General features: G+C 34.9%; 2 long non-coding RNA genes across 2 annotated transcripts; both read right to left on the reverse strand.

Annotated features, from left to right (window-relative positions):
* Positions 1–19,201: 19,201 nt before the first annotated feature.
* Positions 19,202–20,527, reverse strand: LOC144352793 (uncharacterized). Its single transcript, XR_013420673.2, has 4 exons — positions 20,445–20,527; positions 20,203–20,291; positions 19,866–19,896; positions 19,202–19,686 (listed from the first exon to the last, which is right to left on the reverse strand). It is a non-coding gene; the product is annotated as an uncharacterized LOC144352793 (long non-coding RNA).
* A 14,353-nt stretch (positions 20,528–34,880) lies between these two features.
* LOC144352794 (uncharacterized) lies at positions 34,881–35,751 on the reverse strand. The gene is made up of 4 exons (XR_014931101.1): positions 35,671–35,751; positions 35,429–35,517; positions 35,101–35,131; positions 34,881–34,921 (listed from the first exon to the last, which is right to left on the reverse strand). It is a non-coding gene; the product is annotated as an uncharacterized LOC144352794 (long non-coding RNA).
* Positions 35,752–72,089: the final 36,338 nt, after the last annotated feature.

Genomic DNA, 72,089 nt, shown 5'->3' on the forward strand with positions numbered 1-72,089 from the left:
CGTTTCCACTATTTTGAACCTTCGATTCACACTTTGCACCACTTACCCTCTACTTTGCGCTTATATTCACACTTTGTACCACTTTCCCACTACTTTACACCTTAGATTCACACTTTGCATCACTTTCTCACTATTTTGCACTCTCCTTTCACACTTTGCACCACTTTCCCTCTACCTTGCACCTTAGATTCACACTTTGCACCATTTTCACACTACTTTGCACCTTAGATTCACACTTTGCAGGACTTTACCACTAATTTGCACCCTAGTTTCATACTTTGTACGACTTTCCCACTATCCTGCTCTTTAGATTCACACTTTGCACCACTTTCTCTCTACTTTGCACGTTAGATTCACACTTAGCACCATTTTCTCACTACTTTTCTCCTTAGATTCACACTTTGCACCACTTTCCTCTCTAATTTGCACCTTAGATTCACGCTTTGCACTACTTTCCTACTAACTTGCACTCTAATTGCACAATTTGCACCACGTCCCCATTCTTTTGAACCTTCGATTTACACTATGCACCACTCTCCAAATACTTTGGACCTTAGTTTCACATTTTGCACCACTTTTTCACTACTTTGCAGTCTCGTTTCACCCTTTGCACTACTTTTACACAGCTTTGTAGTCTCGTTTCACACTTTGCATCACTTTCTCACTACTTTGCTCATTAGCTTCACACTTTGCACCATTTACTCACTACTTTGTACCTAAGATTTACACTTTGCACCACTTTCCCACTAATTTGCACTCTAGTTTCATACTTTGTACGACTTTCCCACTACCTTGCACCATAGATTCACACTTAGCACCAGTTTCCCACTAATTTGCACTCTAGTTTCATACTTTGTACGACTTTCCCACCACCTTGATCCTTAGATATACACTTTGCAGCACTTTCTCACTACTGTAAAATGACTAATTTTCACTGGGTTTAAATTTCACTGATTTACCATTTCAGGCATATTTAGTGGGTTTTAAATTCACGGTTTTATCAATTAGATAATGTGTTCTATGCTAAATTTTACATATTCACTGGGTTTTAATTTAGCGCATTTTCCAGACAGCGAAATAAGCTAAATTAAAACCCAGTAAATAATTAACCCTTTTACAGTACTTTGCACCATAGATTTACACTTTGCATCATTTTCTCACTACTTTGCACCTAAGATTCACACTTTGCACCACTTTCCCTCTAATTTGCACCTTAGATTCACGTTTTGCACTTCTTTCCCACTACCTTGCACTCTAGTTGCACAATTTGCACCACGTTTCCACTATTTTGAACCTTCGATTCACACTATGCACCACTTTTCCTCTATATTGCACCTTAGTTTCACACCTTGCACCGCTTTCCCATTACTTTGGACCTTCGATTCACACTTTGCACCACTTACCCTCTACTTTGCGCCTTAGATTCACGTTTTGCACTTCTTTTCCACTACCTTGCACTCTAGTTGCACAATTTGCACCACGTTTCCACTATTTTGAACCTTCGATTCACACTATGCACCACTTTTCCTCTATATTGCACCTTAGTTTCACACCTTGCACCGCTTTCCCATTACTTTGGACCTTCGATTCACACTTTGCACCACTTACCCTCTACTTTGCGCCTTAGATTCACGTTTTGCACTTCTTTTCCACTACCTTGCACTCTAGTTGCACAATTTGCACCACGTTTCCACTATTTTGAACCTTCGATTCACACTATGCACCACTTTTCCTCTATATTGCACCTTAGTTTCACACCTTGCACCGATTTCCCATTACTTTGGACCTTCGATTCACACTTTGCACCACTTACCCTCTACTTTGCGCCTTATATTCACACTTTGTACCACTTTCCCACTACTTTGCACCTTAGATTCACACTTTGCATCACTTTCTCACTATTTTGCACTCTCGTTTCACACTTTGCACCACTTTCCCTCTACCTTGCACCTTAGATTCACACTTTGCACCATTTTCACACTGCTTTGCACCTTAGATTCACACTTTGCACCACTTTCCCACTAATTTGCACCCTAGTTTCATACTTTGTACGACTTTCCCACTATCCTGCTCTTTAGATTCACACTTTGCACCACTTTCTCACTACTTTGCACTTTAGATTCACACTTTGCACCACTTTCCCACTAATTTGCACTCTAGTTTCATACTTTGTACGACTTTCCCACTACCTTGCTCTTTAGATTCACACTTTGCACCATTTTCTCACTACTTTTCTCCTTAGATTCACACTTTGCACCACTTTCCCAGTAATTTGCACCCTCGATTCACGCTTTGCACTACTTTCCTACTAACTTGCACTCTAGTTGCACAATTTGCACCACGTTTGCACTATTTTGAACATTCGATTCACACTATGCACCACTTTCCCTCCAATTTGCACCTTAGTTTCACACTTTGCACCACTTTCCCATTACTTTGAACCTTCGATTCACACTTTGCACCACTTTTCCTCTACTTTTCGCCTTCTGTTCACACTTTGTACCACTTTTCCACTACTTTGCACCTTAGATTCATACTTTGAATCACTTTCTCACTACGTTGCACTCTCGTTTCACACTTTTCATCACTTTCCCTCTGCCTTGCACCTTAGATTCACGATTTGCAACACTTTTCCAATACTCTGTACCTTAGATTAACACTTTGCACTACTTTTCAACTACTTTGCACTCTAGTTTCCCACTTTGCACAACTTTTCCACAGCTTTGCACCTTAGATTCACACTTTGCACCACTTTCCCACTAATTAGCACTCTAGTTTCACACTTTGTACCACTATCCCACTACCTTGCACCATAGATTCACACTTTGCACCACTTTCTCACTACTTTGCACCTCAGATTCACACTTTGCACCAATTCCTCACTACTTTGCAATCTGGTTTCACGCTTTACACCACTTTCCCACTACTTTGCATCTTTGATTCACACTTTGCACCACTTTCCCACTACTCTGCACCTTAGATTAACACTTTGCACTACTTTCCAACTACCTTGCACTCTAGTGGTTTCACACATTGCACCAATATCCCACTATTTTGCACCTTAGATTCACACTTTGCACTGCTTTCCCACTACTTTGAACCTTAGATTCACAATTTGCACCATGTTCCCATTCTTTTGAACCTTAGATTTACTCTATGCACCACTCTCCAAATACTTTGGACCTTAGTTTCACATTTTGCACCACTTTTTCACTACTTTGCAGTCTCGTTTCACCCTTTGCACTACTTTTACACAGCTTTGCAGTCTCGTTTCACACTTTGCACCACTTTCTCACTACTTTGCTCATTAGCTTCACACTTTGCACCATTTTCTCACTACTTTGTACCTAAGATTCACACTTTGCACCATTTACCCACTAATTTGCACTCTAGTTTCGGACTTTGTACGACTTTCCCACTACCTTGCACCATAGATTCACACTTTGCACCACTTTCCCGCTAATTTGCACCTTAGATTTACGTTTTGCACTTCTTTCCCACTACCTTGCCTCTAGTTGCACAATTTGCATCACGTTTCCACTATTTTGAACCTTCGATTCACACTATGCACCACTTTCCCTCTATATTGCACCTTAGTTTCACACCTTGCACCGCTTTCCAATTACTTCGAAGCTTCGATTCACACTTTGCACCGCTTCCTCACTACTTTGCACTCTGGTTTCACGCTTTACACCACTTTCCCACTACTTTGCATCTTAGATTCACACTTTGCTACACTTTCCAACTACTTTGCCCCCTATTGTCACGCTTTGCACTACTTTCCCACTAATTAGCACTCTAGTTTCACACTTTGTACCACTCTCCCACTACCTTGCACCATAGATTCACACTTTGCATCACTTTCCAACTACTTTGCACCTTCGATTCACACTATGCCCCACTTTCCCTCCAATTTGCACCTTAGTTTCACACCTTGCACCACTTTCCCATTACTTTGAACCTTCGATTCACACTTTGCACCACTTTTCCTCTACTTTTCGCCTTATGTTCACATTTTGTACCACTTTTCCACTACTTTGCACCTTAGATTCATACTTTGAATCACTTTCTCACTATACGTTGCACTCTCGTTTCACACTTTTCATCACTTTCCTTCTACCTTGCACCTTAGATTCACAATTTGCAACACATTTCCAATACTCTGCACCTTAGATTAACACTAACACTACTTTTCAACTACTTTGCACTCTAGTTTCCCACTTTGCACAACTTTTCCACAGCTTTGCACCTTAGATTCACACTTTGCACCACTTTCCCACTAATTAGCACTCTAGTTTCACACTTTGTACCACTATCCCACTACCTTGCACCATAGATTCACACTTTGCACCACTTTCTCACTAATTTGCACTCTAGTTTCGGACTTTGCACCAATTCCTCACTACTTTGCACTCTGGTTTCACGCTTTACACCACTTTCCCACTACTTTGCATCTTATATGCACACTTTGCACCACTTTTCCACTACTCTGCACCTTAGATTAACACTTTGCACTACTTTCCAACTACCTTGCACTCTAGTGGTTTCACACATTGCACCAATATCCCACTATTTTGCACCTTAGATTCACACTTTGCACTGCTTTCCCACTACTTTGAACCTTTGATTCACAATTTGCACCACGTTCCCATTCTTTTGAACCTTCGATTTACACTATGCACCACTCTCCAAATACTTTGGACCTTAGTTTCACATTTTGCACCACTTTTTCACTAATTTGCAGTCTCGTTTCACCATTTGCACTACTTTTACACAGCTTTGCAGTCTCGTTTCACACTTTGCATCACTTTCTCACTACTTTGCTCATTAGCTTCACACTTTGCACCATCTTCTCACTACTTTGTACCTTAGATTCACACTTTGCACTACTTTCCAACTAATTTGCACCCTAGTTTCATACTTTGTACGACTTTCCCACTACCTTGATCCTTAGATATACACTTTGCAGCACTTTCTCACTACTTTGCACCATAGATTCACCCTTTGCATAATTTTCTCACTACTTTGCATCTAAGATTCACACTTTGCACCACTTTCCCTCTAATTTGCACCTTAGATTCACGTTTTGCACTTCTTTCCCACTACCTTGCACTCTAGTTGCACAATTTGCACTACGTTTCCACTATTTTGAACCTTCGATTCACACTGTGCAGCACTTTCCCTCTATATTGCACCTTAGTTTCACACCTTGTACCGCTTTCCCATTACTTTGAACCTTCGATTCACACTTTGCACCACTTACCCTCTACTTTGCGCCTTATATTCACACTTTGTAACACTTTTCCACTACTTTGCACCTTAGATTCACACTTTGCATCACTTTCTCACTATTTTGCACTCTCGTTTCACACTTTGCACCACTTTTGCACCACTTTCCCTCTACCTTGCACCTTAGATTCACACTTTGCACCACTTACCCTCTACTTTGCGCCTTATATTCACACTTTGTACCACTTTTCCACTACTTTGCACCTTAGATTCACACTTTGCATCACTTTCTCACTATTTTGCACTCTCGTTTCACACTTTGCACCACTTTTGCACCACTTTCCCTCTACCTTGCACCTTATATTCACACTTTGCACCATTTTCACACTACTTTGCACCTTAGATTCACACTTTGCACCACTTTCCCACTAATTTGCACCCTAGTTTCATACTTTGTACGACTTTCCCACTACCTTGCTCTTTAGATTCACACTTTGCACCACTTTCTCACTACTTAGCACTTTAGATTCACACTTTGCACCATTTTCTCACTACTTTTCTCCTTAGATTCACACTTTGCTCCACTTTCCCACTAATTTGCACCTTAGATTCACGCGTTGCACTACTTTCCTACTAACTTGCACTCTAGTTGCACAATTTGCACCACGTTCCCATTCTTTTGAACCTTCGATTTACACTATGCACCACTCTCCAAATACTTTGGACCTTAGTTTCACATTTTGCACCACTTTTTCACTACTTTGCAGTCTCGTTTCACCCTTTGCACTACTTTTACACAGCTTTGCAGTCTCGTTTCACACTTTGCACCACTTTCTCACTACTTTGCTCATTAGCTTCACACTTTGCACCATTTTCTCACTACTTTGTACCTAAGATTCACACTTTGCACCACTTTCCCATTAATTTGCACTCTAGTTTCGGACTTTGTACGACTTTCCCACTACCTTGCACCATAGATTCACACTTTGCACCACTTTCCCTCTAATTTGCACCTTAGATTCACGTTTTGCACTTCTTTCCCACTACCTTGCACTCTAGTTGCACAATTTGCACCACGTTTCCACTATTTTGAACCTTCGATTCACACTATGCACCACTTTCCCTCTATATTGCACCTTAGTTTCACACCTTGCACAGCTTTCCAATTACTTCGAAGCTTCGATGCACACTTTACACCACTTCCTCACTACTTTGCACTCTGGTTTCACGCTTTACACCACTTTCCCACTACTTTGCATCTTAGATTCACACTTTGCTACACTTTCCAACTACTTTGCCCCCTATTGTCACGCTTTGCACTACTTTCCCACTAATAAATACTCTAGTTTCACACTTTGTACCACTCTCCCACTACCTTGCACCATAGATTCACACTTTGCACCACTTTCTCATTACTTTGAACCTTCGATTCACACTATGCACCACTTTCCCTCTACTTTGCGCCTTATATTCACACTTTGTACCACTTTTCCACTACTTTGCACCTTAGATTCTCATTTTGCATCATTTTCTCACTACTTTGCACTATCGTTTCACACTTTGCATCACTTTCCAACTACTTTGCACCTTAGATTCACACTTTGCAACACTTTCCCACTAATCTGAACTTTAGATTCACACTTTGCACCATTTGCCCACTAATTAGCACTCTAGTTTCACACTTTGTACCACTTTTCCACTACTTTGCACCTTAGATTCTCACTTTGCATCATTTTCTTACCACTTTGCACTATCGTTTCACACTTTGCACCACTTTCTCACTACTTTGCACTTCAGATTCACACTTTGCAACACTTTCCCACTAATCTGCACCTTAGATTCACACTTTGCACCAATTTCCCACTACTTTGCACTTTAGATTCACACTTTGCACCATTTTCTCACTACTTTTCTCCTTAGATTCACAATTTGCACCACTTTCCCAGTAGTTTGCACCTTAGATTCACGCTTTGCAGTACTTTCCCTCCAATTTGCACCTTATTTGCACACCTTGCACCACTTTCCCATTACTTTGCACCTTAGATTCACACTTTGCATCATTTTCTTACCACTTTGCACTATCGTTTCACACTTTGCACCACTTTCTCACTACTTTGCACTTTAGATTCACACTTTGCAACACTTTCCCACTAATCTGCACCTTAGATTCACACTTTGCACCAATTTCCCACTACTTTGCACTTTAGATTCACACTTTGCACCATTTTCTCACTACTTTTCTCCTTAGATTCACAATTTGCACCACTTTCCCAGTAATTTGCACCTTAGTTTCACACCTTGCACAGCTTTCCAATTACTTCGAAGCTTCGATTCACACTTTACACCACTTCCTCACTACTTTGCACTCTGGTTTCACGCTTTACACCACTTTCCCACTACTTTGCATCTTAGATTCACACTTTGCTACACTTTCCAACTACTTTGCCCCCTATTGTCACGCTTTGCACTACTTTCCCACTAATAAATACTCTAGTTTCACACTTTGTACCACTCTCCCACTACCTTGCACCATAGATTCACACTTTGCACCACTTTCTCATTACTTTGAACCTTCGATTCACACTATGCACCACTTTCCCTCTACGTTGCGCCTTATATTCACACTTTGTACCACTTTTCCACTACTTTGCACCTTAGATTCTCATTTTGCATCATTTTCACACTACTTTGCACTATCGTTTCACACTTTGCATCACTTTCCAACTACTTTGCACCTTAGATTCACACTTTGCAACACTTTCCCACTAATCTGAACTTTAGATTCACACTTTGCACCACTTGCCCACTAATTAGCACTCTAGTTTCACACTTTGTACCACTTTTCCACTACTTTGCACCTTAGATTCTCACTTTGCATCATTTTCTTACCACTTTGCACTATCGTTTCACACTTTGCACCACTTTCTCACTACTTTGCACTTTAGATTCACACTTTGCAACACTTTCCCACTAATCTGCACCTTAGATTCACACTTTGCACCAATTTCCCACTACTTTGCACTTTAGATTCACACTTTGCACCATTTTCTCACTACTTTTCTCCTTAGATTCACAATTTGCACCACTTTCCCAGTAATTTGCACCTTAGATTCACGCTTTGCAGTACTTTCCCTCCAATTTGCACCTTATTTGCACACCTTGCACCACTTTCCCATTACTTTGCACCTTAGATTCACACTTTGCACCACTTTCCCACTAATTTGCACCCTAGTTTCATACTTTGTACGACTTTCCCACTACCTTGATCTTTAGATTCACACTTTGCACCACTTTCTCACTACTTTGCACTTTAGATTCACACTTTGCACCATTTTCTCACTACTTTTCTCCTTAGATACCTTCATTAATTAAAGCATAACTAGATACTCACTGCTGGTAATATTAGAATTGTAATGAATTAATTTTAATATTTTATTTTAATTTCAGAACTAAAGCAAATTCACTACCTGAGCTGTATATCGTACATGTATTCACTGCGCCTAGGCTACAAAATCTATAGGAACAAGTTATAAGTCATGCCATAGTATGTTTACAGGTGAGTGAATTGTATACCTTCTCTAATTAAAGCATAACTAGATACTCACTGCTTGTAATATTAATGAATTAATTTTAATATTTTATTTTAATTTCAGAACTAAAGCAAATTCACTACCTGAGACGTATATCGTACATGTACATGTATGCCTAGGCTACAAAATCTATAGGAACAAGTTAAAAGTCATCCCATAGTATGTTTTCAGGTGAGTGAATTGTATACCTTCATTAATTAAAGCATAACTAGATACTTACTGCTGGTAATATTGTAATGAATTAAGTTTAATATTTTATTTTAATTTCAGAACTAAAGCAAATTCACTACCTGAGCTGTATATCGTACATGTATTCACTGCGCCTAGGCTACAAAATCTATAGGAAAAAGTTATAAGTCATGCCATAATATGTTTACAGGTGAGTGAATTGTATACCTTCTCTAATTAAAGCATAACTAGATACTCACTGCTTGTAATATTAATGAATTAATTTTAATATTTTATTTTAATTTCAGAACTAAAGCAAATTCACTACCTGAGACGTATATCGTACATGTACATGTATGCCTAGGCTACAAAATCTATAGGAACAAGTTAAAAGTCATCCCATAGTATGTTTTCAGGTGAGTGAATTGTATACCTTCATTAATTAAAGCATAACTAGATACTCACTGCTGGTAATATTGTAATGAATTAAGTTTAATATTTTATTTTAATTTCAGAACTAAAGCAAATTCACTACCTGAGCTGTATATCGTACATGTATTCACTGCGCCTAGGCTACAAAATCTATAGGAACAAGTTATAAGTCATGCCATAGTATGTTTACAGGTGAGTGAATTGTATACCTTCTCTAATTAAAGCATAACTAGATACTCACTGCTTGTAATATTAATGAATTAATTTTAATATTTTATTTTAATTTCAGAACTAAAGCAAATTCACTACCTGAGACGTATATCGTACATGTATTCACTGCGCCTAGGCTACAAAATCTATAGGAACAAGTTAAAAGTCATCCCATAGTATGTTTTCAGGTGAGTGAATTGTATACCTTCATCAATTAAAGCATAACTAGATACTCACTGCTGGTAATATTGTAATGAATTAATTTTAATATTTTATTTTAATTTCAGAACTAAATCTCAATCACTACTTCAGAAATCATATATCACACAACTATTCACTGCGCCTAGGCTACAAAATCTATAGGAACAAGTTAAAAGTCATGCCATAGTATGTTTACAGGTGAGTGACTTGTATACCTTCATTAATTAAAGCATAACTAGATACTCACTGCTTGTAATATTAGAGTTGTAATGAATTAATATTAATATTTTATTGTAATTTCAGAACTAAATCTCAATCACTACTTAAGAAATCATATATCGCACAACTATTCACTGCGCCTAGGCTACAAAATCTATAGGAACAAGTTATAAGTCATCCCATAGTATGTTTTCAGGTGAGTGAATTGTATATCTTCATTAATTAAAGCATAACTAGATGCTCACTGCTTGTAATATTAATGAATTAATTTTAATAATTTAATTTAATTTCAGAACTAAAGCAAATTCACTACCTGAGACGTATATCGTACATGTATTCACTGCGCCTAGGCTACAAAATCTATAGGAACAAGTTAAAAGTCATCCCATAGTATGTTTTCAGGTGAGTGAATTGTATACCTTCATCAATTAAAGCATAAGTAGCTACTCACTGCTGGTAATATTGTAATGAATTAATTTTAATATTTTATTTTAATTTCAGAACTAAATCTCAATCACTACTTAAGAAATCATATATCGCACAACTATTCACTGCGCCTAGGCTACAAAATATATAGGAACAAGTTATAAGTCATCCCATAGTATGTTTTCAGGTGAGTGAATTGTATATCTTCATTAATTAAAGCATAACTAGATGCTCACTGCTTGTAATATTAATGAATTAATTTTAATAATTTAATTTAATTTCAGAACTAAAGCAAATTCACTACCTGAGACGTATATCGTACATGTATTCACTGCGCCTAGGCTACAAAATCTATAGGAACAAGTTAAAAGTCATCCCATAGTATGTTTTCAGGTGAGTGAATTGTATACCTTCATCAATTAAAGCATAAGTAGCTACTCACTGCTGGTAATATTGTAATGAATTAATTTTAATATTTTATTTTAATTTCAGAACTAAATCTCAATCACTACTTAAGAAATCATATATCGCACAACTATTCACTGCGCCTAGGCTACAAAATATATAGGAACAAGTTATAAGTCATGCCATAGTATGTTTTCAGGTGAGTGAATTGTATACCTTCATTAATTAAAGCATAACTAGATACTCACTGCTGGTTATATTGTAATGAATTAATTTTAATATTTTATTGTAATTTCAGAACTAAATCTCAATCACTACTTAAGAAATCATATATCACACAACTATTCACTGCGCCGAGGCTACAAAATCTATAGGAACAAGTTAAAAGTCATCCCATAGTATGTTTTCAGGTGAGTGACTTGTATACCTTCATTAATTAAAGCATAACTAGATACTCACTGCTGGTAATATTGTAATGAATTAATTTTAATATTTTATTGTAATTTCAGAACTAAATCTCAATCACTACTTAAGAAATCATATATCACACAACTATTCACTGCGCCTAGGCTACAAAATCTATAGGAACAAGTTAAAAGTCATCCCATAGTATGTTTTCAGGTGAGTGAATTGTATACCTTCATTAATTAAAGCATAACTAGATATTCACTGCTTGTAATATTAGTAATGAATTAATTTTAATATTTTATTCTAATTTCAGAACTAAAGCTCTATCACTACCCGGGAAATCACAGTCAGCAATGTGTTCAGATGGTATTTGAAATCCTGGAGATAATTACAATATACATGTTTTTTCCCTACATAGTATTGAATATATTTTAATAAAACTCACTAAAAGTATCATCAAAGTGTTTAAGGTTTACATGATTTAATTGTTTTTTTATTTTTTGTTACTTAATTACCTGGTTAGTTATGTTATTATATCAAAGTATATTTATTGTAAATATGTTTATCATATTTCATGTATTCTATAATCTCAACAACTTTCAATAAGCTTGATGCTATTATGTTCCTATTATTTTGTTGTATTAATAAACTATGAACACATCCATAGAATCTGTGTATATTTAACACCTCGTTGTCAACAACAACCAATTTTTCATTATGGCTAATCAATCTCTGTTCCACTGGTCACTCACTCCTTACAGAGGCCGTGAATAACTTGCTCATTAATCAAATTAATTTTTTACAATGTCATGAGAAATGAGATGGTTGTATATTTGTTAGCATGCCAATTAACATTGGGAATTTTAGATTTGTTGCAAATATAATATAACTGTGAATTATTGAGTGTTATCACTTGAGGCATTAGTGGAGATTTTTGAATGGCATAATGGCAATTAGGTATCCCTAATAATCTGTCCACATATTTTACATCGGTATTAAGTTTGATATTAGAACTTACACTGTCCGTTATTGAAACGTCGCTTTTTAATTGGTCAAATTGTATCATGTGCACCACTGTTATCTGATAATTAAAGGTTCAAAAAGTATGCTTATAAACAAGATTGTATGTGTGTGCGAATCGCCAACATTAAACTTATTTACAGCTAGTATAAAGTATTTTATTATTGCGTGATAACAGGGCTTAGGTAGAATTGTTTGCTTAAATAATGGGCTTGACCATATCCCCTCCAATATTGACACACAAATCTGTCCATGTATTTATAAACAGTAAATCCCCCCCCCCCGCAGGGAGAGAAAGATTATTGCGCCTAGTGTCTTCTCTGAATAGAATATGACGCTGTGGAAAATTCATTATTGTTTTTATGAACACCGGAATCAAGCAAATTGATTTTAATTCAACGTTTTGAAAGTGATTATGTAAAAATATGACGCCATAAAACACCCAATGATGAACATTGTAACGTCCATTATTACTCAATCAACCAACGTCAAGCCACATATTGCCACGCTCTTATTTTTATCAACCAACACCATTTCACGGAAGATGGAGTAGCATATTTCAGATACGGATAAATGATAATTTATTAAATACTTTAACAATACAACATAGTTTTTAAATCTGTTAGATGAAAAATACAAATCAGGGAAAATAACTCTAATGACATTATACATAGGGGCTATAAATCTTACAGTATACAACTTGTTTTTACCATAACCACACTAGAAATTAAATTGGTATAGAATAATTTAACATTAATACACTAAATCTGTAATCATAAATAATAATAATCAATTCTTTCATTCTGTCCAAATTGGCCATTTTTCGCGGGGCAAAGACGTTTGTTTAGATAGAATTGTGAAATCGAATTGATGGCTTGCATAATGAAGCTCCGCCATTTTCAAATGTTGCTCATGTTCATGTTTCAATTCAATACATGTTGATGGATTTGAATGTTTCTGTTTAGCTTTAATCTTATCACATGTTTGACAAGTATCAAGGGACGGTAATTTGAACGCCAGATTAAATTGTTGTTTGACAATGTGCCAGAAGCTAGAATATGCCAGAGTAGGTTTGTTTCGGAGATTTTGACGTGAATTGAATTCGCTGTGAAGCTTTGACAAACTTTGCTGTGGGGAAAGATAGGGCCTTGAACTTTTACTTCTACAGTAATGAGAATGTTCAAGTTTGTATCTCATCACGTGTTTAATTACGTCGTTCTTCATTGACGGTGTCAGTTTTCGTCTGTTGTGCCCGTGCTGTCCACGTCTATCGGAAATTAAACCAAAAGATGCCCTTTTTCGTAATATTGTTTTAATTCGCATGGCACTGATTCCAAATGCACGAAGAAATGCTATTTTACATACTCTGAGTTTAAATAAATCAACTGATAGCAAATGGTACCTCACGGATAAACGTGTGTACAGTTCTTCAATAGTCATAAGCCCATACAATATCAGACTTTGTTCATTGTAATTTGCTTTATCAAAATTACGTCTTATGCTACTTACTACATCTCTGCCGCCTAGTTTTCTCAAACAATGTGCATTGCATTCACAACTTAACGAGATCGTTTCTATGTGCGGATATGGCCTATCTACTCTAGGTTGTTGTCGCCGAAAACAAATGTTACGTGATTTAGTACAACGATTTTTCCGATGTCTTTGTCTTTCCGCACTTTGACCTGATGTGCTGACCTTCAGCCATGGGTTGACATACGACCAAGTATACCAAACTTTAGCATGATTATCCTGGGTACTAGTATTAGCTTTATCCATATTTATAGTTGAGTTTAGCAATCCAAAAATCCACACTATAAATTGCCCCGTTCTATGAAAATAAAAACATCAAATACAAGTCAGTGTGTACGTTACGTTTTGCTTGATTGTTTTTCTTAGGTCGTGTAATCTAGTCCTTGTCATTTTGATTGCCAGTATCCTCAACTGGCAAGGCATCATACCATGTTTGTCCTCGAGGCGACACATAAGATCCAACTAAGCTGCGTACATCATTCCAAACTTTTCGACTCAAGGATATTCGACCGTCATACAGTGGCATAAGTTCACATTTTTCTAACCCAATTCTTTGTTTTTTTTTATCAAAATCCATAACGATCGGTTCCTCTTTAGGATCAAGGGTCTTCTGTAGCCATGGCAATCCTGCGTGACAATACGTTTTAACTTCATTTGTAATTCTATCCACTCGTTGTAGCACTCAAGGAAAGTTATACGAATATCCTACAGTTGTTGCACCCAAGGAAAGTCAGACGAATATCCTACTGTTTTTTGACCCAAGAAAAGTTTATACGAATATCCTACTGTTGTTGTACCCAAGGAAAGTTATACGAATATCCTACAGTTGTTTGACCCAAGAAAAGTTTATACGAATATCCTACTGTTGTTGTACCCAAAGAAAGTTTATACGAATATCCTACAGTTGTTGCACCCAAGGAAAGTTTCAACAAATATTCTACTGTTGTTGCATCCAAGGAAAGTTATACGAATATACTACTGTTGTTGTACCCAAGGGAAGTTATACGAATATCATACAGTTGTTGCACCCAAGAAAAGTTTATACGAATATCCTACTGTTGTTTGACCCAAGAAAATTTTATACGAATATCTGACTGTTGTTGCACCCAAGGAAAATTATACGAATATCCTACTCTTGTTTGACCCAAGAAAAGTTTATAGGAATATCCTACTGTTGTTGCACCCAAGAAAAGTTTATACGTATATCCTACAGTTGTTGCACCCAAGGAAAATGTATGCGAATATCCTACTGTTGTTGGACCCAAGAACAATTTATACGAATATCCTACTGTTGTTGGACCCAAGGAAACTTATACGAATATCCTATTGTTGTTGGACCCAAGGAAAGTTATACGAATATCCTACTGTTGTTGCACCAGAAAAAATTATACGAATATCCCACTGTTGTTGCACCCATGGACATTTTATACGAATATCCCACGGTTGTTGCACCCAATGAACGTTTATACGAATATCCTACTGTTGTTGCACCCAAGGAAAGTTTATACGAATATCCTATTGTTGTTGGACCAAAGGAACGTTATACGAATATCGTATTTTTGTTTCACCCATAGAAAGTTTATACAAATATCCAACTGTTTTTGCACCCAAAGTATGAATATCGCACTGATATACGACTGCGTCACAAAATAAAATGTCCATATAATGTTCAACACACTACTATTGTCACAGATTACGAAGTGGAATGTAATATAAAGAATGCTAAAACCTCATTATTAAAGTCAGATGAGCTTCTTAACAAAAAACTGAAACATACTCTGAAACAATGATTTCATTTGGCCACATTGATATCTACACGACTTACCTAGCGTCAACTCATCACATGCTTGAAGTAACAATCACACTAAAACGATCTTTGACACAACCAAACTCTATAATTGGCTTTGTTTCTACAAAGTAATACAAATAGGGCAAATCAAGTATCAAATAGTTTGTCCCCTTTTCGACCTGTGTTTAAATTTATTATTAGTATTGGGTAGCAGCATCTAAATAAAATGTATGTATCGCCTGGAAGCTTATTGCTTTTGCTCTGATTATTAGTATTTCGAATCTTGAAAGCCTATTACTTTCTTTATTCTTTATTTATGATGAATTGCTTATGCAATTAGCTGTTTTTACTGACATTGTGTTCATTTTCCCAACGTTTGTCTGCACGATATTTATGCAACTACTGGGAACATTTATTTTCCAATTGTTTTAATAATATGCAGCCTCGCAAGATAGGTTGAAATATGCCAAGCGATTCGAAAACCAGCAAGGCACAGATTCTGTTGATTGCCCTACAGAAACAAAGCAAGAGTTGCCTGACAATATTCCATTACATAACAACTTCGCCTTACTATCTAAAGACAATGCTGTAGAGGGTGACAATGAATATATGTGTTTTAGCGTATTAGACTTGTCACAAACGAGCGAATCGCCCACTAAGGGACTGCCCAAACCTACACATTCCGCTCAAATTAAATCCATCAGTGATATTAAACGTCATATTTGTTACATAGTCACACTTTTCTTTTGGTGTTTTTTTCTTTTAGGTTTGCTTAGTGCAAAGACCCTATACAACATGATGGACAAGCTGTCTCATGTATGTAAAGCGTTTTCGCTCATCATCAGTGTGCAGAAAACAGTCATACTGTCACAAGAAGGTAGCACCCAGCCAAGTATTCAGCTAGACCCTTGGATTCAGTCACTAAGTTCTGCTGGGATCTACAATCACATCTTCCGTCTCTTTATATGACGAGATAATCATCCGTATAGGAAAAGCAGGAACATCATTTGGCAAGCTCTCCAAAACAGCCTGGAATAACAAGATGCTGACAACCAAGACCAAGATCAGAATATACGAGATATGCATAATCAGCACTCTCATCTATGGATCAGAAGCATGGACCACATATTCAGGCCAGGAGAAGAAATTTAACACATTCCATCTAAGATGCCTCCGCAAGATCCTTGGCATAACTAGGAAAGACAAAAAGACCAACACAGAAGTTCTTGAGACTGCCAACCTTCAAAGCATTCGGATCATTCTTTGCAAACGACGACTCGGGTGGCTAGGACATGTGACAAGAATGGAATACAGCCGGATACCTAAACAGATGCTGTATGGCCAGATGGAATAAAAATGATACATATTTGCCAATTAAAAAGTGCATTTATTAATTGAATATAAAATCTTTTGCAAACAACAATTTCGAATTACTCTTAATAATAACCATGGTGAATTGTATTGATTCACTCTGACGAATGAACCATGAATGGAAAATGTTACTTCAATATATATGTTGCATAATTCGATGAAAAGATAAAATAAAAACATAAAACATTAGCGAAGTACTCCTTGAAAGTAATCGACTGTTGTTGCGGTGTAAGCAAGATGATAAACAACGACCACCCATAGAAGTAATAATTTCATCTCAATAGTAAAAATCGGTCTTCAAAACTCTAAATAATGATAACGTCATAAGTTTTCATTTTTTAATTCTTACTCACAAGCCACATTTTGATTACGCAGACCATTAATCAAAACGAGTAGTCAGTGGTACACTCAGACCCATCTATTGTACTCCATGTTTCCAATACTATATGGTAATGCTAGACCAACTATCACATGAAACCAAATAAAAGCATTCTAAAAAATAACATACTAATGCCACTAATTGATTCTGGGAAAAATTACATTTGCGAAAAATATGCAATAATTGTCGAGCAGGTCAAGGTTGTAATGTTCGGTTGAAGAAATGAGTGAGGCAATTGTACTACTGGACATACAGCCCTGGATTAAAAGGGGACACAGTCCCACCCATCAGCATTCATGTAACAATGGTTCACATTTCAAGGTGCGTTCTTGAACGATACAAATTGTCATAAATTAGAAGGTCGTTCCGAATTTAATAATACTTTCCCATTAAAACCGTTATTTTGACCACTCATTTGCCAGTGATCCATGTATGGGCGAGCGATCTGTGTTTTCCCTAAGCGAACGAGAAAAAAAACTATAAAAAATGGTCACTTTCGAAAAAGATCATGCGGTCGGAAAAAGCGATAAAAACAGGCTATTGGGCGAAATGAGCTATGTAGCCCGTTTATAGCTTGACAACATTCGTCAATTGTGGAAATGATACAAAAAGTTGGCAGTATACGAGGAGAGGTAGTCCTTAGAGGTAACAGTCAACACTGAAAACGTAAATTCTCGACAGAAGTTTTACATTCTTACATATAATATTAGGTTATGAGTGCTGCTGAGTCCAAACAAATACACTAAATTAACCAACAATCATGGGTTAGAGACAAACCTATGCAGAGCTTGGTTTGTCATTACTTAAATCGTGTTTAACACCTTAGCTACTCTGTTGACATTGGCCGTTTATCCCATTGATTTAGCACTTGAAAAATACACTTCAACACAGTTGTCCTGTGACATTTAACGATTAATTTTGATTATTTTGAAATTGCCAGATATGTCTCCTTTATTTTTGACATCATTCATAACTAAGTATCATTTTTTTGACTGGCACATACACTGACCGATATGCACAAACTTTTGTTAATTTCACAAGCAAAGACACATTTATTATGTTCATGATATTTATTCAGTTCATCTCATTAATAATACATATTACTAAACACCAACACATAACACACTATATTATCTTCACTGATTCATGGATGCTTTGAACTGGAGATAGAGTTGTCTATTCTTGTCATTATTTTTTTCCAAAAAGATGATCACCCGCTGCATATTTGTACTTTTCTAGAAAACACACACAAAGAAACTGTCACAAGAAAAATTAGAATACACAAAATTAAACTGCATTCATTATAGAGTGAATATTTTTTCCCCATTTGATTTTAATTCACCACCCTCATAACAAAGATACACCTGTCATCAATTACATTATGAAATTAAAATTAATTAGACTCATCGTCAGCCCATGTATTCGGAAACTCGTTCAATTATCAAACTTGTCATAGTGAAAACCTGAATGGCTGAAAGAAAGCACATTCCTTGTTTCGACTTTTTATGTTGGAGGGGACAGAACGAGTAACGATGACAACAATTATAAATTATATAAACTTGAGGAATATAAGTTAAGTTAAAGTTCGTTACAGCAAACTACTGTAATCGTAAAATGCTCTATTTAAGATGTAGTGAACCTCTCCACTGATAACATGTGTTTCGAATGCCCTAGTGTATGGCATGTATACTCCCAAGAATTATGATTACACGAATTAATATTAAAAAGCATTATATACGGTTTTTAAATATACAATATATGTATAAAGGTAAATCCTCCATCTGAAATGAGGAATTGCTACAATATTGTTCGAGTTTACGAGAATTTCTGAAGGCAATATAGATGAGGCGTCAAGGTAATGGATGAGAGTCTGAGCTGAGTTGCTAGTAACTAGTTCAAAAAAACCGCATTGAAAGCTGATATATCTAAATTGATATCGATAATTAAGCAACATCAGACAGTTATTCAAGGAAACTGTAAAGGAAAAATATAGTTTTGGGAAGTTTCTCTTAACTGAAATTTATAAAATAAAACACGTCACATCACTGTCCTCAACACCAGCCAACAACAACGTATTAATCCATAATATCAACAATTGATCGGTAAAATCGGTTATTTACCTGAACTCTGCAAGACCAGCATGAAAAGAAACAATCAGAAAACCGAAGCCTTATTACATAAAAACATTTCTAAGGAATACATACAAATCAAACTATAAAGTAGCTCGTACATATGATATATTACGGTGGATAGTTATTATTCACTTACAAATGGGATCATCCACCTGTCGTACATACTCAATTGTCTCTCTATTGAACAAAAGTGGACAAAACTGTTAACCACGTATTGACACAAAGAAGCATACATACATGTTCTGTATACAAGTAAAATTACATTCGAATCTAAAGAATTTAAATGAATGCTTACAACTCAATCACGTCTGAAAGCAAATTAAAATAAATAAATATATTAATAAATGTTATCAAACCTTCTCTGGAAGCTTCCATTCCCAAATCCTGCTGAAATAAAGCAGTGTTATGTGTGATAGATTTTCTTGAACTGAAAATAATATTGCTACATTGCAATATTTCCGTTTTGTCAACCCTTTCAATTTAGCCTGCCGCGATTGCGATTCATGGTTTCAAATGATACTCCAATGCAAACGAACCTCATGGTGAAACATTGAATTAGATCGTATTTCATACATTCACATGCGAAATATTACAGTAGATTTTAGTTATAGATTATTATAAAAAATTCTGACTAGATATTTTATTGCCTTGAATGATAACAAAGAAAATTTTAGACAATGTTATTCTACTTACTGTTAATTGGTTTTCTTCACCCCGAATATTGAGGACCAGTAAGAATAATAGGGCAAAAATTATCCTACGACGCATGTTTGCTATATTGCCTGAAATAATAAATGATAGGAAAATTAGTGAACATTTGTTCAGTGTGTTTGTAAATGTGGACACGTAGTTCAACAACATCACCTTATCCACTTGTGTATGAGATCTACGAACACTGTGAACCGTTTTAGTGAATATCATTGAAGAACTTATACCCGTGCACGTGGTTATTTGTTTCAAAAAGAGTGTTGTGGAAGACAGACTCTTTAAACCGTTGTTTTATTTATGTCTGTAGTATATATATATATATTGCCATGACAACTCGTACCAGCGTAGTTCTGAATCTATGCGCTTACCTGCGATAATAGGTATGACATGTGCGAACACCGTGATCTGTGTAAAATAATAGTATGACAACTCAGATCAGTGGAATACTATGTGCTTGCCCCGTGAAATGAATATTTATTTGAAAATGCTTGTTTTAAGGTAAATTAATGATTTTAGTGATGTGATTATTTAGTCGTCAACAGTGCCCGTCACAAACAAGAGTAACGCCAATGTCAAAGTTCACTCTACCAGGGATTGACCATTAGACAATTTGAGTGGCAGAATTAAAAACAAAATAATTTAACAATAACAAATCATGGAAATAATCCGGCTAGGTCAGTAACAAATTCTGTGCATCCGTATTTAGAGAAAAAATATTACACACATAAAAAATATTAAATAATTATAGCGAATTCATCACATAAAAATGATCACAAAACTAAGTGAAAGGCAAACAGTATTGTACGTTGTGTTTTTGCCACCTAGAATTTCTATTGCTCTACCCCTAGCCATGTAAGAAACTCTGGTACTGTACTTCGGTACTACACTCTGGAGAACAGTAGTAGCGCATATGATTACAGGTATGACTGTGGTAAAAGTTATATTTCTTATGATCAGATTACAATAAATTCAATTCTTGGTTTAAACTGGACACTACAATAGAGTAAATATACATATGCAAATGTGTACCCTAGTATTTTTTATTGCTAGCCATGGATTCCTGACCACAATGGATTATATTCTTAATGATCACTGCTGCAAAAACAGAATAAATTATGGGAGTGTGGTATCATTTGAATATGACAGGTTGAAGGTGAACATTGCTTTTCATATTTAACACTTTTTCTGTCCTGAGCACCCCCTAAAATAATGTCTCTTGATATGTCTTTTATTCAATCCCTGCTCCTTAGCTGGTCTATAAGCTTCTTTATAGTAAAATCGTTTGATGACCTTTCAAAAAGGTTCCCATTAGTGTAGCGACATGTGGTGCATTGATCGCTTCTTGGGGTAGCAAAATTTTTAAATGATAGTTTTATTTTGAGAATTTAGAGAGATGATTCTGCAGCCATTACAAGGGCATTCAGAAATGATGACCAAGATATAAGCAAAGCTAACTAACTAACATGATGTTTAATCACGTGTATGAGCAATTCATTTTATGGCAGCATGGTCGTTTAGGAGTTGCCATTGGCTTGATCCTTATGACCAATACAAAAGTTCTATTCCTCCCCGTCTCGGATAAAATGTACTACAACTACAGAAACAACTGAACAAAATGCATGAAAATCTATGATTTGTGAGCATGATACCCCAGTATGTTATTTTTCTGCATGACACCTGCTCCTCCACCAACGAAGCTATTGCAGGTAGTAGTATAAAAGACATGTTAGCAGAAATGCGTTTTGGGTTATCATGTTCAAGTACCTTTGTTCTATATATCTGTCAGCCATACAAAAATTCAGAATGTTAATTGTACAATACGATGTATAGTCAGTTTTGATTGGTGCCACCAACCACCGACCACCTTTATAATGAAGATTATTTTGTAACTAGATATAATGAAACTAAAATATGTATGTGGCAGTGTAACCACATCACACTGGTCAACATGCATATTTTGTTGTATTGTAATATTAAAGTTTAAATAATATTATTTATATTTGTACAATATTTATGCATCAAGATCTTTAAATAAAGCTAATTTAGCTTATTTACTAATGTAAGCACAATTATGTTTTTTTTACTTCTGACTACTATATTGTAATGTATATTGTGGTCCATCTTCCTGTCAATGTATTAAAACAGTGATTTTCTGGCTTCATAATTTTGCAATACAATTTTTCTAACATGGAGACCTGTTCAAAATATCTTGATTGTTAAACTCGCCTAGCATTCAAATAGTAGGGTATCTTCTTCAGAAAGTGTTTATCAAACACAATATAATGTAATGCATCAAGTGCCTTGATTTATCTCTGCAACTAATCGTTTTCGCCACTATTTTCTCCTGTTAAGGACACGTGGTTGCACTCATGTTAAGGTTCAATTATGTTCATTGACAACATGAAACAATAGGCCACATCACATTCCCTGTAATAACATCAAATAAAAAACTGTCGACAATTTCTTTCCTGATTTAGAAGTATTTTCATTTCAGGACATTAAACCATTGTTTAACTCAGGTCATTGTTGCTTGTGTTAGAATGTGGATATTGTTACATAAAAAGGGCAGATCACACAATAAGATGGAAGGATGGAGATAACAGCATGTGGTTGGAAGATCATAGCATAGGGCGAGGAAGATCATATATGCATATAGATATATCTGTAAATTTTGATAATCACCTGTTGCCATGCTTTAAAGAAACAATTTAAAGAAATCCAAAGGCAGGTGAAATGTAAGTATGTGATATGCAGAGTAACAAGTTATCCGTGCTCTTTATTTAACTTGAATGATCCAACCCTTTTATTCGTATTTTAATATTCACTGTTTTGTTTTGTTTTTAGTCAAAACTATTGTTAATTTGTTTATCATGAACTAAAACTACTTTTCTTAATGAACCTGATAAAATTAGGTGAATACTATAAAACAGAACTGTACATCTCTCCTTATTTTGGGGAATTGTTTAGCCTTAATTAATACCAGCATTGTCCCCTCATTATAGTAAAACAAGAAACAGTTATAGTAGTTATTTGTTATTAAATTCATATCCCAGCTGCTTTTGCTTGTTTTCTCCACTTTGCTAAAAATAGTCCCAATACATTTGGTACAACATTTGAATTTGGTCGTGGCGCGTTGATTTGTCAAATTCCTAATGAAATAAATGTATCAACGTCATTTATATGCCATTATTTGCAAGTTGCCAGAGGTAAATTAAATGCAACCCTTGAGTCAGAATATCTACAATGTTTGATGAATGTGTTATTATATTATGGGTTTAAATCAATGTCTCAAAAATAAGTTGTCTCTTGCAATCTCAGCAAGGGCGCCGCTACAAGTTTGGACCACAGTAACTTCAGACAAAGCAGCAAGTCACTCAGCTTACACGTTCAATGAATTAGCATCGTGGTGTGTCGGTTCAATAATTATGAAAAAATTCCTATGAACAGACATTTAAAGGGAGCCTTCAAAACAAGAACATGGCATTAAAATGCTAAGTCAATGCTGAGAAAGGAAAAAACAAAGAAAAAAACATATCAAAATAATATAATTTTTCAATCAAATAAAACACAACTTGTATAGGAAAATATAGTCCAAGAAGAGCATTGTGTCTTGAAAACAATACTATTGTTCGATTTCCATTGTTTGCATTAAAGATGATGGCACTTTTAAAAGTGATTATTTTCGCCAATTATTGATTGTGCACCTAACGCTTTCACAGCCAATGGTTTTACCCACTTATCTATGTTTTCACATTTGTTCCTTACTACTTCTCATTAAGCGAAATTAAAGTTTGTTTTATTTTTTTTTCTGTACTATTTTTTCTATATATTCTCTACTTGTTTGCATTCTTTTTATTTCACTTGCTCCTTCAGCTTAATTGATTTATTTTATTTCCTGCTTAAAACTTATCCAACTTTATAAAACTGTTTATACCAAGATCTGAATCCAAGCTTAAACGATCCTCCCGTTGATGTTCATGAGCTCTTACGTATTTAATCAATGGACGGACAGCTTTTATTTACTCCCTGTTAACTTGGGCTCTGTAGACAAGAATTTTACTCCGGGTTTACGTGTTAAGGAATGTTATGATGGACACTGGAAAACTTTGAATCATTTTCTAAACACAACTGAATGTTTTTCGATTACAGTTAGTCGTTTTCTATATAGATCATTGAACACTAGGATCGAACATACACAATTTACTGTTGTGCCGGGAGATGGTAGGATGGGAAATTTGTTTCAGTTTGGCGGATTATTTGTAAGATTTAAAATGATACATATTTGCCAATTATGCACTTAATAAATGAATAGACAACGCGTTGCAAACAACAATTACGAATTACTCTTAATAATAAGCATGATGAATTGTACTGATTCACTCCGACGAATGAACCATGAATGGAAAATGTTACTTCAATATATATTTTGCAGAATTCGATGAAAATATAAAATAAAAACATAAAACAGCAGCGAAGTACTCCTTGAAATGTAATCGATTGTTGTTGCGGTGTAAGCAAGATGATAAACAACGATCCACCAATAGACGTAATAATGTCATCTCAATAGTAAAAATCTATCTTCAAAACTCTAAATAATGATAACGTCATGAATTTTCATTTTCAATTCTTACTCACAAGCCACCTTGTGATTACGCGGACCATTCATCAAAACGAGTAGTCAGTGGTACACTCTGACCCATCCATTGGACGTCCTGTTTGCAATACTATATGGTAATGCTAGACCAACTATCACATGAAACCAAATAAAAGCATTCTAAAAAATAACATACTAATACTACTAATTGATTCTGGATTCATTGGCCCGGGAAAAATTACATTTGCAAAAAATATGCAATAATTGTCGAGCAGGTCAAGGTTGGGACAATTGTACTAATGAACCTAGAGCCCTGTATTCAAATGGAACACAGTTGCACTCATCAGCATTCACGTGACAAGGGTTCACATTTCAAGGTGCGTTCTTGAACGATACAAATTGTCATAGATTTGAAGTGTCGTTCAGAATTTAATAAAACTTTACCATTAACACCACTCATTTGCCAGTGACCCGTGTATGGGCGAGCGATCGGTGTTTTCATTAAGCGAGCGAGAAAAGAAAGCTATATAAAATGGTTGCTTTCCTATCGAAAAAAATGTTGTCGGAAAAAGCGATAAAAACAGGCTATTGAGCGAAATGAGTAATGTAGCCCGTTTATAGCTTGACAACATTCGTCAATTGTGAAAATGATACAAAATTTTGCAGTATACGTAGGAAGGTATTATTAGGTTATGAGCGCTGCAGAGTCCAAACAAATACACTGAATGAACCAAGCCAAGCCAAGTTGTTGCACCTGTTACGAAATGGAATACGAGATAGTCTCCCGCAAACCTGGCCGCCGATATCCCGCACTCCAGGACGCAACACTGAAGGTCAAATAATACTAATTCAATAATACTATGGGTATTAAGCGATGAGGGCTGTTCTGGACCCAAGTAAATAAGCACTATCAATTATTACCTATTTGTCGTTAGATTATTACACAAATTCGTTAGGCAAGGCCTGATGCTGTTGAATCAGTACACATAAATTTAAACAACATGGACCAAATGACCCAAAATACTCTACCTACATAGCATGAACCAAACATCATCAGCGATGATCATCAATGAACTACACTGTCAGGCACCATCTTCGCAAATGACCACTTGTGTCATAGTTCACCAAAGACAGTGTCACCTGTTTCATATTATGAGATACTACTGTAATCCGTTTCCTGTTTCTGTGAGAAACTCCTTGCGACGTGTTTTAAGTTTTTTCTCGGGTTTGTGGCTTTGATATTCATATTTAAGTTTCATATTCGAACAAAAGGTTGTTTTCTTAACTATGTATAACCTATGGCAAGGTACCACAATTACAGGCGCCAAGGACTGACTATTTGCCACAGTTTTAGGGGTTTCCACTCAGTCGTAGTGTGTGCGCAATAGAGCGTTTTGAGTTTTAATATGACTCTTCTAATATGAATACTTATTACTTCGAGTAACTAAAACATTGTGATTTGTATAACAATGAGACAGATACTGCAAGTTGGTTGCCTGGACTGTAGTCGACTCCATTATGCTCCTGCTCAGAGAGTAGCCTGATAAATCCAAATTACGAATGCATGCAAAATATCGGGAGAAATGTCGGGTAATAAAACGATTGTCCTCCCGAGAAGATTACTGGCGCCAGAAATGTGTTCGGCTGAGGGGGGCCTGCAGTTATCAACATCAGTCTCATGTAGTATGTAACAGTATGTTGAAAAAACACGTACATAATCACACTATACAGAAGGATATTCTTGAAGATCAGTTGTCACCAACAGTTCCAGTTTTTGATGTGAATATAAATAAAGTCACAGCTGCCACTCATCTTTGTGTTTATTCCTTGTTGGAGCACCATGTTTCTGCTGTGCATGTGGGAACAGTTATTGATGCGTGATTGAAGCTGGTTGCAAAGTCGCCAATCGTGTACCATCCTCTTCAACAGTCAATAACTGAAATATTGAGAGGGGTATCTTGAGCCAAGCTCAAGATTTCAAAATAAGTGCTGATTTGATACCAGATTTGAATCCAGTTGCATTTACACTTTCCAAATATGTGATACAGCAGTGCCTACAATTTGAGGTAAAATTATTATATATTTAAAGCCTATGTGATTCTCCTAATTTTCAACACTATTCATTGTGACAACATTGGTTTTTCATATTCGTTTAAGAAAAAAACATGCCTATAAAGTAACTAAGGGTTGATCGAAGTGTTTTGCAGTTAATTTATCATTACATATTCACAATGTGTTGTGCATATGTCAACATATAACACCTCATTGTTTGGTAAAATGTAATAGCAACTCCAATAACATACGTGAATTTTGAATTAATTTATGCTAGCAATGTTGGATAAGGATACTAATCACAATTTTCCATGTCAGGTACCAGAGTATCCACAGTGGTACAATATCACTTATGAAGAAGATCTCACTACTGAGGGTTCACCTATTGTTTTTACTTATAAGTTATTAGAAGATTATGAAAAAGATCTTCAAATTATTATTTAATTTCCAGACCAGGGTTCAGGTCGGACGTTTTTTTTGTTCATTACGTATGCTTTGCATACACAAACAAAACGCCCCTTTTCAGGGTCACACCATCCTCTAAAAAGAGAACTACCGTTAGTAAAAAAAAAAACATCCCACATACACACAAATGATGTAATCATTTGAACGGCAATGGCAGTGTTGGTGACTTTTCAACAGTATTTGATTATGTGTTGTACTGTATACCAAAATATTCAATATACCCAAATAAACACCAATCTATTACATGTTGCACAGAGCTGTGTGCAAAGCCTATTTCGTTCGAATGGTTAAATGGTCATCAGCTGCAACAAATTATGTCAAATATGTCAGTTAATGTATTTGAATAAAGATATGGCAACTACCATGGTGATGCAGAATTACCTGCCCATACTAGTCTGTAAATGACTGGAAAAGCTAAAAATGCAGCTGATGTGCCTTTAATAGCACTGATGTATGCAGGATCTGGATCTGGATGTGGAAGTAATAACAATAAAAGAAGGATAAGCGTGCTAGTATGGATCAGTCACTGTTATGGTGATCGGAATAGCTGCTAATGTGATAGTGCTAGTAGCCATTACAATTACAGTCAATTTAATTCAATGTTCTGTTTTTAGGAAATTGTGCGACTTAATTCAACACTTAAGTCGAATCATTTGCTAGATATCTTGGATTTATATACCCAAAAACCCACATTGTGGTGTTTTTTGAAATTTTTGTTATTTTGGTTTAGTGCTTGAGCAATTCTGTCATTGGTAAGATGAAAAAATGGACTGTAGAGATTCTACTTCTTCTAATAATCAATTAAAATCAAGAAGAAAGGTCAATGACCCTGTTATAATCATTACACTTAGGATCACCTCATTTACATATCAAGGGGTGGGACATTTGAAGGGGTTTCCAGGTTGCAACAATCAGCACTTATTTTGAAATGTCTATATTTTGATGGCTTATGAAGGTTTTTGAAAAAATGTAACAGATTTCTTATTTGTTAGGAATGGTCTTTCAGTAAATGAAGAACTGTAGTTAACCCTTTTGGATTTTAAAATCACTTACTATGGCTAATAATACAATAAACATAAATCCTTAACAGGAATAATATAAATCACAAACCGGTCAGTAATATACATCACAATAATATTAACATTAATGATAATAGCCCAGCTCGGAATTGCCTACCCTACCTAAGTGCAGAACTCGTACTACGTAATTTCAGCGATAGTATCGTATATCAGTTCTACAGCTCCAAACTACGAGGTCTCCGGGAATACAAACTACACGACACTGACCGTACTGTTACGCGACTTCCATACCGTCCGTGCATAGAAAGAATTAAGATCAGCAAACCACGCTTTCTGTCGAAAAACAGATCTTTGAATAAAGTTGGTTTTATAGTGCAGAACCACAACACGCTGTTTTGCCTCTATCAGACCTACATGCCGAATTGGACAGGCAATATCTTGAGACAAACGTTGGCTGTCACGTCGACACTACACCGGAGCTGAGCTGACCTGATCTAAACTGCACTGCACTGATCGGGAGCTGATTGACTGACCAATTCGTTTTCACGTTCGTCTTGCACTATCAAAAGAATATTATTTGGCAATGACAATACATGCTTTATATACTAATTCTGCAGCTGTGAGCCTCACTAGCTAACTGGCCAATATCGAAATACATTACAGCAAAAATAGAATATAGTAACACACCTAAGGAAAGTTTATACGAATATCCTACTGTTGTTGTACCCAAGGAAAGTTTATACGAATATCCCACTGTTGTTGTACCCGAGGAAAGTTATACAAATATCCCACTGTTGTTGGACCCAAGGAAATTTTATACGAATATCCTATTGTTGTTGGACCCAAAGAAAGTTATACGAATATAGTACTTTTGTTTTACCCAAGGAAAGTTAATACGAATATCCTATTGTTGTTGGACCCAAGGAAAATTATACGAATATCCTACTGTTGTTGCACGCATGGACATTTTATACGAATATCCCACGGTTGTTGCACCCAATGAACGTTTATACGAATATCCCACGGTTGTTGCACCCAATGAACGTTTATACGAATATCCTACTGTTGTTGCACCCAAGGAAAGTTTATACGAATATCCTATTGTTGTTGGACCAAAGGAACGTTATACGAATAGCGTATTTTTGTTTCACCCATAGAAAGTTTATACAAATATCCAACTGTTTTTGCACCCAAAGTATGAATATCGCACTGATATACGACTGCATCACAAAATAAAATGTCCATATAATGTTCAACACACTACTATTGTCACAGATTACGAAGTGGAATGTAATATAAAGAATGCTAAAACCGCATTATTAAAGTCAGATGAGCTTCTTAACAAAAAACTGAAACATACTCTGAAACAATGATTTCATTTGGCCACATCTACACGACTTACCTAGCATCAACTCACCACATGCTTGAAGTAACAATCACACTAAAACGATCTTTGACACAACCAAACTCTATAATTGGCTTTGTTTCTACAAAGTAATACAAATCAAGTATCAAATAGTTTGTCCCCTTTTCGACCTGTGTTTAAATTTATTATTAGTATTGGGTAGCAGCATCTAAAGCCCCTTTCACAATTGTTGCCAAACAGACTACAACGGCTTGCAACTCGAAATTGTTCCCGTTGTACGACTCGTTGTAGCCGTTGTACCACTTATTGTACAATCCAGATGCGACAAAATGGTCGCATCTCGGTCGGGAAAAAAAAAACGTGCTGCTCCGATATTTTGAGCGACTGACGCGATGAAAAATAATTGCACGACAGGCAGTACGAGTGTTGTGCGACTTTGCACGCACTCGTAAGACCCCGAACGAGTGTTGCATGAGTATTTTCATGTCGTACGATGATGCGTCCTGTCGTAGGAGTCCGTTGTACCACCCTAGACCTGTCTTGCCCCCTTTGCAACATTGTACGTTTTTTTCACCCCCAATATAAGCTCGAGAACTCCTGAGCTTTCATCCCAAAAGTCTGAACCATCCATACTGTAAACATGGCTGCTGCTCGACCAATAGCTCCTGGGAGGCTCTTGCATTTGCTAAGTCTGAGAAGGCACTGTATACTAAATAAATATAATATTTGTGTTTCAAAACATGCATGGTTACAACAAAAATTACGATTCTATATTATTATTAATAATAATCCTAATATTACACTGGACATATGGTATGCATCCATGCGATTTAATTGTGTCCGATGTTACAGCGGCCGTCACCGCAATAATTGGACTGGGTATCACCCAGGACAACCATATGTTAGCATTTGTTTCACTAAATGATCCGAAGTGATCTGAGCCATCGTATTGATGGGCCAACACCTCGCGCGACAGGTGATGCGGTGTGTCGCAAAATGGGTCGTGGCCTTGTACGATCGGTTGTAGTAGTCGTACAATGGGTCGCTAGGTCGCGCGACATATGGCGCTACAAAACGCATATGTCGTGCGACTTGGTCGCATCATCGTTCAACCGTTGCAGCCGTTGTACGACTGTTGCACCCGGAAACAAGAAAATAATGGCACGATTACGTCTCACGACTGTTGTATCCTGGTGCAGTGGTCGTTCACCTCTCGTACGATTTTACATATTGCTTGCGACTCAAAGACAACACTTCTACAACAGGACGGAACAAATATTTTCGAAAACAAAATTATCGCACGAGTGAGGCATCAATTGTGAAAGGGGCTTAAATAAAATGTATGTATCGCCTGGAAGCTTATTGCTTTTGCTCTGATTATTAGTATTTCGAATATTGAAAGCCTATTACTTTCTTTATTATTTTCCTTTTTGATTTAGGAAGTATGATGAATTGCTTATGCAATTAGCTGTTTTTACTGATATTGTGTTCATTTTCCCAACTTTTGTCTGCACGGTATTTATGCAACTACTGCGAACATTTATTTTCCAATTATTTTAATAATATGCAGCCTCGCAAGATAGGTTGAAATATGCCAAGCAATGACGATTCGAAAACCAGCAAAGCACAGATTCTGTTGATTGCCCTACAGAAACAAAGCAAAAGTTGCCTGACAATATTCCATTACATAACAGCTTCGCCTTACTATCTAAAGACAATGCTGTAGAGGGTGACAATGAATATATGTGTTTTAGTGTATCAGACTTGTCACAAACGAGCGAATCACCCACTAAGGGACAGCCCTAACCTACACATTCCGCTTAAATTAAATCCATCAGTGATATTAAACGTCATATTTGTTACATAGTCACACTTTTCCTTTGGCGTTTTTCCTTTCAGGTTTGCTTAGTGCAAAGACCCTATACAACATGATGGACAAGCTGTCACATGTATGTAAAGCGTTTTCGCTCATCATCAGTGTGCAGAAAACAGTCATACTGTCACAAGAAGGTAGCACCCAGCCAAGTATTCAGCTAGACCCTTGGATTCAGTCACTAAGTTCTGCTGGGATCTACAATCACATCTTCCGTCTCTTTGTATGACGAGATAATCATCCGTATAGGAAAAGCAGGAACATCATTTGGCAAGCTCTCCAAAACAGCCTGGAATAACAAGATGCTGACAACCAAGACCAAGATCAGAATCTACGAGACATGCATAATCAGCACTCTCCTCTATGGATCAGAAGCATGGACCACATATTCAGACCAGGAGAAGAAATTTAACACATTCCATCTAAGATGCCTCCGCAAGATCCTTGGCATAACTAGGAAAGACAAAAAGATCAACATAGAAGTTCTTGAGACTGCCAACTTTCAAAGCATTCGGATCATTCTTTGCAAACGACGAATCGGGTGGCTAGGACATGTGACAAGAATGAAATACAGCTGGATACCTAAACAGATGCTGTATGGCCAGATGGAATAAAAATGATACATATTTGCCAATTAAAAAGTGCATTTATTAATTGAATATAAAATCCTTTGCAAACAACAATTTCGAATTACTCTTAATCATAACCATGTTGAATTGTATTGATTCACTCTGACGAATGAACCATGAATGGAAAATGTTACTTCAATATATATGTTGCATAATTCGATGAAAAGATAAAATAAAAACATAAAGCATTAGCGAAGTACTCCTTGAAAGTAATCGACTGTTGTTGCGGTGTAAGCAAGATGATAAACAACGACCACCCATAGAAGTAATAATTTCATCTCAATAGTAAAAATCGGTCTTCAAAACTTTAAATAATTATAACGTCATAAGTTTTCATTTTTTAATTCTTACTCACAAGCCACATTTTGATTACGCAGACCATTAATCAAAACGAGTAGTCAGTGGTACACTCGGACCCATCTATTGTACTCCCTGTTTGCAATACTATATGGTAATGCTAGACCAACTATCACATGAAACCAAATAAAAGCATTCTAAAAAATAACATACTAATGCCACTAATTGATTCTGGGAAAAATTACATTTGCGAAAATATGCAATAATTGTCGAGCAGGTCAAGGTTGTAATGTTCGGTTGAAGAAATGTGTGAGGCAATTGTACTACTGGACACACAGCCCTGGATTAAAAGGGGAAACAGTCCCACCCATCAGCATTCATGTAACAATGGTTCACTGTTCAAGATGCGTTCTTGAACGATACAAATTGTCATGAATTTGAAGGTCGTTCAGAATTTAATAATACTTTCCCATTAAAACCGTTATTTTGACCACTCATTTGCCAGTGATCCATGTATGGGCGAGCGATCTGTGTTTTCCCTAAGCGAACGAGAAAAAAAACTATAAAAAATGGTCACTTTCGAAAAAGATCATGCGGTCGGAAAAAGCGATAAAAAGCAGGCTATTGGGAGTTTATAGCTTGACAACATTCGTCAATTGTGGAAATGATACAAAAAGTTGGCAGTATACGAGGAGAGGTAGTCCTTAGAGGTAACAGTCAACACTGAAAACGTAAAATCTCGACAGAAGTTTTACATTCTTACATATAATATTAGGTTATGAGTGCTGCTGAGTCCAAACAAATACACTAAATTAACCAACAATCATGGGTTAGAGACAAACCTATGCAGAGCTTGGTTTGTCATTACTTAAATCGTGTTTAACACCTTAGCTACTCTGTTGACATTGGCCGTTTATCCCATTGATTTAGCACTTGAAAAATACACTTCAACACAGTTATCCTGTGACATTTAACGATTAATTTTGATTATTTTGAAATTGGCAGATATGTCTCCTTTATTTTTGACATCATTCATAACTAAGTATCATTTTTTTGACTGGCACATACACTGACCGATATGAACAAACTTTTGTTAATTTCACAAGCAAAGACACATTTATTATGTTCATGATATTTATTCAGTTCATCTCATTAATAATACATATTACTAAACACCAACACATAACACACTATATTATCTTCACTGATTCATGGATACTTTGAACTGGTGATAGAGTTGTCTATTCTTGTCATTATTTTTTTCCAAAAAGATGATCACCCTCTGCATATTTGTACTTTTCTAGAAAACACACACAAAGAAACTGTCACAAGAAAAATTAAACATTGACACGTGTACACATTAAAAGCTACATTAGAATACACAAAATTAAACTGCATTCATTATAGAGTGAATATTTTTTCCCCATTTGATTTTAATTCACCACCCTCATAACAAAGATACATCTGTCATCAATTACATTATGAAATTAAAATTAATTAGACTCATCGTCAGCCCATGTATTCGGAAACTCGTTCAATTATCAAACTTGTCATAGTGAAAACCTGAATGGCTGAAAGAAAGCACATTCCTTGTTTCGACTTTTTATGTTGGAGGGGACAGAACGAGTAACGATGACAACAATTATAAATTATATAAACTTGAGGAATATAAGTTAAGTTAAAGTTCGTTACAGCAAACTACTGTAATCGTAAAATGCTCTATTTTTGATGTAGTGAACCTCTCCACTGATAACATGTGTTTCGAATGCCCTAGTGTATGGCACGTATACTCCCAAGAATTATGATTACACGAATTAATATTAAAAAGCATTATATACGGTTTTTAAATATACAATATATGTATAAAGGTAAATCCTCCATCTGAAATGAGGAATTGCTACAATATTGTTCGAGTTTACGAGAATTTCTGAAGGCAATATAGATCAGGCGTCAAGGTAATGGATGAGAGTCTGAGCTGAGTTGCTAGTAACTAGTTCAAAAAAACCGCATTGAAAGCTGATATATCTAAATTGATATCGATAATTAAGCAACATCAGACAGTTATTCAAGGAAACTGTAAAGGAAAAATATAGTTTTGGGAAGTTTCTCTTAACTGAAATTTATAAAATAAAACACGTCACATCACTGTCCTCAACACCAGCCAACAACAACGTATTAATCCATAATATCAACAATTGATCGGTAAAATCGGTTATTTACCTGAACTCTGCAAGACCAGCGTGAAAAGAAACAATCAGAAAACCGAAGCCTTATTACATAAATGCATTTCTAAGGAATACATACAAAACAAACTATAAAGTAGCTAGTACATATGATATATTACGGTGGATAGGTATTATTCACTTACAAATGGGATCCTCCACCAGCCGTACATACTCAATTGTCTCTCTATTGAACAAAAGTGGACAAAACTATTAACCACGTATTGAGACAAAGAAGCATACATACATGTTCTGTATACAAGTAAAATTACATTCGAATCTAAAGAATTTAAATGAATGCTTACAACTCAATCACGTCTGAAAGCAAATTAAAATAAATAAATATATTAATAAATGTTATCAAACCTTCTCTGGAAGCTTCCATTCCCAAATCCTGCTGAAATAAAGCAGTGTTATGTGTGATAGATTTTCTTGAACTGAAAATAATATTGCTACATCGCAATGTTTCCGTTTTGTCAACCCTTTCAATTTAGCCTGCCGCGATTGCGACTCATGGTTTCAAATGATACTCCAATGCAAACGAACCTCATGGTGAAACGTTGAATTAGATCGTATTTCATACATTCTCATGCGAAATATTACAGTAGATTTTAGTTATAGATTATTATAAACTAGATATTTTATTGCCTTGAATGATAACAAAGAAAATTTTAGACAATGTTATTCTACTTACTGTTAATTGGTTTTCTTCACCCCGAATATTGAGGACCAGTAAGAATAATAGGGCAAAAAATATCCTACGACGCATGTTTGCTATATTGCCTGAAATAATAAATGATAGGAAAATTAGTGAACATTTGTTCAGTGTGTTTGTAAATGTGGACACGTAGTTCAACAACATCACCTTATCCACTTCTGTATGAGATCTACGAACACTGTGAACCGTTTTAGTGAATATCATTGAAGAACTTATACCCGTGCACGTGGTTATTTGTTTCAAAAAGAGTGTTGTGGAAGACAGACTCTTCAAACCGTTGTTTTATTTATGTCTGTAGTATATATATATATATATATATATTGCCATGACAACTCGTACCAGCGTAGTTCTGAATCTATGCGCTTACCATACCTATGCGTCAACCAAGCATGAGGTACTTGACAAAAAATATTCCAACACTACCAGAAAGCATCTGTTGTGGATGGCTTCCACAACAGTGCCCGTCACAAACAAGAGTAACGCAAATGTCAAAGTTCAAATATGCAATAATTGTCGAGCAGGTCAAGGTTGGGACAATTGTACTAATGAACATTGAGCCCTGTATTCAAATGGGACACAGTTGCACCCATCAGCATTCACGTAACAAGGGTTCACAGTTCAAGGTGCGTTCTTGAACGATACAAATTGTCATAGATTTGAAGTTTTGTTCAGAATTTAATAATACTTTACCATTAATATCACTCATTTGCCAGTGACCCATGTATGGGCGAGCGATCGGTGTTTTCATTAAGCGAGCGAGAAAAGAAAGCTATATAAAATGGTTGCTTTCCGATCGAAAAAAAAATGCTGTCGGAAAAAGCGATAAAAACAGGCTATTGGGCGAAATGAGTAATGTAGCCCGTTTATAGCTTGACAACATTCGTCAATTGTGAAAATGATACAAAATTTTCAGTATACGTGGGAAGGAATTATTAGGTTATAAGTGTTGCTGAGTCCAAACAAATACACGGAATGAACCAAGCCAAGTTGTTGCACCTGTTACGAAATGGAATACGAGATAGTCTCCCGCGAACTTGGCCGCCGATATCCCGCACTCCAGGACGCAACACTGAATGTCAAATAATACTAATTCAATAATACTATGGGTATTAAGCGATGAGGGCTATTCTGGACCCATGTAAATAATCACTATCGATTATTACCGATTTGTCGTTAGATTATTACACAAATTCGTTAGGCAAGGCCTGATGCTGTTGAATTAGTACACATAAGTGTAAACAACATGGACCAAATGACCCAAAATACTCTACCTACATTGCATGAACCAAACATCATCAGCGATGATCGTCAATGAGCTACACTGTCAGGCACCATCTTCGCAAATGACCACTTGTGTCATAGTTCACCAAAGACAGTGTCACCTGTTTCATATTATGAGATACTACTGTAATCCGTTTCCTGTATCTGTGAGAAACTCCTTGCGACGTGTGCCAAGTTTTTTCTCGGGTTTGTGGCTTTGATATTCATATTTAAGTTTCATATTCGACCAAAAGGTTGTTTTCTTAACTATGTATAACCTATGGCAAGGTACCACAATTACAGGCGCCAAGGACAGACTATTTGCCACAGTTTTAGGGGTTTCCACTCAGTCGTAGTGTGTGCGCAATAGAGCGTTTTGAGTTTTAATATGACTCCTCTAATATGAATACTAATTACTTGGAGTAACTAAAACATTGTGATTTGCATAACAATGAGACAGATACTGCAAGTTGGTTGCATGGACTGAAGTCGACTCCATTATGCGCTTGCTCAGAGTGTAGCCTGATAAATCCAAATTGGTCTGATAAGCTTAACTCTTATCAGGTATCAGTTGAGAGACTGATGACTTCACATGAGATTTTAAAGATCAAATAAAAGGTTTGCGGGAAAGCAATCTTCAGATGGAGGAAGATGTGAAATACCTCTTCACTAAAGGTATGCGAATACATGCAAAATATCGGGAGAAATGTCGGGTAATAAAACGATTGTCCTCTCGTGAAGATTACTGGCGCCAGAAATGTGTTTGGCTGAGAGCGGGCCTGCAGTTATCAACATCAGTCTCAGATAGTATGTAACAGTATGCTGAAAAAACACGTACATAATCACACTATACAGAAGGATATTCTTGAAGATCAGTTGTCACCAACAGTTCCACTTTTTGATGTGAACACAAATAAATTCACAGCTGCCACTCATCTTTGTGTTTATTCCTTGTTGGAGTACCATGTTGCTGCTGTGCATGTGGGACCAGTTATTGATGCGTGTTTGAAGCTGGTTGGAAAAGTCACCAATCGTGTACCATTCTTTTCAACAGTCAATAACTGGAATATTGAGAGGAGTATCTTGAGCCAAGCTCAGATTGCTAAGGAATTCAGTGTCGGTGCTCATACCACTCTTCATACTGATGAAGATAGCAAGCATGGTAAACAATATGGTGCATATGCAGCAAGGGACAGTAAAGGCCAGTATTGTGTTCTAGCGTTACGAGACCTAGCCACAAAATCGGCAAAGGATACCTTTCATACATTCAATAACATCTTTTCTGATATGTATGCAAGTCAACATCCAACAATACTTCCAAACAAACTGAAATGAAATTCAATGTTCTTTTGGAAGAGTACTGTAGCAGTATACTACCTGATGTTATACTAAATTACCATCTATTGGATGATGAGAAACGGACTGCTCTGAATACACTAAACAATTTCATTTGTGGGCTCCATACTTTGGTTCACATGGCTGAAATATCACAGAAGGTATTGATTGAAACTGAACGTGGTCTTTTTTCAGATGTCATTCCAGGAGTTGAGAAAGAATTCCATCAACCAAATGAATCTGGCACCACAAGGTTGGTTCTCATTGTTTGCAAAGCTTTTTCCAAGAGAGGAAATGCAAAGAATGGATGTCATGTTTTTTGTCTTACTTTTCTGCAGGCCAACCATCTCAGGACCTTACCTCTAGGACCTTATTGCGGAAACAGTTTCAACATTTTATTCAGCAATGCTGGGTATGTCTTTTTCTTACATGAGCAGATGGTTCAGTTTCTGAGTAAGATGGATCTTACTAGTAGGCGTCTTCTAAAAGCAGTTGATTCTGACTTACAAACGCATTTTTTTGTTAGTGGTTGCAAGACACTTGGCCTTATTTCTAAATATGTCACCACCCCGTTGCTGAAGATGACAGCATATGTAGATATTCACATCTCTGAAGTTGGAACATTTTTTTTACAGCTCATTACTTATTTACCAGATGCTGTTCTTACTTTGGAATATTTTATGCAAGGGAAGATGTTGAAATAAACAAAGATGTTATCAATCTGTGTATGATGATGCTACCAAAACAGTAAGTGGGCAGTGGCAGTTATTGCATGAAAGAGAAGAACACATTGTGCAAGTTAGAAAGACAAACCAAGGGGCTGCTTTTCAAAAACGGGCCAGACAGGTTGCGGAACAGCAGTGTGCTAAAGAGAAGCGGACAGTTGACATCATACACTTTGGACTTTGGCATACCGTAACTACACCTTCATTCGGTTTATATACGTCGGCAAATATCCCTTTATGGTTTTCAAAGCAGGCGTATGGATATAAGCACCCACCATTCTATATAGAGAAGATTGAAGATGTGTAATTGGAATCCATTCACTGCATATAAATTGTAATTTTAACCAGATAAGTGTAAATGTCATTCATATCTGTAAATGTTGTGATTATTATGATTATAATAATTGATGTGATCCACTAATTTATATATAATCATATTAATATTTTGTCCAAAATCACGAGCGAGTCTAAATTGTTCACAATATATTCCAGTTTCATTTAAACTTTCCAAATACGTGATACAGCAGTGCCTACAATTTGAGGTACAACATTATTATATATTTAAAGCCTATGTGATTCTCTTAATTTTCAACACTATTCATTGTGATAACATTGGTTTTTCATATTTGTTTCAAAACAACATGCCTATAAAGTAACTAATGGTTGATCAAAGTTGGTGCCTATAAACATGCATATAAAGTAACTAATGGTTGATCAAAACTTCTAAGTCAGTTGTAACATAACATAAAACACTCTGAAGTTAATTTATCATTACATATTCACAATTTGTTGTGCATATATCAAAATATGGCACCTCATTGTTTGACAAAATTTATTAGCAGCTTCAATAACATACGTGAATTTTGAATTAATTTATGCTAGCAATGTTGGATAAGGATACTAATCACAATTTTTCATGTCAGATAACAGAGTATTCACAGTGGTACAATATCACTTATGAAGAAGATCTCACTACTGAGGGTTCACCTATTGTTTATACTTATAAGTTATTAGAAGATTATGAAAAAGATCTTCAATTATTATTTTATTTCCAGACCAGGGTTCAGGTCGGACGATTTTTGTTTGTTCATTACGTATGCCTTGCATGCACAAACAAAACGCCCCTTTTCAGGGTCACACCATCCTCTAAAAAGCAAACTACCGTTAGTAAAAAAAACATCCCACATACACACAAATGATGTAATCATTTGAACGGCAATGGCAGTGTTTGTAACTTTTTCAACAGTATTTGATTATGTGTTGTATACCAAAATATTCAATATACCCAAATAAACACCAATCTATCAAATGTTGCACAGAGCTGTGTGCAAAGCCTATTTCGTTCGAATGGTTAAATGGTCATCAGCTGCAACAAATTATGTCAAATATGTCAGTTAATGTATTTGAATATAGATATGGCAACTACCATGGTGATACAAAATGAATAAACACCTTCCCATACTAGTCTGTAAATGACAGGAAAAGCTAAAAAAATGCAGCTGGTGTGCCTTCAATAGCACTGATGTATGCAGGATCTGGATGTGAAAGTAATAACAATAAAAGAAGGATAGGTGTGCAAGTCTAAAGGTATAGTATGGATCAGTCACTGTTATGGTGATCGGAATAGCTGCTAATGTGATAGTGCTAGTAGCCCTTTCAAAAAATTATGAATTACAGTCAATTTAATTCAAAATTTTCTGTTTTTAGGAAATTTTGATTAAGTTTTCGACTTAATTCAATACTTAGGTCGAATCATTTGCGGATATCTTGGATTCATATACCCAAAAACCAACATTGTGGTGTTTTTGACATTTTTGGTTTTTGGGTTTCAGCAATTCTGTCATTGATAAAATGAAAAAAAGGGCCTGTAGAGATTCCACTTCTTCTAATAATCAATTTCCTGTGGAATATAAGTTAAGTTAATATTCGTTACAGCAAACTACTGTAATTGTAAATTGCTCTATTTTACATGTAATAAACCTCCCGACCGATGATATGTGTTCTGAATGCCCAAGTGTATGGCATGTATACTTCAAAGAATTATGATTACACGAATTAATATTACAAATCTTTACCATTATACACGGTTTCTAAATATACAATATATGTGTGTGTATTTATTTCTTATCATTTGATAAAAACAGAAAGGTGTGATTGGCTCTATTAACATTTTTTTACATTTTTGTTTGTAGTATGGTTTATATATTGTCACGACAGCTCATGCATGTGAAGTTACACGGCAGAATAGATATAAGATGTACAACGCCGTGATCAGTGTCAAATAATATTAGTGAATAATATATATAACTGTAGTTAAATATTCAATATATAAACAAAATGGCGTGATTGACAGGCTATATAAGCCGTTTTCACTTATATCTAATACTTCTATATCTTAACAACTCATACCAGTGGAATTCTAATACAATGTGTTTATGCAGTGAAATTAGTATTTATGTGACAAGGCTTGTTTTAGAGAAAATTAGAATCAATTTATCGGTAAAATGTTCAAAAATGATCAAAAAATATCTGTCAAAAGTACAGTTTCTGTAATCAATTGGCAATGTATACTTGTAATCCTTTGAACGACATAATTTTCAGTCCAATTTGTTTCAATATTTTCTAGAAGAATAATATGATTTGTTATTTTTGAAAAAAACCTTGTTCCTAAGAATAATATCTTGGTTGGACATATTACTAAGGGCCGACAGATGAGCGAAACGCACCGAAATAGTTTGCCAGAAAGTCTTCACAACTATACACTCACAGAATAGATGAATCAATGTTTCATCATACGTTTCACAGAAACTGCATTTTGGTGATGTAACCAGGCTAGAGTTCATGGAATATAAATCTTTGTTTGTATAGAGAATATTATGATTTAGTTTAAATTGAAAATTTCTTGTTCTATTATCAATTGTAGTGGTGAATGGCAAATTATACACATCTGAAAAAGTAATACTAGTATGGTCAATATTCTAAGCGTATTTTCCTGCTGTCAATTTCGTTAACTTTGGTAAATTTATTGTTGATATGTAGTCCAAAATCGTAAATTCTAAAATTCCCTTTAATATTTGGAATAGCGCTTACTACAACATAATTCCCAAATGTGATAACCCATGTGTTTTCCATTCGTCCCGAGGAATGAGATCGTCGTTCTGTCTGAAAAGATCTGATACATATTTTATACCAAATTTGTGCAGTATTCTATAGAAAATAGACTTTCCTCCAACCGTAATTACCTTATTACATATAGTACATATCAATACCTAAATCAGTTTGGTTATTTAATTCTGACCATGCGCTAAAACAATCTATGTAAAATGTTGGCAAATTAACATCAAGTAATTCAGTGGTGAAGTTACATTTAAAAACAATACTCCCACCTACATTTTCAATTCTCTTTGTTAAAAGATCCTTCCAGACGTGGCTGATATTTTTATCTAGATAACGTGTGATCCAGTTTATCTTTTGTGTTTTATAAATTGTACCAATATCTGGTGCCCCAAGACCCCCATCGTCAATGCCCGATATCATAGTTTTACGGGAAACCTTGTCTTTACCGCCCCAGAGAAAACAAAACAAAACAAAATTGCATTATTTTTTCTCAGTTCTTCAAGCGGAATCGTTATCAAATTTAAAATGTACTGTAATTTAGAAATACCAATTGCTTTCATGATCAGAATTTTGTCAATGAGAGTAAGGTTGCGTTGTTGCCAAATATTAAATATTTTGAGGAGATCAGATTTAGATTTTAAGAGATTAAACTCCAACGCTTCATGTTTATTGTATGAAAAATAAATGCCAACTATTTTAATTGGAGACGTAGGCCACTTACATTGTACAATTTATCTTTACGCTTCCGCCACCTACCCAACCATAGGGCTTCAGTTTTCTGAATATTTAGCTTAAGGCCAGAAGCCATATACAACTTGTTAAATAAATGCAACAGTTGATTTCCAGAATTTTCTGTTGATAAGAAACAGGTGAGATCGTCGGCATACGCGGACGACCTAACCTCTTTGTCACCTATTTTGAAACCACAGATATAAGGACTTACATTAATTGATACAAGTAGCACTTTCAGCACAATAATAAATAAATATGGTGACAATGGCTCACCTTGTCTAACCCCGCGTGTAATGTTGAAATAGCCCGTACTACAACCGTTATTCATAACACAGTGTTTGAATAATATGTATGCACCCATTTAATAAATGATTCACTAAAGTGAAAAGCATTCAGACATTTAAAAAGAAATTGCCCCTCAACTGTGTCAAAAGCTTTTTCGAAATCATGATACCTGGGATATTTTCTTCCTTTGTATACGTAAGCATTTCGTCAATCAAACGAGTACAGTCACCTATGTTCCGGCCTTTCAAAAATGCACATTGTGATTCACCAATTACTGACGGAAGAACTTTTTTAACGCGTTCAGCAATACATTTTGAAGCCAGTTTGGCATCCACATTAATAAGGGATATCAGCCGCCAATTTTTCAAACTGAGATGTTTTTTACCCGGTTTATTAATTAATGTGATAACACTTTTCTTTTGTGAATCAGATAACTCGCCCTGTGCATAACCCTCATTTAACAAATCCATGACCAAGTTGAGTCATTGTTTAGACACCCTGCAGCTTAAAATGGTATGGTCCAAATCCAAATTCGATATGGCGGTGTTGAATATCTGTGCGATATGGCAGTGTCGTCGAAAAACATGGCATCAAAATGATTTCTGTTTATTTATTTACTGTTGTAGATCCTGAGAACTAGCCATTGAATATGATGTCGGGAATAAATGGTATTCTGAACAAGCTTTATTAATTATTGCTGGCAATATTCACGTATGAATTGGGAGCAAACTGTGACACCAAATCTAGTCGTTGTATTGTTATGCTTCTAAAATATTGTTTTCAAATGTCTTGAAACAGATTCAAATATAAGGATATGGATTGTAAAATATTAAGATTATATAGTGTCCAACACATTAATTCTTTTAAAGAATTCAGTGACATTATTATAAAATAAAATAAATTAAATAAAAATATTAACACGTTTAACCCATTGATCTACCTTAAGTAATATTGAAATTAAGAAATTTGCCATCACAAACTCTGGGGGAGGTGAAACTACTTTCCAACTGATTTATTTTCTTTCAACATGGGTTGAGCTACATTGTTTTCTATGAGCATTTTTTTTTTGCCTTACTCTTCAAAGTTTGAGTGAGATATGTTTTTTTATAATATATATTTTTCTCTCACAATTTTCTCTGTATAAATTTGTTTTCAACCAGTCTAGACTTTTTGATAGTAAATCCCTGGACAGTTATTTATTGATGGTGAAAACAAATCTGTCTGTGGTGAATATGCTGGTAGGTGGACAGCGCCCTTAAATTGTGACCATCAACATCTCGGGGAATAAAATCCCGGGAATAAACTATATAGGTATATTAGTAGTTATCATAATAGAGCACTTCCAATAATCACCCAACCATCACAGTCATGGTAAGACTACTGACCGGGGATTCGTCAGTTTGACGCAAAGCATTGTTGGTAGTCACAAGCAACAGGGCGATGTATTTATAACAAAATCGTTGTTTCGTTGCATGAAACTAGTTTTTGCGACCGACTTCCATGTCTCGTATGATTTTTATGTTGGTCGACTCATGTTTACCCCATTGCAATCAGATACAACTATATGAAAGATTCTTCTCAACAGATTTCTACCCGGGTGACGAATCCCATCTATACAACTACCCCGGGACGACTTCTCAGGTCTGTTTTGGACTGATGATTGGTGGTCGATTGATCTATGTACGGGATTGAACTGAACTCTGGGCTGGTGCACTGGCGAGATGTAATTACTCTCTGAATGTATGACAATCGTGAGTGTAAAGCATCGATAGTATCAGTCGTTTCAACATACCCGCCTGCTTGCAAATAAATCTCCACGCATACACGGACTCTGTAGCTTCAAAAACATGGCATCAAAATGATTTCTGTTTATTTATTTACTGTTGTAGATCCTGAGAACTAGCCATTGAATATGATGTCGGGAATAAATGGTATTCTGAACAAGCTTTATTAATTATTGCTGGCAATATTCACGTATGAATTGGGAGCAAACTGTGACACCAAATCTAGTCGTTGTATTGTTATGCTTCTAAAATATTGTTTTCAAATGTCTTGAAACAGATTCAAATATAAGGATATGGATTGTAAAATATTAAGATTATATAGTGTCCAACACATTAATTCTTTTAAAGAATTCAGTGACATTATTATAAAATAAAATAAATTAAATAAAAATATTAACACGTTTAACCCATTGATCTACCTTAAGTACTATTGAAATTAGGAAATTTACCATCACAAACTCTGGGGGAGGTGAAACTACTTTCCAACTGATTTATTTTCTTTCAACATGGGTTGAGCTACATTGTTTTCTATGAGCATTTTTTTTTGCCTTACTCTTCAAAGTTTGAGTGAGATATGTTTTTTTATAATATATATTTTTCTCTCACAATTTTCTCTGTATAAATTTGTTTTCAACCAGTCTAGACTTTTTGATAGTAAATCCCTGGACAGTTATTTATTGATGGTGAAAACAAATCTGTCTGTGGTGAATATGTTGGTAGGTGGACAGCGCCCTCAAATTGTGACCATCAACATCTCGGGGAATAAACTCCCGGGAATAAACTATATAGGTATATTAGTAGTTATCATAATAGAGCACTTCCAATCATCACCCGACCATCACAGTCATGGTAAGACTACTGACCGGGGATTCGTCAGTTGCAGTTTTTTTTTTTTATAAACTACTATGGGGATTCGTCAGTTTGACGCAAAGCATTGTTGGTAGTCACAAGCAACAGGGCGATGTATTTATAACAAAATCGTTGTTTCGTTGCATGAAACTAGTTTTTGTGACCGACTTCCATGTCTCGTATGATTGTTATGTTGGTCGACTCATGTTTACCCCATTGCAATCAGATACAACTATATGAAAGATTCTTCTCAACAGATTTCTACCCGGGTGACGAATCATATCTATACAACTACCCCAGGACGACTTCTCAGGTCTGTTTTGGACTGATGATTGGTGGACGATCGACCTATGTACGGGATTGAATTGAACACTGGGCTGGTGCACTGGCGAGATGTAATTACTCTCTGAATGTATGACAATCGTGAGTGTAAAGCATCGATAGTATCAGTCGTTTCAACATACCTGCCTGCTTGCAAATAAATATCCACGCATACACGGACTCTGTAGCTTCAAAAACCGTAGTCGTAGTAATACGGAAGTGATATGGCACTCGTTCATTTGAAAGAAAGTGCGCCATCTGGTGGCAACGCTTACATGATATACAAATTCCGGCAAATAATGGATCAACGCATACAACCGTATGAGATGCTGAATTGTTCGAGTTACGGACATCGAGTAACATATTTCAGAAACCACGCCCACTTTTACTAAACAACGCATAAATTGCAACTCTATGTCCAATTAACCGAACCTCGAGTGACGAACAAGATAGATTTTATTTCAGTTAACGTTCAAATTGCTATTAGATTCACATCTTTACGAAAATATATTACATGAAATTACTGTTAATTACTTTGTTAACACTAATTGAGTTTGTTTATATCCAGAAACGTTGTGTATTCATTAACAGGGCGTTTGCCTCACTATTTCGGATTAGCGCCCTCACAGGTCAATTGTACTGTCTTGCCTGTGTGACCTTTCACCTCTCTATGATCTGTTGTTACTTAGGTAAGATTTTTGTATTGACTCAAAATATCCATCGTAATCCTGTCATTTAATATTGCCATCCTTATTTAATTTATATCTTGTTTGAAACATGAGTACCTTGACATTATGCCTTATAGTTTTGTTAGGATTGATTGTTTCTTAATATTATTTACTCAAGAATTTAAATTTGATATGAGTTATAGGTAAACGCGCATAGAGTCATTTTTGCTAACTTTTGTTAGAAATTTTTTATGTATGACAAAGTTATGCATCCCTATTGAAAGTTGTGTTTTTCACCTCTCTATGATCTGTTGTTACTTAGGCTAAATGAAAATAAAGATCCGAGATTATTATCAGCAACCACAATTACTCGAACTCTTGTGTGTGTGTTTTCCCGTAAATTGCTTAAACACTGCACTCAAAATACGCAATTCACTGTTCCGGCCCCCACCGCCAGTGAGACCTGTGACAATTGTAAGAAGAAAGTCAATATCAATAAGAAAACGTTACTTTTTTAATTAGTGTCTTGAACAATTGATTCATTCTCTATTGCGTGTTGTACACACTGTTAAGTTTTTTGGTCTCAAAACGTTACGGATGAACCATTTTATTAAAATACTGTAAACTGTGCAAAGTGTACATTTATAATGCAAACGAAGGTGTACAGTCTTAGAAATATTTATTGTCAGTAAGAGGGGTTGCACTCAGCAAGACATCTGAATCTACAGAAACATCACAGTTGATACAGTTCTGCAGAATGGGCTACAACATTGCGGTAAAGATGTGAAGCATCGAGAGATGCAGTGTTTCTGGTGCAGTGAGCAGTTCAAGTACAGAGGTGGATGGACGGGTTGAAGGGTGGGCTACACAACCCCACGCTACACATTAAGCAAGCGTGTACATGTAAACTTGTATGGGTTTTTAACACTTTTGACAAATAAAGCTGTGGCGCTCTGGGGCATAATGACGAGTCTACTGAGCAATACACACTAACACAAAACACAGAATTTTGAATAAATTAAACACAATATACACCTGGCACTAAGTCATGCTACATATATATATATATATATATATATATATATATATATATATATATATATATATATATATATATATATATTAGTAAGCAAGTCTAATTGCAACTCGGGTTCTCTCGCGACATGCACCGATATTTACAATCTGTCTCAGTTGTTTGGATGGCATATACAATTCCATTAGGGGTTATTGAGTGTTAGGTTTAATGTAAGGTTTCAGCTTAGGGCAGGGCCTAGAGGAACTCTGCTATATTTTATCAAATTCTGCTTTAATACTAATGTATATCTTATTGATTATGCAGATGAACGTAAGGTATGTTAGTCACCAGCTGCATGTAAAGCTAAATACTAGATATAAGACACACGTGATGGAAACTCAGCATCAAACATGCTATCCAGTATCAAGTCACTCATTTGCCATTATATGTACTATGAAACTTTCACCACTGTCTCATATTTATGTTATGCAAACAATTATGTTATAAAAACGTTTTCCGAAATTAAATGTTTTATGATGCATTTATATCGATATATATTTCACCAAGAGATGTTTTGTAAATAATTATACTACATGCTGCTTTAATTGTCTGGTTTTCTCAGATACTATAATACAGTAGCTTCTTTCAGCCAATATGTTTGTAAACTACATTTATGTATTTTGAGCGTAGTGTACTTTTTGATAATGTATTATATGTTGTCGCTTGTATGTATTTATCAATTCAGTAATACAGAGCTAGTTGTGATGTAATATTGAACGGATAAGCTTTACTGTACAAAATAAATTGTGAAGAAAAGTGGTTAAATATAAAATATCTTGTAATTTTCCTACCACTCGTATTTAATTTGGCATTTCCTCTTACAATATTATGAGTTTAGAAGCGCTAAATAATTACGAACATTTCACAATTCCACATTCAACATTTTATTCAATCACGACGACTTGAAACAAATATTTTTACTTATGTGTCACCTTTTTTCATGATTATAACCTAACCTCGTTATACAGTCCGTATAATGTGGATACGCTATAATAACAATAATGGGAGTACAATATACAATATAACATGTATTCTCCGTGATGTTAGAGACACACATTGATCTTTTTAATAGGATCTTAGTTCAATTTAACTAAATTATGTATTAAATATATAATGACGAAAACAGAATGATTATTTGTTTAGTTCCCTGTCTACATCAAACAATTTAATATCAAAGGTCAATCATTTTTTTTATCATGAACAATATTACTCGTGCCCGAAAAGGAACAAAGAAACTATAGATTAGTAACTCAAGGCTAATATACCTACTTTGAAATGCTACTAATAACGGTAATTTCGACTTCGCTGTTAGTGAACTTGGTCGATTGAAACATATGACAGGTAGTATAGCCGTGACTAAACAGAGTAAACTTGAATATGGGTTCTCATTTGAAACAATTCGAAATGTCACGCTGTGCACGTCTCAGTTCCATGTAAAAAAAACAACGCACACGCTTTGTAAACGCATAGAATATTAAATTGATCACGATGCATCGCGACGAATGTGGAACGTTAAATATAATCTGAAATAGTGTTAGTATAAACAGTGTAAACAGACACATAGCAATGTGTTCATATGAAATCAACTCCATGATGTCAGTTTCAACAATTTTAATTCGGGGGTATTTTGAGGTATATTAAAATTCTACAATTAAGTTTTAAAATAATTCGGCTATTAGATGTGCAAAGAACGAGAACTGCAGTAAGAATATCCTTAAATCTTTTACATTGGTTAGTTTTTCTGGAGGTAATGACTGGGCATCGACAATGAAACCCCGTATACAATTCCGGGGGTTGATGACATTAACATGGGTTGCCCGATGTTCAGGCGCCAATGATGCATACGTTTTATTGAATGACTGAGGACATTTATTTTTCATTGAAAGAAACTAGAGTTTCCATAGAATCGTATCATCTTGGCCTAATACTGATGTCGTAATAGGAAGAAATGTATCATGTACATGCGTTATATACATTATTGATATTCACCGTGCTAGCCCTGTATTACATATACTGAACGTATCTGTCCGCACGACAAGTCAGTGCACTATTAATGAATAACAGGGCTATACTTAATTGGCAATAGGTTTACCCAAGAAAGGTTTTGGTTTATTAAACAAGACATAAATATCACCATCTGCGGAAATTAGTCAGAAGTCTTGTACAAAAAACAATCTGCTGTTATGAGTTATTAATGATCGTATTATATGTGTAGCTTCATTAAATATTTCGAACAGCCACAGACGGGCTGAAAGATAATATGTTTCTGTCTCCTTTTCACTTTCAAATCTTAACGACATGCCTACATATAAATGAAAACACGCGTCATCGCATTATTGGGGTTTGATAAATAAATAACTAACAAAACAGTTTTTGCTATCACTGAAATATGTTGAATAATGTATTATAGCATTGAAATATATAGTTCATAAATTCCATGTACTTTGCGTGTGTGTCTTCTTCACATTTGCCCTCCATTCTGTATAATATATTACCCCAGTCTTAATCTGTTGCATATGAACGCGACCTGTAGGCTGTCGTGTGCACGTGTGCATCGTACTCGTATATATATTTAACTCGATTTCCCAAATAGGGGCCCCTGTATGAAATCAGACACGTTTCATTTACATATTCACTCCAATGGAGACGTCATAATATGAGACGTATTTCAATTGGATACAATGAAGACAAATATCAATAAGTTACAGAAAACAACGCAGTTAAGCATCACACGAGATTCATATCAAATATAGCAAATTTCTGAACCAAGTACGCATGTACGTAAATTGATTTCCAAAGTGTAACACTAATATATTGTCTATCATGTGTTGTGTTACCTGAAGATTATTATATGTTAATTTCAGAACGCCTGAGTTTTTACTATTGTTTTAATCGCTCCAATACTCGGCTCGGTTCACATAGACTGTCAATGTCAATGTAAATATACGTTTATCGTAATTTATTACTACAAAGTCGGGTTTTTCATTATTTTCTTTTGATTTTGTTCATTGAAAATTAGAATTTCAAGAGAACTATTTTTAAATGACATTCAAATTTGCATTTGCATGTATTTACAGCTAAAATTGGATATAACCCTGAACGTCTGATTACATTGCATACGGAACTACACGGGAAACTCATTATTGTACCTTTGTTTCTTTATTAGTCTCGCTGTCATTGTAGATAACAGATTGAGTCGCTCATTCAACAATTTGCATTTTCGACTACTTCTTATAATTTATCAGCCCGATTGCTTTAATATATGTAAGTATCTTGATTTGTTCATCTCGTGATATCATTAATTCTTTATATTTAGTAAATAGTTTGGTTATTTTTTGAAAACTACCAGTTCAATTGCGTGGATATTTAGATACATTGGGTCGATATTTATCCAATTTGTTCATTTCGCGACAATATCACATTAAATCTCAATTCCGACTTATTCTTAAAAACTACCAGCCAATTGCGTTAATACTTGGTATGTAGGTAACGATATCATTAATTCTCTATTTTAAGCAAATATTTTTGTAATTTATGGTAAAAAATGTGATGACATCGTTAATCTTTTTTGGTTAAAAAACTGATATTATATCATATATCATATTTGTTTATTTCGCGACGATATCCACAACTCTGTAATTTTGTTTCACTGAATACCATTGTCATTTTTGGTGAAAATGCCATTTTTGAGTCTTAAAAACTGCTACTCTAATTGCTTTGATACTTCATATATTTCTACCTTGGATATATTCTATGAGTGTAGTTTCATTTGTGACAATATAGGAACACGCTACTAATTCACCGACACATCCTTCAACCAGAGTTAGTTATTATTAAATTTTCCAGTGAAAAGATAAACATATGTATTGAAACACTTATAATAGAATATAAACAAAGCCAAGTTTATTTTCCGCAACACTATGATGTTTATGTAACTATGCATGCCCTTATTATTGCAATGCTCTGCTGAAACAGCGGAGTTGTTTCGACCGTCAGCTTGCTTGTTGAAACTATATCGATCGAATTATGTTTCCTTGTGTCATAGGATAACACGGTGTTGTTGTCATCTTCTATATAGTCCGTACCCGATGATCATCTGGCGATGTAAACCAGAAATACAGACGTTTATTTACAAGGATGCTCAATCAGAATAAAAGCTTTATTGACAACTCGTCATGGGAATACTCACAAAGCAGTGAATCTCATCTGAACTTCTGCAATGTAATGACTGTGAACGACAAGTACTTCTCCGGTGCAGCAGTACTTCTCATCGGTGGATTTCTGCTCAATCTTGCCTTTGTGGTCGTCGTAATCAGAGTTCCGTCGATGCGAAGCACAGTAAATTATTTTCTGTTAAATCTTAGTATAACGGACTCTCTGTTGAACATCTTTTCAATTGTATTTTTGTTTTGTTTTGTGTTTGATGGGACGGGCTGTATCCTATTTACCAGTTATATCAACTGGTGTGCTTTTTATATACCACACCAATTTCTGTTTTTTACAGGAATTACCACAGTGATTATTCTAAGCATAGAGCGATACGTTGCTATTTGTAAACCCATTTTGTATAAAACGCAAGAAATGCACCGAAAATCTCGCCAGTTTGCACTGTTGTGTGTAACATATATAACGGCTATTTTGCTCACCATTCCAGCCCAGGTAAAATCTTGCACACATTATTATCACAACACAGTGGCTATAATTGTTTATCGCATGACCAGTCTGATCCTATTTGTTCTTTCCATTGCTATCGTTTCCCGGATGTATATCGGAATAGTCCGCAAAATTAAAGAATACGAAAACAATGCAATTACTGAAACTGTATCAGATAAAAAACAAGTCGCTCGTGTGTGTTTGGTCACCACTGTGATCTACATGGTGTGTACCTCGGCTAGAATCATAAATGACATCATGTTTTTAGTAAATGCATGTAATCCTGATTTGATATCTATCGACACTGCCCAATGTTTCAACTGGATTGCGTATCATTTCACGTTCTTCACTTCGTCTATCAACTCAATATTATATAACATAAGCAGTAAGAAATACCGCCAGGCTTTCAAGCAATGTTTCTGTCCATGTATACATCGCACAAATGAAGTTTCCATCACGGTAGTTTCCACAAATCAAAGTAACGTGTGATACAACACCACGTCTCCTCATAATAGCAATACCTCGCATTTGTTGGTATACACGTTGTATTGCGGACACAGGACTATTTATTACCAACAGGATTATCTTATTTCGGTGCTAGTCTTTTCTCTGTGTAACTCGACGTTGTGAAATGTTAAATTAGTAACATATATCCACCATAAAACTAATAATTAATGATTCACAATATTTTAATTATCAAATTAATTAATTTAATCATGTAAATAAAATAAAATAACTGAAATATTATAAATACTGTAACAATTCTGGAGAAACATGGAAAATAATGACCACGAAAGTATACATAAAAACTCCAGTGTCCATTGATGCCACGCGCATATATTGTGTTGTTGTTTGTGTTGTACGATCGACAAGATCTTGGGGAAGAATCAGAGCTATTCACTGTAAGAACATAACTCAATTTGTATTTAATGTTATATATTCATGGGAAATGTTCAAATATTAAGCCATGAGTTAAGTATTATCAAATGCAGAATTTAAATAACACTTTTAGTAAAAGTTAAAATTTGGTGACATGTTCAGAAAAGTTTCTGTCACAGACACACACTCGTGAACTAATTACGATTTTATATTATGTTTTACTTAATTTAACACATCATTTCCAATTCCTACTTTCATATCAGAAATTTTGAATAAAAAAATGTATTCACATGTCTGACCAAGCTTATTAATTTATAAATATTCATTATTAACTCAATAATGTTCATGAGTGACAAGCACTCCCATTGGTCTGGTTGGATCCCTGTATTTTTTTATCCCTTGAAATTAATTATGTTAGTGCTGTATAAATGTGAACTGTATGGGAAATATACAATCCTAAGATATATCCTTCCAAATTTAAATACTAAATTAGATATTGGGAGTAAAAGCACTAACATGTGAAACATTTACTTTATTTATTATTGGATTAGTAGTATTTTGAATAATTGAATTATGCGACGCGATATCTTATCATGTTGTATGTTATACGTTTTTTAAAGTTCATTTGTATATTTTAATTTTATAGGATATACCAACCTTGACATGCTAAGTTTGTAATATCATACCATTGTATTATATGTGCCATGGAATTATGTAATCATTTCTTTAATAAATCAGTGTATAATAAGTAAGATAGTATCGTTTCTTGATGTGTACATATAAACATATATGTATAAGTATGGATAAATTATAAAAATGTAATAATAAATGTATTATATGTGCCATGGAAATCGTTTATCATAGTATATGTAGAATGTAATTAAACTTATATAAATTATGTTAATTATTAAATGGTATCTAAAGTTAATAGTCGTGAACTTTGACTATGTCATGTAGGCATGAAATGTGAAATTACGAAAAAGTCTTTTTTGTGCGGCATACCGACAATGACATTGATAAATATACTTAACACGCTTTGCAATGCAACTGGTGTAATATAATGTATCCAATATGTTGGCATTTGGCATTTCAAACACAAAGACAATTAACAAAATCTGGTCTGCAATTTGAAATGCGTACGGAACATATACTAGTCTATGAGGTTGTGAAACCACTGAGATATTTCAACTATTGCATATTATTAACATGCTATTTTGAATATTACAATCAATGAAACATGGTCGACAAATTGAATTTTATTAGTCACATCACGTCAGCATAGACCAACAAATCAAATGTCTTATATAATAAGCTACTTTCATACATACTGGAAAATAGGAAATTTTTATATAATGTGAATACAAATAACAAAGGTGCACTTAAAAACTCTCTAACATATTGTTCATATAATTTTCCTACCGTTTGCACCTGTATTAGATCATAACATAAACGTTACGTTATTGTGAAAATATCGTAAATATCGACTTCCTGTTTAAAATAATAATCACTATTTATCTCTAAAAACTTTAAAAAAAATAATGTATTACTAGACGTAAAGGAGTTTCCAACGCTTGCCAGTGACTGCTTGCAGGATCTATATACATGTGCAGGTGGTTATGTCACGAGATTTGTTGTGGGGCTCACAATACTTGTTTAGGGAAGGTGGGGGACCCCCTGCAAAGAATGTGGCATAGGCGCCAAAACAAACTTAGAGACGCGTATTCAATTAAATATCACTTGACACATTACAATTCAATAATAAAGGGTGGACCATGCACATCCTTCGAGTGTGAGGCAATTTTAATCTGCTTAATCTGCTTATTGATTTTAAATATCTAGGCAGGATGTATTGATATTTATTTGTTTCTTTATTAATCACCTATCATATGAGTTAAACATTAAAAATCATACAATCAATAATTTTCTCAAATCAAATTGCATCAAATTTGAAGTATAAAAGTACATTTGTCTAGAAATATCACAGCTATACTACAAACAAGTAGCTAATTAAAAAATAGGATTCTTACAATATCATCAACATAAGTCAAATGCCTCACGCTTCGCGCGTAAAAGTAACGACAAACATCAAGACAACTTATGAGAGATTTTTTTATTCCTCATGAATACTGTTGTATTGTGATACTGTTGTGCTTTCCATAGTTCATTTAATACTGATGAGATTGCCTTGTAACCAGATATCTAGATTTGTTGATTTTGAAGTATTTCACATTAGATGGTTTGACACTGCATATCATACTCAATGTCCTTTAACAACACAATATCATCGGCATTTAGAAGAATTCTAACGTCATTGTCATTCATATTTCTAATTTCTATTAGCAAATTATCAATAAAAAATACTAAAACAAAATTGGCGAAACATTGCCACTCTACTTTACCAGTGGTAAATCATTCAGTATACAGATTTTAACAGAATTTGTCATTCATACTACTTTCCTTTCAAATTATGATATTCTTTTGTTTTCGTTTTTATTCTGAAAATATAATATTTTCACGAGTTAATATCATATTTACTGTTCATACATGAGTGATTGAATACACTACATAGTTTGTAACATTATTCAGGTTTTTTCAGTCATGATTCTAAACAAATAAAATGCAATAATCAGTAATAATGAAAATGATTATCGTAGGAAATATAGAATACACCACTTTATAAATTATTGTTAAAGATGAATTTTCTTATCAGAATTAGCTGTTCGCTCCTCAACACCTCAAACACGACACAGTTTCACAATGTCGAAAACGGGAATTCTTTATATATATATATTTAAAACTATATCATTAATAAGCAGTATATATAATATTACATTGCAGTCTATACATATCAAAGGATTTGGGTAAATCAACAATTTATGTGAATGTTGACAGTTCAAACGAAAAAATGCAAGAGAATAATTATCATCTAGATAGCTTCTACACATTCAAAATCGATTTTGTTTTTCAACCAATACATTAATTTGTTATTTCTTATAAAAACCGAAAATTCTATAAATAGTAACAACGGGAAGAGATTATCCTTCAGGGTCGGATACGGTTTTTTAATTATGATATGACAGATTTGCGCCTGTAGTTACAACGGAAGTAAATAAGCAGATAACAGTAAATTGAGAGAACAGATGATACCCCCGTCTGATGGGTTTTCATGGTTTGGACGTCATGCTGAATCTTTTGAAGACATAATAACTAAACTGCTGGCCATACTATATTCCAAAATTTGTGCAACTGTGTTTCTTTTCAGATAAATGTTATAGTAAATATATATATAAGTTTAAAACAGCTTCATCAGTATTTTCTAAATACAAAATGAAATAATAATGTGAAGCAATGTGATCATAAATATAACAGTCTATGTCAGTAGATCCCACCAGCTTTCATTCTACACCATGTGCCTTCTTTAATTATAATTCTGTAGTTTTTATATAAGAAATAATCGAACGACATCCTTTTTTTCGGTGATTATTCATGTTTGATGATGAGAAATCACCTTCTATGATTAGATGCATCCTACATTATATGTTCATGCCCAAGGATGCTGCGGTACAAGATATTACTTCTGATTTATCATTTTTTGCTATTATCGGCTTTGTTAATTACATAGTGGCCCTTAATGTTTGTATTCTACTCTACACGATACATGAAATTCCAAATTGCATATCTACTTTCCATTTTATCAGTTGACATTACGTCATTTCAAAAGCCGTGCTACAATTGACTACAATCCGTTTACATCAGGTTCGACAATGGATAGTACACAATTTTTCATATCATGTTTTACAAAAGAACTACATGTTATTTTACTTTATAATTATTTACTTCAGCATTCAATTGCATCAAGCACTCAATTAGAACCTTATCAATAATTATCAAAATACAGGAGGCAAATCTCTGGTGATGACAAATACCTATCGGAATCATTGAATAAATGATAGACGTAATAGACAAGTCTTATAAAGCAATAAAACAAAGGGGCAGCCACGTGCACATGGTTCTAGTTATCGATTTCATAAAACAGTCAACTAGAAACAATGACATAAGTTTACATGACGATGATTATTGATTGGCAACTACGTTTTTTCAATCAGCAATTGTCTAATTCGGTGTGCACAATTGTGTTCTTAATTTTTGGTAAATGTTTCTGAGCACTCTAGCTTTTGAGCTCACTATAATTTAATTATGTCGCACATATTAGACACTCCATTCTATATTCAATCATTCTCTTGTTATGAGTCATGAACTAAATAAAATATCCGATCACCTCTGAACTTATTGTTTCGCATTTTAAGGTAAGAATTCGACATTTGAAAACGACATGGTGTCGATTTCATTAGGTGCCATGTTTCATATCCTGTTCATGTATAAGCGTATAGCGGATGACTTTTTTTTATTAAATAGTATTTATTCATTTTCAGCCCCAAGTGAGCTTTCCAGCCATGTTCGTTTGCTCGCTACGCCTGAAAGTTTCGTTTGGCTTTAAAGTTTTCGTTAAATCATTGTCGTCCCGTATAATTTGAAAATAACTATTACACAGACAGGACAGTTTTCAATAACATCTACCTTGATGGTCGGAAAAAAAAAACTTGTGCAATGGAGTATCGACACGAGTACCTGCATGTACCCGGGGATACGCACCCCTGCGCACAGTCGATCCAGCCGGTCCACAGCGACAATCCAGCGTAGCGTAGTGCATGGCCGCAGTGGACACCGAGACGGCGTACCAGTCACAGTGTGCAGTTAGCTCGCATGATCGCTACAAAGCTACTTAACACAAACTATCGGTCACTCGTCCACTTGCAATGGGAATGATTTAAATACAATAATATGTAATAGAGTAAAACTAGTTTCTTTCTTATTTTGCCATATTAGATTTTTGAAATAATTTCTAGAAAAAAAAAAAACATTTTAAATTATTCAGATTTACGGGCCAGTGACTGTGAAACTGTTTCGTACACTGTGGATTTTTCTCCAAATTTTCCGCTTTTTGAGCATTCGCTCATATGGATATTTTAAACTAGGGAGAGGAGTCAATCAGGAGCCCCCTTTTCACGAGCGCCACCACTGTTTTTGTTTTGTTTTTTGCAGCATCAATGTATTGTCTTTCTTTTACACGCGTAATTGTTGAAGGATAATTATACCTAGTTCTAATAAACAAGCAGGGTTTGGACCTCTGGAGTTTACCTTTAGTTTATAGTTTGTGAATTGTTATTGAAAAAGAGAATATGAAATATCAGCAAATCATGGCAGTTGCGCCACGAGAGTTGAGAAGGAGAAATGTTTGGGCACTGAGATTGAGACGTGTGGATATTTAATTTTGCATTTGAATTCTCATGAATTCTTCGAAGTACACGTGGACAAAGTTTACAAGTATTGGTGATCTGGATAAAGTAACAAACCACTAAATTACAAAAATAAATCAGCTTTTGTCATCACATCTCAGTGGTACTCGGTAAAAAGATTATTTTGTATCCCCAGACGTACAATCCGTAAAGTTTTTTTTCTGTACAATTTTTTGTTTGATTTGGTCCGCAAAATACATTTCCAGGCTGCAAGTTATCGAGACTTGTGGCTGCAAATATGTGTTCATCAATATTATATATTGGCGTACAACTATACCCACGTGTTGAGGAAAATATTGATACTGTTAAATCACCACGAGAAATGTTTATGTGATGTGTCAGCATATTTTGAGAATTACACATTATATCCACGCATGGTATTGTATAATAATTTAGAATGTGCTTTTCATACATGTTATTGTTTATTTCATTGCCAAATTTGACATCCCTTATACGTTGATTTGTCCACTATTTTGTGATAATCAATTATTTAGACAAACCTTTTTAATTCAAAACATTTTGGTTTAGTAATAATTTTTCAGTTTCTTTTGTGCATTCGCCATATTAAATGTAGACAGATTACTTTCTAACTTGCTCTGATATATCGTTATGTTATTGACACCTAGAAATGCCAGTTTTGGTGAAATATTTTCTGGGCTATTAAACGAAATTCCACATTTTATAAATATAATATTCCATAATAAATTTATATAATCACATTGGTCACAAATATGTAAAACTGTTTCTCCGGCATTGTCACAGAAACGTACATGGACTTGAGGTCATACGGAAAAGCATAGAATTAGTAAAGAAGATATTATGATTAAAGCGGGAGGCTCGTCACCTGCGCACGCGCGTGAATTGAGTCCCCAGCAACGATAACAACACACGCTAGAAAAGCAATGGCTCATGAGTAAACGCTTGTTTGTAAACAATGACACGCTATGGCCATCTGACGCATGCGCAGGTAACGACTTCCCAGATTTAAGATTCCATTGGAATTTCTGAAGTTTTTATTCTGAGGATTGGAGTAAACACAATTCTTTCCCCTCTTTGTCCTGACAACAGTAAGAGAATATCGTTTATGATCGGATACATATTTTTTTAATTATAATTATACAGATTTGAGACTGGAGCTACAACGGAAGTAAACAAGCAGATAACAGTAAATTGACATAACAAATGTGACCCCATCTGAAGCGTATTCAGGATTATGGCGTAATGCTGAATCTTTTGAGGAGATAATAACTAAAATATTGGCCATACTGTTTTTGACTATTTGTGCATTGTTATTTTTTTGGAAAATGGATACTTTTTTAAGTTATATGTACAAGATATACAAGGATATACAAAAAATAAAACAACTTCAACAAAATATTTATTTCCCAGTATTTTCCAAATACAAAAATATAATATAAATCAATGTAATCACGAATATACCCATTGTCCGTAGATCGAACCAACTCCGATTTTACACGATATGCCTAATTTTCTTTTCTGTGATTATCAAAGTTGGTAATAACAAAACACTTTTTCTGGTTCGATGCGACCTAAATTATTTGTTTATATGTTAATGTAATGTAGCGACAAGAATGTTGCATATACATGTCTGCCCGTAGAACAGATTAATTCTGACGTGTCATAGTTTTCCATTATCGGCTTTGTTATTTTACAGAGTGGTGTTTAATGATTGTATTCTCCTCAAAACTAGGTACACGAAATTTTAAATTGCATATCCATTTCATCGGTTCATATTACGTCATCTTATAAGCAGTGCTACAATTGAAATCAATCTGACTGCATTAGGTTCGTTATCCCAGTTGTGCGTTTCAGACCTTTTTACGAGATTAATTTTGTATATTATCATAAAATTTTGTATTTAAGCAGACTTAGAAGTGTCTTAAAAGGTATGTGAGTATCACACAAAAAGTTAGGGATGGAAATTTATATAATGTTTTGTATAAATGAGACTGTATTTAAAGCGGGAGGGTCGTCGGTCGGTCAGTCGACTCCCCCGATTTAAGCTGTTACAATCGCTGTATGACCTGTTTCAAAGCAGACCGAGTTAAATTACGCCCAGTACACAGACGAGCCCACATTATCATTCACTAATAATATTGCTGAATCAGTAATATTTATTTGTTTTCAAGTATGTTTTTAAATTCCCAAATAAAAGTTGTCATACAAGCCATATCAATTACTAATTTGCATGGTAATTATCTAATTTGTTAATTGTTTCACATATATCTCCAATATACATAATTATTAATTCAGTGTTGCATATTATTTATCTAATTTACATAAATCCGCCTATTTTTAGTTTTACATTGATAACAGATTCAATAAAACTGGGGTATACACAATTATTTTGTGATGAATTCCAGTGTCAATTACATTTTGGTACAAATTTACGCTAGGTAAAATTGTATTTTGCATAATAAATAACGACTTATGGGATTGTTTATTCAAATTCATTTAAACTGCATACATACTGTTGGTAAGACAGTATGTATGAATACACCAACACAATATAATAATAATAATAATAATAATAATAATAATAATAATACATAATAATTATTTTTTCCAATAAAACGAATATAAAGCATTGTGACGTATTTTGTGTAAGTTAAGAAGTCAAGGGGACTTTGTCCCCTATAAACGGGTCACAGTTTAATTTCAGTTAGTCTCCGATAATTTCAATCAGTCGTTACAGACACATGTCCAAGTCACCAACTCTTTGCCACGTGGTGGCATGACATATGTAGTTGCCTCGTGGTTATGAGTTGAAGTTGTTTTACGCCAAGCGAAATTGAAGAGATTGCATTGATGTTCGTCGGACGTTTGCAAGAATCGTGTTATCGTTCTACACGACGTTTACAAGAACTCTCGGCCATTCAGCGATTACATCGTTTGTTCAAGCCTTGTACTGCCAACCATCGACGATTAGACCTTGTGTTGCATACATCGAAAAGTATGGCGGAGTAGTACTGACTTTGACTCTTGAAACTAGGTTATTTTAGTGTCTGTTTCGTTTTGTGAATCAAGGCGACGGTAAATGTACATTTGCGTGCTGTAATTGTATGTGTCCTGACTTTTCTTAATTTCACTACACCAGTCATGTTGAATTCATTCTCCGTTTAAATATTTTCACGTGGTAAGTCAATGCGTAGCTTAGTTCCATATATCGTATTTATATTTATACGCCACGGCAATTTTTTTCAACGTTTATTAGTTTTGTACAATACATGTCCATCGAAATATTATGAGCGCATATTATTTGAAAAAAAATAAGAGTTAGTCAGTGAACCGTGTACTCACACACACAAAAAGACGATACATGTGAGACTTGTTGGCGAACTAGCCTAGCACTTTGGGTGTTTTATTTTTTGCAGTCTTAAAAACACCATCATCAAATGCGCGAACCCGAGTGTCTGACATGAATATGAACTATACAAATATTCAAATACTGAGAGCATTACTGACTCGGTCGATGTCAGGGTCAGCAACGCTCTCCGAGGGTCAACCACAGAAGAGTTCATATTTTTCACATCATTAATCAAATATAAAAACAAAACATTTGGTAAAAGGTTGTATTGCAATATCTTCCTTGCTCTAAAGCATCTTGAATATTCAGATTATTTGTCATATCATGCCACTTATAATGTTTTTATCTTTATATATACATTTGAACATTCTGTTCCTGGGTGTGTTCTCCGGTTGCTTACTTTGATGAACGCGCTTTCGACAGAGAAAGTGGCGAAGTAAAATGAGATCTGTTCGGGATTTCTGCAGAATTCAGGTGAATGATTGTAGATATTGTATTGTTTTCGTTGTCTTGTAGAAGTGATCAGAATGCTTCTTTATCATACTAAGCAGCATATCCCCCAACGGAAACATTTATCAGTATATCGTATACCTGTATATTTCCAGTTTCAAAACCTTGGTACATGCTTTAGGAATTAATTGCCTATGGCGATAACACGGTAATACACACGAATTCAACAACATTTTGTTGATTATGACCATAACTACACTGACTTCAACGCTGTCGGCCTGGGCGTATGAACTTAATTAACATAAACATTTCACTTACTTTCAGTGCAGTTTAGTTCAGTTAATTTTATTATTTAATATTGGTAGCTCTCTTAAGTACCCAGTTCTCATTGTACAAGAAGGCTGAGGGTGTTAGTTAAAATGTTGCGGTTGACATCGTGCATTCGAACCCCGATCTTGGGCATTTTCTCTTTTATTGTCGAGAACGAACTAAATCTCGTAATTAGGTACATATCATTAGTCAATAAAAAGTATTGTCAATTTACAATTTACATAAACCAATTTAGATTTATGTATGATTAACAATGGTAGTTTAAACACAAACACAACAGACAAAGAGACACAGTCTGGGTTGACGGGAATACTCGCACTCTACCAAAACTAATATGTGTACTAGTAATACAAGTTGTAATCATATTAACTTCTGAAGTTCTCACTGAGTCTTGTCACCAATTTTGCAAGAGACGAAAAAGAGACCTTCCTTCCAATGTTCAAATGGAATATACTATAAATGTTCCATAGATTCATAGCTTTGCTTAATCGTTGGTATCTTGAAAATATACATACTGAAATACATACTTACTAGCAGATACGAAATAGTTGCATAATGGATCTAATGATTATTCCTGGCCGTACAATAAACATGGGTTTGCCAAATAACTAATAATAAAAAGCGATACCAATGCAATACAAAACAATAATACACCCAATACATGTGTTGTGTTTCATTCTGTTAAATTATTCTGTGAGACTATAAACACGCAGGACAATAAAAATATCAGACCTTATCGATTTCTTCAAACGGAATTTGTTGTCAGATGTTTAGGACTTAGATGTTTACACATAATTTCACAGATTCCTACGTGACAGTGTACTAATACAATACTACAAAATGTAATGTTTAAAACAATTATCTAAGTCATCTGCAGCTGCCATGGCTCGTCAGAGTTATTCAACAATCGTGTTCCCACGAATCGTTTATACAAAGCAGTGTTGATATTGACCGGATTGTGTGTTCTATTATTAATGACTTCTTCCAAACACCGTAGGACAACAGCGTCATACTCGGCATGGAATTTATTAGCAAAAAGATGTGGTTGTTTGGAGAGCCATGGAAGATCTCGATACGAAAATACACAAATACCACGCACATATTTCCCCTTGCAAATCCGTTGCTTGCCATGCCAGATTTTTGCTCTGGAGATGATATATGAAACGTTACGAGGACCCGGGCCTCCCGGGGCATCTGCTGAGAAACTCAAGCTTTGCTGGAAACTCTCGTCAGGAACAGCGGTATGTTCAAGCCATTTAAACCACTGTTGGGACAGCTTATTCAGTTGAAGGTATTCAACAAACGGCCGACTGAGAGCAGCATGCAGCTCGCCCTTTTTCACTGTGATATTTTGCGGTAAAGAATCATTTCTTAGATGCGTTGTATTTGTCAAAACATTTTTAACCGTTTCATGGACGTAAAAGATACGATCACTAAAAACTTCTGATGCTGTCATGATGTCATTCTGACCGTGGAATTCATGTAGTATTCTCACAATTTCGAGATTAGTTTTCAATGGAAATTCCTGCCCAGACAGATTAATATAGTACTTCCAGTGTTTATTCCTTTTAAGTGCATCTGATTGACAGCTTAACTCTGCTTCAACGACTGTGATTGTTCCCCAAACTACGTTTACTAAACGTTCAGCTATAAATACATTGTCAAAACAATTTGAGATGGCTTTCATTCCATCGAGTACATCGACAGCTGCCATGCTATCTACATGTATACAGTATATATTATGTGGTCTGTAGATTGTTCTCAACAGCTGTTCAACTTGGTTGACATTTTTATATACAAGTATGCCAAATGCCAACGGGAATTCCAACTCCTCTTGCATAATGGGTTTGCTCAGGTATCCTCGACTGCTTGCAAATGCGTAACAGTCCGTTGTCAAGTTTAAAAACGTGTTGTCAGGGACGAAAAGCTTAACCGATTTATGTCTCCTTACGCTGTTACGGATCCCCAATGACTTATTTCTATTGCAGATTAAATTACTGCAATATATTCCAGTCTCTAGAGCGGGGTAGTAATCAATGACCCAACGTAAATTCTTTGATTCAGTTGCAGTTGTATTTATATTCAAAACTATTTTCTGATTAATTGATGTTGGTCTCTTACGGTAGGTGTGCCAGTTCCGCAATTCTATTGAAGCGTGTTGTCTTTTCCAGTAGACTGATATTATAACGGAAATGCATATCCATAAACCAAATATTGTTTTTCTGATTTTCAACATAGTAGGGCCTAGTCTGCAAGAAAGTGTAAAGACATATTAACTTCACATATACATATATATATTTCTGAATATAATTGAACAATGTGCAGATTTAATTTATTTTAATTTGTCGTATGTCCATATATAGTATATGGACGTGCATATTCCAAGCATCAATACGATATACATTAAACATAATACCATGTACTACCCATGATTTTAGGGTGGTTGGCAAGGCGGGATTATGCGATCTTCCTCATATTAAAGCTTGTATTCATTCATTGGTAGCTTTCTTGGCACGTTTTTTGACTAACAACATAACAAATTAAATGAGGCTCGATTTGTCATCTAGAACCACATGACCAGTAACATGTAATGGCACATGATATATATGCTGTATAATTGATTAACCACAGTATTTTGAAAACACTTCTTAACCCATAATTAATATGTGTATAGTCATCAACTTGATGTGTTTACATTTCTGTTTACACGATTGTATTCACTGAATCAATAACACGTGTTGAATAATAAGACACTGTGTTAACCTGACCTTTATTAACTGTATTAAACTGCCAAACAGACGAAGTAGCTGCACGAGGTTAAACACCATTGTTTTGGATTTTAATATAATATCTAATACTGCCTTCTACAGTAAATATAACACATTAAGCCAAATACACATTGTTCCATTAATAAAACGACCACGATTCTTTTTTTATATTTAAGTTAACTTTATTTTTTTTCAAGGTAACAATTACACAGACAAGAAAGGAAGAAGAAAGGAAAAAACACTGTCCTATTTGTATTCAAATATAGACAATCATAAACATTATAAGCTTTGCTGTACAAAAGAAAAAAATGATAATTCTGTTATTATAAAATTTGCATGAAACAACTGGCATACTAGATGGCACTTTCTGTACATAATCCCTCAAAGGCTCAAAAAAAAGAAGGCAAAAACACCGTACACACTAACCGGTTAACCACCAAAATATAACGTGACGTTGTTTTATGGTGCAAAATTGACCCATTTTTCTAGAAACAGAAACGTGGTGTTTCTTCTTATGGAAATCATATTTTCTCTCTTTCTTATATAACTAATTTCAGCTTTAATGGCAACAAAGGATGGCAATTCTTTCTTAATTTTGCTTATATAGATGCATTTTTTAAAGATTATAATTAAATGGTTTAAACGATTCTAATAAATACATATTTAGAAGTTGTTCAGAAAGCACCCATGTAGACATGAATACGAATGCCGATGTGAATCCAGACCGAAATAACATATAAATGGTCTGTAAAATACAGAAATCGAAAAGCAATCATATAGATTCCAGCCAAAGAGAATGTCATAGCAGTTTCGACACTATCTTTTCATTTGCATACATTGAATACTTACTAGCACATATAATGCACTAATCACTGTACCACTAAGTATTTTCATCGCAATTTGCGGTTCCATACTGAACAACATATAATTAAATTTGTTCGTAATATTATCTATTACAAAGTTATAAAATGATGATCGTGGCATGTTTCCATGACAACACTTATGTAAAACTCTGTGTTTTAAATCTAGAGAAATTTGATGCAATGATCTGCGCATCCATATATCTAATTATCTAATTTGCATATATAATCTTATCCTTCATCTAAAAAGTTTTTTTTATTATAAAACAAGCACTGCTTCCATTAGATGATGTACATCTAGTCCCCTGGCAAAAATGTGAAATGAAAATGAAATACCCCTAACTGATAATATTTCCATGGTGACAAGCAACTACTTGTATATGACCTTATGTATTATTTGCAATATACCCGGATATTGTTCATAATATATGGGTAGATTGTAAGATGCTAAAAGTTGTTAAGTTTGAGAACCGAAATGTGCACAAAAATAATAAGCACAGATGCGTCGATTTTTTTTTATGCTAATAATCTAATTTGCGTATTCATTTATGTACTTGATTTTAAAAACATCTTTCTTTCATTCATTCTAACAGTACTGATTTTAAAAAAGACCTTTCATACATGTACATATTTTGCCATACACATATCTAGGCAAATGATATAATATGGGGAAAATGTGCGTGGCCGTTAATGTTTTAGCAAAGTTATTCAAAATGCAGCACAAATGTTGAAGTAAAATATTTGTGGTCTGAATATTTAATGAGTGCTTAATGAGTGCAATAAATCTACATTTAGAAAATTTAGAAAAAAATAGCTAATCAAACATCGGAGTTAATAATAAACCAGTATGCTAATAATATGACATAAACTACTATGATTACACTTCATTAGATAGATCATAGACACAGCTACGGGTTGGTTTCAATCGGCAGACACTGTTACTTCGACAGTGAATATGTGATATTGATGTAAAACTATGTAATATTTATCCAGAAGTTCACAAAACTTTGGCAAACAGCCATTTTGAATATAGCATTGTATAATCACTGACCTTGAAATGAAAGATGTTCGTTGTCACTTATATTTAAACAGAAATGTTGTATTTGCTCCATGTTTAGTAATATTTATATAGTATTGATTTAAGAGTTAAGTTAGAGAAGTATGTGTGATGCTGACTTGTAGGTCAAAAGGACAGAAAATACTTATTTGTGTGTTGAAATGGCCATAACATAATGGTCATATGTACTAAAGTGAGGTGTTCCAAGTACTGTACACTTGTTGAATAATTATCAAAATTGTATGCATAAATTAAGTTATCAGAACCAAAAAAATATTCTTATTTTTCATGTGTTCCATATAACTGAAATTGTGAACAAGGGAATGTATGCAGATTCGTTATAAAATTACAAAAAAGTAAATTTTGAATAAAAATTGCAAACTAACAGCCTTAAATCAAGGATGCAGCAGACTTTAACATCTTTTGTACTCTACAAAATAAATCAACTAGCAAATGTTATCAATATGTTCCAATCCAATTCCATATGGTTTTTCTAAACTAAATATATTGTCAATCAACAATTGTTATATTGATAATACAATTTAATTAATTTATAAATGTAGGATTTTTTTACATTATATATTTTTATTGAAAATGACATGATTGTCTTATGTTGGTATGCAGGGCGGACAGTTCATTATTAGAATGGTGGTCGGACAGCTTAATATCAACAGGAGGGATTGGTATGAGAGGGTGGCGTTCGATCTCGGTGGAACGTTTCGAAGTCGTCCGTAGGCCATCGTCAAAGCAACAACGTCCCTTTTACAATCATTTCAGCGATTTCGTTACAGAATAATCCTCAACAAAACATAGAAACATCACATAAAAAGAAATACAGGCTCTAAAATTATGTCTATTGCAAAAAAAAATCAACCGTCAACCAGCTTGACGCCACAATTTTTTGCTGGAGCCTTAGTTCTACGCGTAATTTTATTGCGTTCAAGATTGTTTCATTTCAAACTGCGCATGCACACACACGGTGGTTTCTCGAAATGCATACTAATTAGGTAACTTGTCACTGATAAAAGTTACTGAAAACATTTTAAGCCATTTTGAGCAATAGTACTAGAGTGAAATATCAAGTGAAATATCTCCATGAATTTCATAACTTGCTATGATCACGGTAAAGAAAAAACCTGTGGTTACTTTCAACCGTTTGCTGGAGTCTGATCAAAAACGTGTCTCAAAAAACACCTTTACATCAGTTTTTCGCTTATTCGAATTAGTCAATTTGACAATGATCTGTGCTATTGGAAAGCATTTTAGCACAATTTTTCAACACTGCTCATAGTTACGTTGTTTATAAATGCATTAACTACTGAGGAACTTAATTATTAATATAGTCATTAACTCAAAATTAGGTAAGAGAGTAAAATACAAAAACATTAGTAGTAAATAACAAATATTTAATCAGAACTAAGATTGCAAACAATGAATAATAATGCATACTGTTTTTCACTAGAAGTGAACTTGTACTACAAATTTATAATGAACTAACTAATCTGGTCCATCAACAAACCTCTGTTTGTACTTAATCTTAATGCAATGACCATATATTTAGCAAATTGAATTATTGAGACTATATGTGTGTATACACCTCAATATACAAACTTCCAAATATTGGAATTATTTAACTTGCAAAATCGTTCAGGAGTAGCCAGTGCTGGACAATTACAAATATATTGTTGTGTTGGGGGTTATTGGTGTGTAGAATTATTTTGTGTGAAATGTTCTGCTGTGTTCTGATTGTTTAACTGTGTAGATATTAACACCACAGTATCATACACACACTTTAGTTGGCCATCCCTGAGAGAAGAAACAAATTCTGTTTCCAGTATCTGATAGGCAAAATTAACAAGCGATTGAAATCATCGTCAAGTTGAGAAACAGATTTATTTCGGCCTAGCATAAGCTAATACAGTGTATTTAAAGTCTTTAGACAAGAACACATGAAATGCCACTCCCAATTCCCGATATTGTAGGATATTGTCAATCTATATTTAAAACAATGAGGTTGTAAGAGTAAAGCAAAAGTTACTCCAATGATACTCATATTCTATTTCCTAACTGGTCAGACAAATAACATGACAATTGAAAATAGTGATTTTAAATACTCTGTCAAAATCCTGGTGTACATGACATAATATTCAAGTATATGGGCCAGAGGGACTTATGAGATATGAAGGTTGGTGAAGGTTAGTACACAGCTAAGGACAGTCACAAGAAATGTACATTGTATGTGATATTATTGGGCCTGTAGTTAGGGTCAAGGTTAGGGGATACCTATCTGATAACATGCATATAAATCAAACATGTCCATCACCACGCACTCTACCTTCAGTTACTGGTGTGTGGTTGTAGGAAATTCATACATTGTAGATTTCATTAAAACATTTTCACAATATGTATCAGTTTTAATTGATGACATTTTTAACATTTAAATTGTGCTCAATTTAATATAAAGTATCTGATTATGTTAATCAGCAAAGTGTAATTTAAATAGTTTATTTATACACAATTCTTGATTGCCTCAACCGATTTCTCGATTTAGATAAAATACCAAATAGGATGATTCAAGATTTATCTCGGATGAGGGGCTGGAACCCCCCTCTAAATGCAGGAAATAGCGTTTCAGAGGGTCTAGATTTCAAACTTTTCCCAGGGCGGCATGCCCCGGGCCCCCTAGTAAGGTCGCGATTTCGGGGCAAGGTTGGTGAGCAGATCTCAATGTAGTGTAGGCTGATCGGCCAGAAATAAGTATTAGTTACCTGGAGGTTGGAGCGTGGTTGATTAAATTTAATGATATATGTCCATGATATTACCAATTCTATACCAAAAGAGTTTGAGAACGGACCAAGAGCCATATACGTATAACTAACATAATGAATCCAATGATTGTTTACTGTTAATAAAATTGCCAGCAGTGACACGTGCCGAGCAGCCAAACATTAGAGTACAATACATGAATATCATCTGTAAGCTTACAGTATTTACAATGTGCATCACGACACAGTAATAACTGAATCAATACACCCCTACTAGAGAGATGTGTAGGTGTTTGGACGCGATAGTAATTATGTTGTGATACATACATATATATATATATGAATGTATGTCTATTTGACAGCTTCAGCTTCAGTTTAAGCACCTTATCACAATATAGTATCATTATTGTTATTTTTTTTTTATTGGATATGCAGTGGTTTGATAGTATAAAATATTAAACCATTTATTTTAGAATTGGTGCATTTGTTCAACTCCATGTTTTTTTCCAAATATTATTAACCGTCAGAGCTGTTGTGTTTGCCAAATAAATAAATTCAATACCGTTTTTCATTTCCATTGGGATATTTAAAGACAGGTTATGGCCTTGGAAAACATCAAAGGAACCGTTTTATTTAATTATTTTTTCTTTTCCAGACTAAACAAAAAAAGAGATTTGATCAACAGATATATCTACAAAATAATAATAGTGGTCAGTTATGCGATGAATAATTTAAGTAGATTGTGGTTATAATTGTTTTTCTAATTTTATTATCCAAATAATGCGACCGTTTGAAACCTGACATAGTCTGTGCGTATGAGACACCAAATCAAATTGAATGCAACATTGACCACACTTAAAACATTGAATGTGTACATGCATAATTGAGGTCAACCTATTCCCCGTGTAACCTACATTGGCATAAAAGATATATATTGTTCATTAACATCATGTGATGAGAATTACCTTGTATGTGAGTCCCTCGCAGTCAAGCCAGTCTGTATACGTGGTAAGTGTACTGATATGACCCATCGTGGGTAAAAATGATCTAATAATAAAACAGATGTCGTATAATAAACAATCGATTGGTCGTTTTCTTACATGCAGTATGTCATATCACACCGCATCCGTTTACCGCATGCCAGCTCCGGAGAGATTGATACATGTGTGTCAATCATATGCGACGAATTCGACCTTTAGGTGTCATGTAGGTTTCCTATATATCAATGGAGAGGGGTACATCCATTTTTGGCGCAATGAGAATCAAAAATAACATACGCTTTTTCCATATTGTTAAATCTGCAACAATAAACGATCCGCAGCGTAAATATGAGGAAACAATTCCATGCGAGATATTACGGCAAGCACACCCCGGGGCGTAAAATATGCTTGGAACCCCAATCAGCCACTTCTAGAAGTTAATTGTTATTATGATATCAGAATGGCTAGGTGTTCAATCATGGGTGATTGAACCGTCTATTATGACCCATTTTACCTCACGACCGGTGCGCCAGCTGGTGCTACATGCAAACAATTCACTGGATCGATCGCAACCTAACGTTTATAGTTGCAACATTCGTCATTTCAAGAGCTTTTACTGTAGTTCGTGTATGACATTTTACCTTCAAATTTCTCATAACACTAGAAATGTTTAACTTCATAGTTGTGCTGCTAAAGTTGGTGTTTAGGGGTAATATCATTGTCATGTCGTAATTTGAGACAAATCAATATCTTTTATTTTTAAAACTCAGACTCTAGTGATTCATGTTTAAATGTGCCTGTAATATGGATGAATGATGCTAATCTGCAAAGGAATTCACAAAGTAAAATTGCTTGTCGTTGAAGGCTTAAGATATGCATCCATCGTTCATTCTGTGTATGCGAAAACCAACGCAACGAGTGGTAAGAGGCCAAAAGGTCATTTGGATCCAGGTATTGTGACAATGAATTCTTCATGTATTCATTGATTAAAAAAATATACCAAAAAAGGGGGTCATCAAACACGAATGGTGGTTACTATATTCGTATAAATTGAACTTA

The sequence above is a fragment of the Saccoglossus kowalevskii genome, chromosome 12 (assembly GCF_978046115.1).
Source record: "Saccoglossus kowalevskii chromosome 12, keSacKowa6.1, whole genome shotgun sequence".
Taxonomy (NCBI): domain Eukaryota; kingdom Metazoa; phylum Hemichordata; class Enteropneusta; family Harrimaniidae; genus Saccoglossus; species Saccoglossus kowalevskii.